This window comes from Nyctibius grandis, chromosome 1 (assembly GCF_013368605.1).
Source record: "Nyctibius grandis isolate bNycGra1 chromosome 1, bNycGra1.pri, whole genome shotgun sequence".
In the NCBI taxonomy this organism is placed as follows: domain Eukaryota; kingdom Metazoa; phylum Chordata; class Aves; order Nyctibiiformes; family Nyctibiidae; genus Nyctibius; species Nyctibius grandis.
The window spans coordinates 47,679,597-47,750,297 of NC_090658.1; the positions used below are offsets into that span (position 1 = coordinate 47,679,597).

At 43.7% G+C, this 70,701-nt stretch overlaps 3 protein-coding genes across 7 annotated transcripts in view; 2 read left to right on the forward strand and 1 right to left on the reverse strand.

Moving 5' to 3' along the window:
- The first annotated feature begins 2,492 nt into the window (after window positions 1-2,492).
- TRIM67 (tripartite motif containing 67) lies at window positions 2,493-39,527 on the forward strand. Of its 3 annotated transcripts, XM_068402739.1 has the most exons (11): window positions 2,493-2,611; window positions 2,693-3,395; window positions 9,470-9,565; window positions 13,992-14,114; window positions 15,415-15,525; window positions 18,490-18,649; window positions 25,805-25,950; window positions 28,739-28,877; window positions 30,127-30,430; window positions 36,357-36,519; window positions 39,462-39,527. In XM_068402739.1, exons 1-11 carry the CDS (start codon window positions 2,493-2,495, stop codon window positions 39,525-39,527), a joined length of 2,130 nt encoding a protein of 709 aa, XP_068258840.1. The 3 variants fall into 3 exon arrangements, with proteins under 3 accessions (XP_068258840.1, XP_068258820.1, XP_068258831.1); XM_068402719.1 differs by having other exon boundaries at window positions 2,493-3,395; XM_068402730.1 differs by having other exon boundaries at window positions 2,493-3,395; window positions 18,490-18,643.
- Window positions 39,528-46,860: 7,333 nt separating this feature from the next.
- Window positions 46,861-56,327, reverse strand: C1H1orf131 (chromosome 1 C1orf131 homolog). The gene is made up of 7 exons (XM_068396588.1): window positions 56,179-56,327; window positions 55,700-55,980; window positions 52,833-52,880; window positions 51,611-51,706; window positions 50,822-50,908; window positions 49,771-49,820; window positions 46,861-49,098 (listed from the first exon to the last, which is right to left on the reverse strand). The coding sequence occupies exons 1-7, from the start codon at window positions 56,237-56,239 to the stop codon at window positions 48,969-48,971; spliced, it is 753 nt and encodes a 250-aa protein (XP_068252689.1). The 5' UTR covers window positions 56,240-56,327; the 3' UTR covers window positions 46,861-48,968.
- The window catches only part of GNPAT (glyceronephosphate O-acyltransferase), a 22,053-nt gene continuing 7,480 nt past the window's right edge, over window positions 56,129-70,701 (forward strand). The window contains exons 1-9 of one of the 3 annotated variants that reach the window (XM_068396476.1): window positions 56,129-56,550; window positions 60,262-60,453; window positions 62,879-63,055; window positions 63,931-64,060; window positions 66,611-66,738; window positions 67,178-67,253; window positions 67,840-67,991; window positions 68,082-68,212; window positions 68,900-69,123. In XM_068396476.1, the coding sequence (XP_068252577.1) occupies window positions 56,302-56,550; window positions 60,262-60,453; window positions 62,879-63,055; window positions 63,931-64,060; window positions 66,611-66,738; window positions 67,178-67,253; window positions 67,840-67,991; window positions 68,082-68,212; window positions 68,900-69,123 (1,459 nt within the window). In that variant the 5' untranslated portion in view covers window positions 56,129-56,301. The remainder of the gene's footprint in view (window positions 56,551-60,261; window positions 60,454-62,878; window positions 63,056-63,930; window positions 64,061-66,610; window positions 66,739-67,177; window positions 67,254-67,839; window positions 67,992-68,081; window positions 68,213-68,899; window positions 69,124-70,701) is intronic. The other 2 variants (XM_068396319.1, XM_068396400.1) reach the window with 2 other exon arrangements.

Below are 70,701 nucleotides of genomic sequence, written 5' to 3' on the forward strand. Positions count from 1 at the left end.
CTGGGATCAGTTGGATAGGTAAACAGGTGCACCGCACCACACAGCTCTCCCTGCTCTCAAAGCCATAGCTGTCCTGGGCATAAATGTTTCAGACAAACTTCTAAAGTAGGTGGAAAAAGATCCTGAATGAAGTACAAGTCACACCACAGTACAGAGAAGACCAGATCACTTTTTCATCTTCGTTTCAAATGTCATCTGTTGTGGAAATATGCTCTGAGGCCAGATCAGGTTTGTGGAGAGCAGAAGTAAACTTCAGTTAGAGAGTGGTTGTACTTCAGAGATGGTTTCTTTCTTGCCGTTTCCCCTCTGCGGTCAAGTGCAAAAAATGCTAGCATTTTATGTCAACTCTAGAGTAATGGTCAAAATGGAAATGTGAAATTCAGTGTATTAGAACTCTGGAAGTTGGAAGCTCTGGCTAAAAAGCATCTATGAAGGGGAGCTGGTTGGGTTTGGTGTTCGTACCTTTGCATTTCCACCACTTCCTGACGAATATGTCTGTTTTTGCTCAGATGTCTCAGACCTGATGCCACCATTACACGCGTTATGATCCTGGCACCTTATACACAGGACAGGTAAAGAAAGAAAGCAAAAGTCCAGCAAAAATCTATCATGCCTCCCTAATTGCCTTTAGAATTATGGCTTCCAACATAGACTTGAAATTTGTAACATGGATTCACCTATAGGTCTGCAAGAAATCTTTAGCATCCGTGCACTCCCACTGCTGACAGATGGTAGAGCAGAGAACAGAGACTATGAAGATAACAGCATTTCACCCACAGCTTTTTGTTGTGATGTAGTAGCATAAGGTAGCTGTGAAATCAGGGGTGTTTCAGAACATTTCTTGCACTGCTGAGGTTTCTGGCTGGAGGTAGCCCAGACATACAGTCAGTCTATAGACTCTCAATCTCGGCACAGAGGTCACATGAAAGAAAAAGACACCTAGCCAGCAGACAGGCAGATTTATGTGGGTCAGGGCTATTTCTTTTATGGGCCAGAGGACAGACCTGCCCCCTTCCACCTTGAACTGGGGCACTAAAAAGCTTTACAACCCTTGGGTCTTTTTTCGCCCGTCAGCTTGACATGAGAATGGCTAGGCAAGATACAAGAAGGAAAATGGCAGAGAGGAAAGACTGAAAAAACTGGAACCTTTAATATATTCCTGCCCTCTGTCCCCATTCCTCCTTTTCTATGCATCAACAGTTTTCATAATCTGGCAAAAGGAAAACCTGAAACTAGAAAATCCTTTCCTACCCAGTGTCACAAAATGCTTATCATGTACTAAGAAACATTATGATGAGAGGCGATGCATTTAATATGTTCTCTCTTTTCTCTGTTTCATTTGACACCAGCTAGTTCTGCATTTTTAAAATAGCTGTTCTGAAACAACCAGCTCACATTTTAAAACAAACAAAAAATTAGGATCTGCTTATGGAATGGAAGTTAATACAGAAGTGGCTTTTAAACAAGACAGATGAATAAAATAAAAAAAAAAAAACGTGAAATCACTCATGTATAATCTGTTCACTATGAAAATAAACCACTGTTACATCCACGCTAAGCATATGTAGAGTAAACAAAACAGATGGGGGATTTCCCACTGCTGGTTTCTTTCTTCTAAGGATGGTTATTTTCAGTTCATAAACTCTCAGCTGTCATCCCTGATTTATTTTCGCAGCAAATTTCTGTTGGGGGTTGCACGGCTAGAGCTTGGGCGATGCGGCCCGTCTCCCTTCTCGCTACACTCTTCCCCCCCCTTCCAGCCACAGCATTGGTAACTGGGGGTTGCGCTTCTCTTTCAACCCCTTTTTCATTCTTCCCTCTAACAGTGCCTGACATTTTGAGCACCTCAGCTGTGCTCCAGCACGGTGAGATCTGCGTGAAGGAGGGGCACGCGCTTAGTTTGTTGGCAAGCGTCCTCCTTTCTCCTTTCCTCGGGGACGGGAGAAAGGGCTACTAGGGATAACGAAACCCCGCCTGTGTTCAATCCGCTACCCAAACAATGGCTTGATTTAAACATACGAAGACATCGCTGTATAGAGATCCTTTAAAAATGTTTTCGCCGTCCCCAGCCGTAGAGAGCACGATCACTTATTTGCTGGAAAGGGCTCCTCCCGCCGCTTCCTACTCCTGCCCTCCCTCCTCCCCCGCCTCCCTTCCCCATATATTATTACTCTATGCCTCCAACGTTAAAACAGCTCCGCCGCGCTCCCTGCCCGAGCCCCGGCCGGGAGGGAGCCGCTCCCTCGCCCCACGCAGCCGCGGCTCCTCCGGCCCCGGCCCGGCCCGGCCCCGCCGCGCGGAGCTGTCTATCCCCGGCGGGTGCTGAACCGCCCGGCCCGGGAGCGGGAGCCGGAGCCCTCCCGGCCTCGCCCCGGCGCCCGGGACCGAGGTAGGCGGCGAAGGGCGCCGCGGGGGATGGGGGGAGCCGGCGGCGACCCCGCGCCGCCCGCCTGAGCCCGCCCGCGCCCCGCACACAAAGCCGCGCTGCGGCCATGGAAGAGGAGCTGAAGTGCCCGGTGTGCGGCTCGCTCTTCCGGGAGCCCATCATCCTGCCCTGCTCGCACAATGTCTGCCTGCCCTGCGCCCGCACCATCGCCGTGCAGACCCCGGAGAGCGAGCAGCACCTGCCGACCCTGCTCCACCCGCGGAGCCCCGCGCCGCCCGCCGCCGCCGCGCCGGGGCCGGGAGCGCCCGCGGGCTCCGCTGCCTGCCTGGACTCGGAGTGCGGGGCGAGCGGCGGCGGCGGGGACCACGCAGACAAGCTGAGCCTGCACAGCGAGACCGACAGCGGCTACGGCTCCTACACTCCCAGCCTGAAGTCCCCCAACGGCGTGCGGGTGCTGCCGCTGGTGCCGGCGCCCCCGGGAGCGGCGGCGACGGCTGCGCGGGGCGCCGGCCCCGCCAGCTCCTCCCTCACCTGCCCGCAGTGCCACCGGAGCGCTTCCCTGGACCAGCGCGGCCTCCGCGGCTTCCAGCGCAACCGGCTGCTGGAGGCCATCGTGCAGCGCTACCAGCAGGGCCGCGCCGCCGCCGCCGCCAAGTGCCAGCTGTGCGACCGCAGCCCGCCCGAGCCGGCCGCCGTGCTGTGCGAGCAGTGCGAGGTGCTGTACTGCGCCGCCTGCCAGCTCCGCTGCCACCCGGCCCGCGGGCCCTTCGCCAAGCACCGCCTGGCGCCGCCGCCCGGACACCCGGGCGCCCCCGGCGGCGGCGGCGGCGACGGCGGGAAGGGGGCGGGCGGCGGCCGCAAGCTGCCGACGTGCGCCGAGCACGACCTGGAGAACTACAGCATGTACTGCGTGAGCTGCCGCAGCCCCGTCTGCTACCAGTGCCTGGAGGAGGGCAAGCACGGCAAGCACGACGTGAAGGCCCTGGGCGCCATGTGGAAGCAGCACAAGGTGAGTCCTGTCCACCGGTCAGGAGGAGCTGGGGCGATGCTCGAGGCTGGGATTTGTTCATCCCAATGCCCTGACATCGTGTTGGAGTTTGTGGGACATGAGGCTACTTCACATCCATCATCCTCCCAGACTTTTTTCCCCTTGGCATGGTGCTCTTAGGTCTCTGGTCCTTCCTGACTGCCCAGCCACCTCGCAGCCTCTGCTCAGAGTCCCTCCCATGTTGGCCTCACCTCAGCCAGCAAATCTCAGGCTCAACCAGGCCTCAGGCAGACACCGGGGATTAGCGAGTCCATCTCACTAACTTGTTCGTCTTCCACAGGGTCCTTGGCCATCCTGTCCTCTTGCAGGTGGCAGCAGCTGCCTGTGAGGAGACAGGATGGTCATTCCTTCCTTTCACCACCTCCCTTTCACCCGGGACTCAGTGCAAGCTGCCACAACCTTTTCCAACCACATGTCAGTGAAGGAGAGTGACCCAGAGCCACACGAATGTTTCGGACAGAAAAGCGCGCTAAAGAGAATCATTGCACATTGTGTTGTCTCCTGGGCCTCAAAGAGGTCTCCCCTCCCACTATGTCCCCAAAGAGGCCAGGAGTAATGACTGGAGGGAGCTTCATGACACAAAGATGAGTAGGGAATCTTAGGTTGGATTGGGTTTGAGGACAAGTAAAGCTTTTTCTGATTCACATAATGTCACGATCTGATCCATGCTTCCCTGCAAGCAATGCTCCTCAGCCCTTCCTGGAGCCCCCTAGGGAAACATCAGAGCCAGCCCCTTTGCCACACAGGGGGTTTGCTGAGGTCTGGTAGAGCTGCTGGGTCACTTGGCTATGCTCTTCTTGTTTAAGACTTTGCAACCATTGGAATAAAGAGCAAGACATGACCTTAGAAGTTGAAAGAGTGTATGAAGTTAGCTGTTTCTTGCTAGGAGTGGTGGACCCTGGAAATATGTTTAGTTAATATATATGAATGTACAGAGGGGACTTTAATACCCGAGTGCTGAGAGCAGTCCTTTGGAGCTTCCCGCTCTACTGGGGGAAAGGACTTCCCCCACAGCTATGCAAAGAGCACTTGGCCAGCTTTGCTGGCCACAGGATTCCCTTCTTCTCACTCTCTGCTGCGGTTAGCAGTAAAGGAAGCACAGAGACATCCTTTCAGGCACTGCAGGAGAGGATGAAATCAAGACTGGTGTTATCAACTCAACCATGGAGTGGTTGAGCACGAGCTAGGCTAAGACATTTGGCAAGGCAAAAAGTTGACTTTTGATTTTAAGATTCAAAAAAGATGCCCCTTGGGGTGATCTGCATAGTTAGTCCATGTGAGAAAGACAAACTTCTTCAGTACGTGCTTCAGTCTGAATGCTCTGCCAAGGGCTTGGCCATCTCCTCCCTAACATGACGGGTATTTGTGCAGAGGAGAAGTTCTCTTGGCCCAGAAGGAGCAGATTACAAATTTGCAGCTATTGCTGCTTATGCCAATGGCAGAATCCACATCTGAGTAGAATTATTTTAGTGATCAGGGACTGAGTTCACTGTTCAAGTGTGGCTGATGTTTTGGAGAGCATAAGAGACCAGCTTGTCCTGTATTATGGTCTACTTTGAGTTAAAACTGTTTCATGCCTTTTTGAACAATGTGATAAACTCAAGTATAATCAAAGTTCAGAGTCAGTCATTTTCTCTCTTCCCTGCTGTCAAATATCGTCAAAAGAATGAACAATACCCTGGTGGTTTGTATTTTTACTGCATTTTTTTCTGGGACTAAGGTATCACAGAATGTGATTTTTCTCTTGATTTACAGATTCAATCAATGTGAAAATTCTAGCGAAACAAAAAAAATACTCAAAATTAACTAATTCAGGGACTCTAAAATTGTGCTCTTGTGAATATTATTTTTCCCAGAACAATGTGCTTGCCAGGAAATAAATATAATGGAACCATATAGCCAGACAGCCTAAATCATGAGCTCACATTCATTCAGATAAATTGTTTTGGAATTAGACACTTCTGCTTAGAAATAGTTCTCAGATACAGCAATTTCTACAATTTTATTACCTGTAGTTACTTTGGCCAAACCATAAATTACTTCCATTGAGTGGTATGCCAAACTCAGTTCCAAGTTTTATGTGTCCTTTCCAGATGCTCCAGGAGTAGCTGGTACAGGCAACTGGAAGGGCTTGTCCATAAGCGTTCTTAGCCCAGTAAATTTGCCAGACTGACAGTTGTTCACCATCAGCTGATAAGCACCTGCTTATCTCCTTCTAAGGCCAGTGGCTGGTATTCTTCACCTAAGAAGGGCTGCCAGAGCCATTTCCTGACCTGTCAGGACACAGTTTCATCCCACAACGACAAACTTCAAACATTTTTTCTACTGGCTGTAGAACTGCTTTTCCGAAGGCCCTGACCACCTTCAGCTTCAGGATCCATTTCCATTCCACTTCTGTCTTAGGCTTTTGTTCAAACTGTTTGACTTCTCCTTTGTCTGGGCCTTACGTAGGGATCTAGTGGCAAATTACAGAGTGTGTAACCTTGTCTGTACAGTGCTGCAGACTATGCATTGAAATGTGCATTTACCCTCAGCTGTACTGCTGGCGTGAAAGCTGTACAGGTTAGCCCCTGTTAATGGTGCGTGTTCCCCATTACACTGCTGTATGTAACTTCTACAGAGAAATTATAAACAGTGTAAAACAACAACAGGGCCCCAATGGCATAAACCTGTGAAAATCCACTGACTTTGCTGGACTTTGTTATATCCACTTGTATGACAAGTGCATCTGGACCAGCAGTTTAAGGTTATTAAGTAAAACTGTAAGTCTTCTGCCAAAGTTAAGTCCTTTTATGTCTTCATCGCAAGAACAGCGACACTGTTGTCAGATTTAAGTAGGTAGGCCTTTTGACCTACCAATACAAGGACTGATGGTGGACATTTCAGCTCTGCCCATTCTAAATGGTTTTATATATATATGAATATATATATATATACATCGAAACACTGGAAAAAGCCACAGCTGGACAGGTCTGTGAAGGGCAGGCAGGCAGGCGGTTGAAGGCAAGTGTTGGAGTCCAAAAGTCTGCTTTTATCTTCTGGCCTAAAGAGTTGTGTTCCCAACAACATGTGGGCTGTTTCAGAATTCAGCGCCAGGGCAAGCTTATCTAATCAATATCTAATCTGCTGCTAAAGAGAGATGGAGAGAAAACAAGTTAAATGAGCATGAACTGTTCGGTTGAAAAAGGACACGGGCATTATCTGGTTCATTTTCTAAAATCAAAGGAAGCGTCAGACTTCCATGCCCATCTGGGTTTAATTACTCACCCTTGTTATCTCTCTGTTCCTGTATTTGATAGAAGTAGAAACTCAGTATCCATCTCTAGCATCCACGTTATTGGTTGCAAGACCAGTAGAGATAACACCAGGTAGAATACCATTTGTGAGAAGTTATTGTCATAGGCAATGGAGCTTGTAACATTTCAGTTTGGCTTCCAGTAAATCTTTCTGCTGCATGAAAGATTGCTCTGAGTGTACAGGGCATTTTTAACGGCTTGGTTGGTTTGCTGAGGGCTTAGTCATGTAGCTCCATTTGTTTTTAAGGGGAAGTGCATGCCTAAATTCCACTGCTTTGTAAGGTATCTTTTACAAATGCTTGGAAAAACAAGGCTATTATCTCTAAGTGCGTTTCACAAATGGAGATCTGGTCTTCTCCTCGGCTTCACGCTGCAGTTGTGTTAATACAACCACAGGCTTTAATGAACATGGCAATTCGCTCACGAGCCCTTTGAACAATGACATGTTGAGTTTCTATCGCAGGTCTTTGCGATGGGAGCGTGCCGGGAGCCAGGAGTGACTGTGCTAATTGCCATCGGTACCTATGCCGGTTACAATTTGTCTGCAGTGATTCAGTTTTCTACGGCTGCTGTGGTGCCCACATATGGCTTTTGGCTCTTCTTATCTGGTGAAATGCACTTTGAGATGATTTGAGAGCTAGAGCAGATGTTGGCAAAGTAGAAGTTTTACTTTTTTTGGGACCAACCATTGGTTTTGATTTAAAAGAAAGGAGCCCTTGCCTCCCTGGGACAGTTTGGTCAGGCCAGTGAATGGCAGGGCACACCACGCTTTTGCCACCTGTTTCTTTCTTGCTTCCTTCTCAGCCACTTGGTCATATGCTGCTTCCACCTTGTCCTGTGTCAGCTTGACAAACCGAAGGCTCAGATGTGCCTTGTGGATGGAGTGGAAAGTGCAATCAAAAAGGGTGGGCTTTAAAACCTGGCAACCATAATCAGCCTGTGAAGAGCTGATCTGAAGTCCTGATTGTCTGATCTGGCAGAAAATAGGGACCCTTTCAAGGACTTGGAGTTTGCTTCTGTGGCCTCAAGTAGCATTCATATCAAACACCATCGCTTTAAATTTTTGTGCAGTGACAAGAGTTTGTCTAAGAGAATACTAAAGATGCAAATATTGAGAAACACACACAGTAATGTCTCTTCCTGTTACATTAATTACAAATGAGTTGTAGTAAAGCATATTTTATTTTCAAATTTAGCACTAATGTAATACCTACAACTGGGCTGAAAGGTAAATGTCTGTGTGAATATGAGGAAAAAAACCTAGGATGGCTTCTTTCTCTATCATTCAGTCCCAGCTCCCAGTCAGGGTTGGTACACACTTCCCACAGAGCCGTGCAGGGTTAGACAGGTGCCTCTGCCTGCGTGAGGCTGCCTGCCTCGGAGCTGGTCTGTGAAGTGCCCACAAGCTCTGTCCTGTGCAAGGGGAGGGTGAGTAGGAGACATTCAGGCAGGAGGTAAGCCCAAAACTTCGTCAGCCTGGAGAAGTGAGCTGTGCCCTTTTCCGGGATAGAGTAATTTACTTCCCTTCAGGAGCAAGAGGGAAGCAGAGAATGAGTGGTGACTTACTGAATTTCAATTAGGTCTCCTCTTAGAGGCTCATAACCTTTATGCCTTCCTACATGCAAGACTCTGTCTCAAGGCACACTCTAGTCCTAAGGAAACAAGAGACAGCAAGCTTCTGAAAACCTGATGTTAGCAAAGATACTTCATCTTCCATTTCCTGATGTCAGTTGTCGTATCCGTGTCAGCTGGCGAGGATAATTAACGAGGCATTGGCAATCTAGTAGTTGCCAAGTCCGCTTGAGGGGTAGACCCACAAAGAGAGTGTCTAACCTGCAGGACACTTACGATGGGACCTGTCCAGTCACTCCGCATTATGTCTGCATGGAGAAGTAATGCTGGATCTGGGCTTGCTATGGGCTGACAAGCAGAGCAATACGGTTTCTGTAATCCCAGCTGGGCTTCCAGGGAAGCTGCACCAGTGAGACCATGGCAGTTCTTGCTCTGCCGGGAGCAGAACCACGATTTCCTTCCTGTCCTGGAAGTGCATCGAGAAGCCTCTGGTTTGGTTTAGAGATCTCAGGTGCCAGCTGAGGAAAGGGGAAGTTAGGTCTTCAGTGTGGACTTACAAAAGACATATTCCATATTCCTCACCAGTCAAAAGTTAGTGGAAGGTTTTTTTCCAACTTTTCCAGAAATATTCACCCTTTTGTTGCGTTGGAGCATGGGAAACTGGAGCCCCAAAGGGATATTACTATGAAGCCTGAAAATGCAGATTTGTCTTTGAGTCCTAGTGTATCTCAGGTTTGGTAGGATCTACCACATTTATAAAGAATTCAGGCTTTGATGAAAAAAAATATGCCGTTTTGGAAAGCACTTGGGGATTTTTCAGCATGACAGATGCTACTGTGTAAGTGTAAGACTATTATTTCCTTATATATGTGGGTAGGTGTCTTATAAAAAGGTAGTTTGGCTTTCCAAGTTACTGCAACAAAGTAGACTGTGCAGACACAATACTTGACTGCCCCCACATGCATATTTCACCTTTATTAAACCTTATTACCAATAAAATCTTAACTGTTCTTTTCTAGCACAAACACTCTGTGTGTGTAAGAATACATGCAACAGCAAGTAAGCCCTTTAGCACATTATTAATCATCAAAACCAAGGATTAGTAAGAAACACATTTGCATTTTATCTCTAATTTTTTGTTTTTCCCCCCTCTTTTTTTTCTTGCAGGCACAGCTGTCTCAGGCTTTAAATGGTGTTTCAGATAAAGCAAAGGAAGCTAAAGAATTTCTGGTTCAGCTGAAAAATTTATTGCAGCAGATCCAGGTAACTGTAGAATATTAGCTGTTTTGATAATGCAGTAATCAATAGAACTGAGTGAATAATTTATTTGATGACTTTATCTCCTGTGCTATTCTCATCTTTCCTGGAATCATCTATCCTTTCTTGAATGGATTTGCTAGGCAAAATTATTCATCAAATAATGCCTGCAAGCCGCTTTTAGCTTTGAGATTGTTTGCTGTTTATTGCAAGAAGCTGATACTCAATACTGGACATTTGAGCTGTGTTGATTAGTATTTGATTGAATCCATCAGTCATGCTTCTGGGCTCCTTCCTGACTGCAATTGCTTGAATTGGGCATTTAGGATAAGTTCTCATTTTAACACATTCAAAATTTACTACTTGTTTTTCATCTTACATTTTCTAAAAATGTACTTGTTTCTGGACAAAATCCAGTCAACCTGTTTATTAGAGTATTTATAGGAAGTCAAAAAAAAAGAAGAGACAAATGCTGCTAAATCAATGTGGTCATTTATTGAAGCAGAAGATATTTCATGCCTACAATTGCCCAGCTTTAATAGTCAGAAAAGGCCTCATGGTGAGTGCAGTAATTGAGGGCACAAACCCCAAATGTAACAAGTCCCATTTTCAACCAAATTTAGACTTGTCAGTGCTGGAGGTCAGATGATCCTCAAGGTCCTTCTCACCCTGCAGAGCATGGCTGGAAATTGATACAAAAACCGGAGATCTCCAAACCCCCTTGCTTTCTAACTTTCCTCACCGAAGTGGGAAGCTAGGTGCGGCTGGGTAAGGAGTCCGAAAGAAAACTCAATAACACCAGAGTGTGTTATTAAGCAGGCATTCTTTATTGCAGCACTGGGCAGCACTGGGGATTATCCACCATGAGTGCTCCGCCGATTTTGCAGATTTTCAGAGATTATATACCATAAAGTTATACATAGTCATAAGATTCCCAATAACTCATTTGCATAGTCATGAGATTTCCCGGAACTCATTAATATATGTAAATGTCCTTTCCGCATGCGCAGTCGTTTTCTCTGGTGGTCGTCAGGGGTCTTCAGATGAAGGCTTATAGTCTTCCTCGCTGTGTTCGCTAACTGACCCCTGCTTCTGCACAAACTCAGTCCAGGGATCACTTAGGTCACGTAGGCTGTGTCCTTCAAGGCAGCTGTTGCAACTCCCTTATCTTTAGGTTTCTGTGCCTCTGTTTTCCCAAGGCCAAGTTGTCTGAAGTGAAATACAGCCATCCTAATTAGAAACTATCTTTTCAAGGCCCAGTTGTCTGAAGTGAGATATACCCACCTAAATTAAAAAAAGGCTCCCCTTTGTTTATTTATATAACTAGGTTAGTCGAATGTCTAAGGTATTTACAACATCCTCCTTGTTCTTGGGGCCCTCAACCGTTTCAAAATATGCCGCCGTAGTTTGAGCAGCACAGCGCCCAGGAGGGGACAGGTTATCCACAGCAGCGGTGCTTTGTGGCAGTGGGTTGTCTATGGGATATGCATCATCTGCTCTACGATATGTCTGCTCTGCTGCTTGCTCATCTTTCATCAACAAGCAAGTCCTTTTCCTGTTACTAACAGAAAGCCATAGCAGAAGTTCAAAAATCTATATTTCGTTTAGAATTTAATCATTAAAATAAAAATTCCACTTAACACTACAGATGTTGAATTTGTACCCCAAATGCTGCCCAAGCTCTCAGGTTGCAACAGGGCAGTGTAGCTACCCACGCTCAGACTGAGTCGTCTGTGGCCATGTGGGGAAGGAGACAAAACAAGACTGGGAAACTGGTAAATAAAAGCACATCTAACTGAAAGAAACGAGTGCAAAGCCACCGACTGGCACATGTCACATGCCATGTTTTAGACACAGTAGGAGGTTTCTCTCAGCTGACTTTACCTATTTAAAAGTTATGTAGCTCATCTAACCTAGTCATTTAGGCTTCTTTCGTTGTCTAAGGAGGACAGACACCTCTAGAGAGCAGTTCTTCCTATAGGTATGAACAGCTATGTTAGGATGGAATAACTCATCCAAAACAGTAGTCTATCACCAATCTTTTCTTGAGTCACCTAGCTCCATTAAAAATGTATTTTTTCCCTCCTGAAACCTAAAGGTGGCCTATTACGACTATTTATGACTATGCTGTAACATCCTTCAATGCGTTTCAATAAAATCACTGCCAAATTGCTCTGCATAAGGGAGTTGCTACAATTAGATCAAAAGACCAAGCCATTTCTTTGATGCTGCTCATCATTGCTTAAAATGCTAGAAGAGAACTCAGAAGAGAAAATTGTATCCAGCAGTCACTCTCTACCATTTAGCCATGTCTGGGCACAAAGCTGAATCTGACCCTTGCATGTTGAGCTAGTCTCCAGCGTGAGTCTGAGTGAGGACATCAAATTTCAGCAAGGCAAAACAGCAGGACTAATCAGCTGCATATGTATTTATAAGTAAAACAAAGCTAGGGCACAGCTCTGAGATGATCACGCACACACTTTAACTCTTAACGAGCTTCCTGGCATGGTTTTCTCCCATGACAAATCTCACTCTTCCCAGGTGATGCTCAAGCAGCATTTGATGATAGCATATACCAGGGAATACTCCTGGTAGGTAGGTTTGGTACAGCCATGCTGTTTGAGGGGAAAGGGTTTAAATGTGTCATGAGCTGATCTGTGCCTTGTGGCACCCGGATCAAAAATCCAGTTCTTGGACTGTTATTTGCAGGGGCGGGGAGGAGGGAATAGATGTAGCCTTCACGCGCAGATTTATACCCAGAACCATATATCTCAGAGCAGGTTATTTCTAATAGAAGTCTTATGATAGTTGCCACACACACATAGAGACATATGCCCCTCAGCAAAAATGTCTTTAAAATGTATGTTTACACAAAGGAGTGAGCAATATGTACATTTTATTATCCTGTCTCAATGCACAGCACACCAGACAGCCATCCGCACTCTATCTCCTCTCTGAGTTTGCCAGATCTATCAGGAGCTGTGCTTTTATCTTGCCTGGGGCAGTTTGCAAATTCATAATCTACTTTTGTTTCCCTGCTTTGTAGATCTGTTGTTTCCCCCTCTTTTTTTCTTTCCCTTCTCCTTTCTGAGGTCACTTTTAAATCTCTTGGTCTCTTCTTTTCAGAAACTGCCTGTTCCTCATTGCCCCTGTTGCTTCCTTGCTCCTCCTTGTTGCTATCATTATCTGATTTTCACGTTTTCCCATCTGCTGTAACAATTTCATCCTTTCTCACTTGAAAGAGGAATATCGCCAAACACCCCGTTAGATGTGTGAACAGAAAACGAGGAGGGAAATGATGCACTACAGCCATCGACTGATTCAGGCTCTGTACACAAACCAGCATTTCAAGAGCTGCTGGATGGAAATGGGCTTAAGGGGGAGTCGTGTGTGATATAAGCCGAGGAGGGAGAGATGCAAACAGTAAGAGTTAAAGACAAACGTGTGAACAGTAACTGAGCCGTCTGGTGTCTCGTCCCCCACCCATCTTGCTGGCAGGTCTAGGACTGCGATAGGGGCCTCTCAGGGAAGAATGACCCTGCATCCCTCAGCTGGAGAATGGGATGCATGGATGACAGTGGAAGAAGGAATAAGTGCTGAACATTTTGCTCTCAAAGAATGAAGACAAAGCAAATGAATAGAAAAGAAGAGAAAAACATAAACAAAAGATCTAAGAGATAGTAATGAGTTAGGGGCATGTGATGGCTTACCATAGAGATACTTCTCCTTCAGCACATGTTTAGAATCTTCTCACATTTAGTGCTACTTTTTTTTCATTTGGGTATTTGGGAGGAAAGGTGATAGGACAGCTGAATATCTCCTTGAAAGAGGAGCTTGAAAGCTTTCTCCTTCTTCTAGTCTCACAAGCAGTGGAAGCGAGGGAGAGCCTCCCTTTGAATGGGTGTTACAGCATCAGTTCCACACCAGAGAAAGCCATGCCCAGGAGGAGGAACAGCTCAGGAACTCGTAGTACCATCTACTCAGATTTCTACAGCTGCATGGGATTCTGTGGTAGCATGGTTTGTTCCCCATTGATATGACAGGGGTTTATGTAACACTAAGAGATACCGAGGCCCTACTCAAGGCTTAGTGTTGTATAGTTCAGATGCTGGCCTCTGGGACAGAATCCTCTTACGTATATGTATGCACTGTGTATGTTAGGTTTAGCTTTTACATTATGTTATACTACATCTGTTGTCCAGAAAGTGCCAGTAAATCAAGGTTTTAAATAAGCCCATCTGTGGCATTGCATCTTACTGTTCCGTTTTATAGCATGCAGCTATTACTGGTACAGCTATAATGAAATCAGAAAAGCAACAGAAATGCCAAGGTCTTGAAATCTTTTCTGAAGAGAGTAACAGGTAAGAATGAGCAATGGCTTAAGCTGTAAAATATGCTTTATTTGATGAGTACGACTCTCACTTTCTTCCAGGAGAATGGCTTGGATTATGAAGCCTGTCTTGTCGCTCAGTGTGATGCCTTGGTTGATGCATTAACACGACAAAAGGCAAAACTGCTCACAAAGGTGACCAAAGAACGGGAGCACAAGCTGAAGGTGAGCACGACTCTCATGAGCTGAGCATGGCTGCTGATACCTGGTGTCACTGTGAATTTTGTCAAGTCCTCAGTCTTTTACACCATGAAAATTCCTGGTGACCAAATCCCAATGTCCTTTAGCAGGTTCCAGTTCAGCAGTTTAGTGGAACTGTGCTTATACACTTAAAATGAGACATATACTTCAGCAGCTTGTTGAATCAGGCCATCAGTCTTTATTTATCTGATGGTTTGGGGCTATCTTTTGAGAGGTGCTTATCAGTAAAACCTGTGTGTGGTCTGGATTCTGGGACCTTTGCTCAAGTGAAATGTTGGGATTTTGGTGTATCTTCAAACCTTTGAAATTCAGGCAAGCCACCTCCAGAAATCCACGTGCCACTCAAAAGATATTAAAGAAATGCAGTAAAGCTGGGTGGGGAGAAGAAAGCTCTAAATGGTTGAAGAAAGTGGCAGTCAAGAAATGTTTAAATAGAGTCATTTCTTGAAATGTTGAACTGCATATGTGATTTTGAGGTATTATAGTGCCAGTAACATTAATAGCATCTAAGACAGAAGGAAAAACTGAAGTGAAATATCTAACATGGCAAACAATGAATAAAATCTACCTGAGATCAGCATTTAAAAAACTCCATGCTTAATAAGAACCAACACTTAGGACATATACTACTGACAGTACAGCTAATCCTGCAGTTTATTCCTGTTAGGCTGTTGCACCTCAGGAGTTGTGCTATCGAACACAGTGCTGTTAGGCCTAGTCTAAAGCCACGTGGCAGCAGAATCACGTCTGAAATCTGGAAGAATGAGATGCAGCTTTTTTATTTCTTAATCCCATCAATGCATTCTTAAGCAGAGCAGGTTCAATGCTGAGTTGTGAAGAGAATGGTAGGGTATAATCTGCAAGAAACCACTCCTGCTGTTATCATCTATAATATTTGCCTTTTAAGTGAATAATTTTTTAAAAGCTCATATTTTAGTGAAAGTGTGATTGTAAATGTGAATACTGCAAATGCAGAAACGTGTTCTGTGCTCTTTCTGCCCTGAGCAAGCCTGATCTTGGAGCAATTAATCTGCTCTGAAAATTGAGATTCCCTGTGCACAACATTTTGCCAAGCTAATTATCAGTATTTACAGTACAGAGCAAGTGAGTGTAGCTGATGGAGATATGGCAATGGCCATATGGCAGCTAAATTAAGCATAGCTTTAGCACACTCTTCCATTTGTTGTCTTTTTCTGAAATAATCTTATACTATTCACTGTAAACTGAGGCAGTCAGCAGAACTGTACTGATGCTTATTTTCCAGGTTGTTTGGGACCAGATAAATCACTGTACACTGAAGCTACGCCAGTCAACGGGGCTTATGGAGTACTGCCTAGAAGTTATCAAAGAAAACGATCCCTCTGGGTTTTTACAGGTATTTTTCTTTCTGAGTTCTGGGGAAAAAAAAAAAAAGATGTTATAGTTAAATCTAAAAATGGACAGCTTTGCTAATTAGCCTCTTTCACCTCCGAGGCAGGTTCACCATAACTCCTGTTAGCACTGTCTAACAGCTCAGATAACCTGGTGGCTGCATGAATGTCCCAGCAAAGGGATGGCTTTGAACAGCCTCACTCTGACCAAGGAATGGAGTTAGTGGTCACACCACTTCCCTGACTGCTGGCGTTTTTCCTCTTGCCAGCCCTTCCGCTGGGCTGAAAGAGAGATGCTATGCAGTTAATGATAGCTTTCTGCAGAATATCCTCATCTGAGAAACCCAGCATAGGGCCTCACAGAGCTCTCTGATCAATTTGGAAAGGTCTATGACTCAGCAGAGTAGTACTTCTCCCCTTTGCATTACTCTTTCCCATGTGAAAGAGTCCTTTCAACATCTCCCCTGTGAGGAAATCCAGCCTTAAGGGCTTGCGTGTAGCTTTGCTTCACTGGAGTTGTTGCACCTCACAGGGCTACAAGATCTGTCTTGTAGCTGAAGGATCCAGATACCCCCTCTTTGCAAAATTAAGCAGTAACTGCTTTAATTTGCAGGATATTGTTTCTTAGGTGCAAGCAGTGAAAAGTGTCTATTGATGAGATAAAATGTAACAGTTTTATTATCTGATTAATTATTTTGCCTAATTAATTCTATTATTTTTATTAATTATTTTATTTTGCCCTGTTAGTTTTGTTGCCTTATTAATTGCCTAAGAAGAAAGGCACATCAAACAAAATGATCTGCACATGGCTGTCACATGAACAGGGCACACTGCACACATGAATGCATGAGTGTCAGAGGGCTGTCACAGCATCCCTAAAAACAGGATGAGAATTAGCCAACTTAAACCTATTAGCACTCCAGATTGATTGTTACTGTCACATCTGGTCTCAGGCAAGAGTGGGGAATGTGTGATGTGTATTAATCTCAAGACTACACAGATTTTATCAGGCTGTTGGTTGGATACTGCAGGAGAAATGAAACCTTTAGGTCTTATCTACATGCTAGATAGAGATATGCTTTGTTTTCATTTCAGTTTATTTTTCCTGTAACCTTAGTGGCTTCATTCTTTGCAGTCACCTTTTATTAAAAGATACTTTTGGTTTTACCTTTTCCTGGTTTATCTAATGATACTTTCAAGGCAACCAGCAAACACTGAGGCATTGCATTACTTAGAGTAACTACTCCTGCAGCCAGGACACTGAAACACAGGCAAGGGATCCAGCACCCCAGTAAGTGACTCCAAGGTTGCAGGAAGGCTATGAGATGCTCCTTGTCACGGTTTAAGGCTGGGCTGGCTATTAAACCAGTGGCAGACGCTCTCTATTAACCCTCCTCCCCACCCCCAGAAGGGGAAGGGAAAGGGAAAAGGGAGAGAGACTTACAGGTTGGAAAGTTAAAACAGTTTTAATGAACTATAATAACGAAAAAGAGTATAATAATAATAGTGGAAATAATTAAATATATACAAATATATACAAAACCAAGATCGAGCTCCCCCAATGTCGGTCACATCCCCACCGGCACCGCAGGGCAGGCTCCGGGAAGGCCCAGGCTGGGCCCAGCGACGGTCGAGAGCTGGATTCAGGGATGCACGGATCAGGATCGGGGGCAGCAGGAAAACGGAGAGAGTCCTCTTTGGACACCGGCCATAGCAGAAAGAGAGCGAGACCCTCGTGATCCCCCCGCTTTATACTGAGAATGACGTGTATGGGATGGAATACCTCGCTGGTTAGTTTTGGGTCACCTGCCCTGTCCGCTCCCCCCCTGGAGGTGTGACCCCCCTTCGGCTCTTCACTCGTAAGCAGTGAGGAATTTAGCAGTGACCTTGGTTTCTCTAAGAACAAGTACAGCAAGAGCCTTTCTGCATAACATCCCTACCGGTGCCTCAGTGATAACTACAAACTTTGAGCGTTATCAGTCCTAGAAGCAGACACTGTCTGCAAAACATGCAGTTAGTTTCAGAAAGTGCAGTTACTTAGAAGCAGCTTAGCTGGAAGTAAAAATCACTGACAAGAAAATCAGTTCTGTTTTAGTCCAAACCAGGACAGTCCTTAACTTACTGCACAGACTGATTACGAGCTGTTGATGCAGGGGCTCAGACAGGAGTGTCTTCCCGTAACACTAATGAGGAAGGGTATCTGAACTCCTGCAATAACGAAAAACTGACTTATCCAGAGGAAAATTCTACTCTCTGTGACTTACAGGAAGATCACTGGGAGGGACTCCAGATATCCAAATGGCAGCTTCACTGAACTCAAGGACAGTCGAGTTCATTGATTTCCACAGAGCCAGGATTTCACGTCCAGAAGAGTCAGTTGCGATCATCTTAGTCTGACTTTTGGCCTAATTGTCTGTGGGCTGAGCTAGAGCAAAGCTTTAAAAATGAAATTCGGTTTTGATGTAATGGTAGAAAATCTGTGATATTCTTTGAAAATCTGGCAACTTAGCACCCTCAGTGTGAGAAATACACACCTTCCTTCCCATTTAATTTTTTTTGATTTCTTTCAGCTTCCCACCACTGAATGATCTCTGCTGAATGGAGAGACCCTCTAACATTTAAGCCTCTCTTTTTGCAACTGCTTTTTAAACAGGAGAGCAAAACTAGACTGTGCGGATCAGAGAACAGAGTGCAGAAGTATATGTGGCGTTCAGAGGCATGATACATAACATAATCTTAACAGGCTTTGTAAATGTGATTTTTACTTTCCTACCCTAAGATGAGATTTGTTTTGAAAAGACGAGATGAAAGGATGCAACATAAATGGACCTCACCCCAAAATTACCAGATCCCATCTCAGCTGTTGTACTGTCATATTCCTGCTTTCTTTGTGCTGTATCCCACAGGCATTTTGTCACTTTTAATGTGTGCATCTGCCATTTCATTATGAGACTGATATTCTCTTTCAGATTTCGGATGCTTTAATCAAGCGCGTTCAGGTATCTCAGGAACAGTGGGTCAAAGGAGCCTTGGAGCCAAAAGTGTCTGCTGAGTTTGACTTGACTCTGGATAGTGAACCTTTACTGCAGTCCATTCACCAGCTGGATTTTATTCAGATGAAATGTAGGGGTGAGCTTTTATGATTTTCTTTTTTCTGTTTTTTGTGCATGTGTTGAAACAATGCTGGGAGGGAGGGTGCACAGAGGGAGGAAAGAGGAATGACTTGAAATTGCTGGATAGTTTTAAAAGATTTTCAAGCAAATTCAAATTACAGGGTGTTTCCTAGAAAGGTGTGCTCACCCTGGGTGTTTCCTAGAAAGGTGTGCTCACCTCACATGCAGTGACCTGAGCAAGCTCAGACAGAGATACCAGGTGCAGTTAAAGATTTGACAAGATAAATTCTTCAGAGTAGGGATATCTATCAGCTTTGAAGATTAAAAAGACATTAGATGCATGAAACTTTATGCCATTTTACAGCATTCCTAGATTTAACATGGTTAATTCAAAATATGAATTACCCCTATCTTGTCAGGAACAGCTGAAGTAGTAAACAAATATTCCCCTGACACACACATATGCTTGAATAGGGAAAAAAACTCCCTTTGACTTATATCTGGACTGTGCTGCAAACAGTGCCCAGCTTAAAAATAGTTGCGAGGCAGAGATTCACAAGGGGAAAGTAGCTCCATGGCTATACCTTTCCTTGATTCCAGGAATCTGAATGATTCCAAGGGACACACTAAAGGGAAAGAAGGTTAAAAAAAGTATTTGAAAACAGAAGCTGATGAACAGTAGATGCCATTGGCAGAAAAAATATTAACATCATGCACTTGTAATGAGCTTGGTTTATATGGAGCAGGATGAGAACTGCATCAGAATTAGATAGAGCCATAGACTGGCTGGATTTGAAGGCCATTGTGGTCCCTGGGAATGATGCCATTAGCTTCCCTCAGTGGTGATTCAAGCCTTAATTACACATGTGGGTGACAGGGTAGAGGCTGCCAGAAGTCAGTGAATGAGTTAAGGATAATCGTGTCGTGAGGCCGGATGTGCTTTTTTTTGGCTCCAAGCAAGCATAAAGATTTCTGTTCAGTTTATCTGTTCTCTCTGGGCCTAATGCTGAACCTAAGAGACCCAAGATGAAGTAATTAGGGTGGATAATTTGTCAGATAAATGTGTGGAGAAACAATGGATAAACAGTTAAAGGCCAAGGTCGGCTCACCAAGAATGGTTTGCATCTTGGCATAAATGGGCTGTGTTAAAGTTACTCAAAAAACACCTGTGAACTGCTCTTTTGAAATGATGACAGCCAGGAAAGCGGAGTCAAGAGAGAAAGAGTATCACTGATAAAACTTCTCCGAATACTGTCTGCATTTGTCTTTTTAAATCAGTTTATATTTAATGCTGGTTATATTTATTGTTAAATATATTTAATACTAATCTTGCACCACTCTCCTTCCCAAGCACATAAAGAATTTAGTTAAACTATCCACTTAGATTGATAATTAACCCCAGATCACTTGAGGTGAGAGCAGTTTAGGTATTTGGCTTTTGGACATTCATCTGGCGTTAAGCCTGAAGACTTACAAGACTTTAATTGAGCCAGATTCGCTGAAGCTTTATGAAAGATAGTGCTGTCCGCTATGCTCTCATTTATCATATGGTCACAGTGAAGCTCTGATACTGCACTAGACACAAGTCTGAGGAGCAGAAAAGAGGACAGGACTACTTCTGCCCAAACCTGCGCAGAGCTTATGAATGAACACCCTCAGGCTTTGCTCCCCAGAGGCACCTTAACAGTTAGCCCTCAGGAAGGGCTTTTCCTTGAGCTGTCTTGGCCTTGACCAGGGAATACCTATTGCACTTCCCCTCAGGTTGGTCAGCACAACTGGCGTGACCATGTACACGCTGTGCAAAGAATGGTGGAAATGGCGTTAACCTGGCCACTATTCCTGAAGGTGCATAAGGGGCGGCTTTATTCTACCTTGCGTCTCTGTGTACCCAAGCAGAACAAGCCACCAACTGGTCCCAAGCCAACATTCATAAGTATTGAGGATTGTTTAGTATATAGAGGTGTATTTATATTTTTCAGTTTACGGCAGCGAATCTATTTGCATTTTAACTGCTCAGTCTGACACTTTGGCTTTTTTTTTCCTGAAATTTTATGTCTATGATCTCAACCAGCTCTGCATTATTGTCTCATGCATAGTGGTCTTGTATCTAGAGATACAGGTACCACAGAGTAAGCGACTCAGCATTTCAGCAGCGAGCACCCAGACTTACTAAGAACATCACTTTGCTGACTATGAGGCGAAGTTGGTATTGCAGGGTGATGTTTTGCTATTTATCACCATCAAGACTTGTATATTTCTGAGCCTCCAATTTCACAAAGAAAAATCTGTGTCTCTTCACATCTGCTCCTCTTTCTCCAATCCTACCTACCCCATCGCACTAACAAGTCATCACTATTTGCCAAATGTTGGTGTTGAGAGGAGTGTTATTAAGTCACTATACTGGTTGATCTGACAAGCGTAGATGCATTAAAGACACCAGAGACAGTCTGTAAAGGGAGTTTTGGGGAAACCTAGGAGAACAGGGCTAGCGTGGCTTTTCCAACTGCAAGCTTTGGAACTGTTTTGTTCCAAAAGCTTTGCAGTGTAAGGTCTGTACTATTGTTATCAATGCTTAGTGCATGACTGAATTTCTATATATTTTTTCAAACTCTGACCTCATTCAACCTCAGTGAGCTTGCACGGGTCATTTAGAGTAAAAGCATGCTTGTAAGTAAACATTGATTCACTGTGTTAGACAAAGAAGAATGAAAATGAGAACAAATCACATCACATTTGCTTTGATGACTTGTTCATGTACCTTACTGGTGGACTCTCTATCAGCCCATATCTAAAGCTCATCTCAATAAATAAAGATCAGGGGTGTTTTTTCTTTTTACAGACAGAAAAAGCAATTTGGTAACAAATTAAATGTGCAGAAATGTGATAGGTGCAGAAGTAATGCTTAAGCAGTCATGTTGACCAAAGGGTCTCACTGATAGCCCTTTGGCAAGAGTGCCACACTCCCCAGGCTAGCTGACCTGCTGAGACACATGCACCGCTCTAGGAATTGCTGGCATTTTGAGCTTTCCCAGATCCCTTTCTTCTGTCCATGTTTTCTTCTCTCTATTGCTTTTTCTGAAGGCCTCAGCACAAAATTTCTGTCCTCTTTGATGACTGGCTCAATGTGTATATCACATTTCCTCAGTTCAAGCTACAGGCACAGGCAAATATGTGTTCCAGGTTTGTTTTGTTCAAACAGCTGGAACTGTCATATGATCTTGGTTTGTTGTAAAACAGAGACTAGGTACAAAATAGGAAAAAATATAGCTACTCTTTACTTTTCTGTACCACCTCTCACTCATATGCCCCTTCTCCTTGTCAGGAGTGACTCCTTCACTCTTCTGCAAACCAGTCCATGAAGATTCCCCAGACACATCTCCTGCTGCAAATTGTCTTTGCTTCTCCAGCCATGAGCTGCACAGCCCTGATAATGAAAGAGTAAGCCCTTCATCATAGGCTTTATCCCTCGTTCCATCTGCTCTGCGTCATGGACCCAGGTCTTTTCCTGTGATCTTTCCTTCTATCTCGATAACACTGTTTGCAGGGCACTTGCTACAGCAGTGACTCAGGCTATTACAGGGCCGTACTGCAGTTTTGGAAGAGGTCAAAGTTTTCATGTTTCTGAGGGTCCTGTTCTTTCACTGCATTTAGTGTTTTAATAATTAATATGGGAAGGTAGAGGGCATCACTGCACAACTTGCTTGGCAAGAGGACAAATAACAGACAACATCTTAGAGCAGCCCTACTCTACCCTGAGAGGAGATCAGCTGTGAGATTCATTGAGCAATGTGTTTTTGAAACTGCTGAGTTGACATGAGACATCAGTATCACATTTTTTAGCTGTGACCTGCATGAAGCACTCTTAAAATAGCAGGACATCATTCAGACTCATTAATAGGTCTTGCTGTGCCAATACAGTATAATTTCTCCGTTTATATTTTCAATCTTTTCCTTCAAATCCTCTCTAGAGGACTTTAGGTTGAACAAGAAGTGGGACAACACTGTAATTTAACATCTGAGTCGTCTTTTTTTTCTGACACTTAGCTCATATTTTTCTTTTCTTAGTCCTGTCCCATTGCTCTTCACTATGAAGTGTATCCCAGTGTCCCAATTATTCAGCTCACTTTGCACTTTCCTATGACTTTTACAACAAGTGTTCACCTTCTCCCAGAGGGAATCTGTCATCAAGGCAAATCTCTGCCCATCTGCATCCAGGGGAGGAGGCAGGTGCACAGGTGCAGCGAGCGTCATCCAGCAAAGCTGCACAGCTCCTTGGTGGGAGCTTCTTACCTCTCCTTCAGCTACTGTAGGTTGTGCAGTTCAGGCCACAGGCTGGCCCAAAGGGAGTAGGAGGCTGGTAAGGATTACTCGTAAAAACTTACATGTCCAGTGACACAGTAAGGAATCTCAGGCACTTCCCCATAGTATGTGTGACTCTCACACGTAGGGCCCAAATTCACACTGCCCCTGGGAAGTGGGAACAACAGCACTTTACCATATGAAAACATACTCTAATCCTAGATGGCATTCCTGTTTCCATAAATAAAAGGGACTCATAAAACACTTACCTTCCCCCAAAAATTCTGCTCTTTTTTTTCTGTGTTGTGCATTATGTGAGCAGTCTCTGAAAGCCTCCTATCAGTGTTCCTAGGAGATTTTTGCAGGGGTTTGGAGAGGTTAGCGGCTTATTCAGAGGTGAGGGGTTGTCTATTTTGCACTTTATAAACTTCAGGAATTAGGTTTTCATCCAGTTTTGCCAGGGGGAGCCTCAGAAATAGGGAGGGCACAGCGAATGCCTCCTGAGAAGGTTAACTGGCTAGCTAAAGTGGCAGGAGTGTGGATGACTGATACAGCCCTATCTTCTCCCAGGCTCATCTCATTTGAAACACACAGGCTAACAAACACAAATAAAACCCCAAACTTGAAATGGTTCACTTTTAAAAAATCACATTACCTCTGAATTCCTCATTTTCAGGTTTTTGACTCTTGTAATGTCACATTTCTGTTACTTCTCCAAACACAGTGTCTCCTAGAGAAAAGTCTGAACTTTCTGTGTGAAAAAACAAGGAGGATTTTATTTATGACACCCTCTGAATCATCCTTAAATATCAAGGAATAGGAACAAGGCTTTTTTTTTTTCTCTTTTCACATTAAAACCTTCAAGAGCTAATTTATAAAGCTCTTTTGTTTCAGACCACAGTCATTCTTCTGGGCTACCAACAAACTGCATTCACTGTGGTGATGTGTAATGCCAGCAGAAAGCCACGGTAGCTTCTGCACTGTTTATCACAAGTGTGATGTTGACTTTTGTGTCACTTCCAAAGTGAGGGTGAAGACTTCACCCCCTCACACAATAGTGTCCATTTTCCCACAGACTGCTTGGTACACAAAACGTGAACAGTCCTACAGTCCCCTTTTATCCAGAGAGGTAAAATAAGCAAAAGGAACAGCTCAAGGGCTTAGCTCTCACACAGAGTGAGGAAAATAAACCAGAGGCTCAAAGCACTGTAGATAAAAGAAGAGCAAACTGACATTGTTAAGAGCTAAGTCAATGAATGCTCAGAGCACTCAGCTCCTTGCAAGACACAGTCGAGCTCTGCAGAAATGATCCTGGACGGTGAAATTCAGCCTTTGGCAGAAGACCAGGCAGGGTCTATGCATCACTTATATTCCACTTAACCTGTGCGATTTCAGTGATGCGTAAGATACGTGTCAGATCTCTCCAGAAGACTGAATTTTCATTTTATAATTTCCAGCAAAGGGTGAATGGTGAGAGTTTAGTTGTGTTTAGCAGAGAAGGTGTGGTAGAGGCCTCTTTCCCACCTAGGCATGGCTGAATGTTTTACTCTGTTTATTTTTATTTTTAAGATGCTGGTCTAGTCAACAGCCTCTTGGTGTTTCTCCTGGGCAAGTCACTAAAAAGGCATGTTGGTAGATAACTTTGCACCCATAATTTCTGAGAGGAGAGAGCAACAAGCAGTTTCCTGTGGTGCAGAAGTTCCTTTTGCTACCTGAACCGAAGGATTTAGATGAAATTTGGAAATGGAACAGTTTTCTTCGACAGCTTCTTTTAAGATGGCTGCCATAAAGATAACATATCCAAGGTGGTTTTGATGAAAAACTGGGGGTTGGCGTTAGATTAGATTTAAAAAACAAAAACCTTGTGGTGAAGAATCATTTTGCTGCTGTCGGTGGAGTTCAGGCTCTATCTCGCTGCTGTGCTGGGAGGAGTGGCTGCTCTGCTGGTTAATAACCCAATTCTTCTTTCATGAGCTGGGCCTCCTGGCAGCACTGCGTCTCCCATGACGCCTCGTGGCCTGAGACACCCCCTGCCACCACTGCCAACTCTCTCCTTTTGGGGACAGCAGCAGCAAAGTGCTCTAGAGTGACAAAAAGCTCTTTCAGCCAGTGACCGCCTGGGAAAGAAACTGGACGTGAGGCCCCCAGGCTGTAGTTCTTATGAGGCACCAGAAGCATGTCCAGAGGAGGGCCACGAAGATGATCAGAGGGCTGGAGCACCTCTCCTATGAAGACAGGCTGAGAGAGTTGGGGCTCTTCAGCCTGGAGAAGAGAAGGCTCCAGGGAGACCTCATAGCAACCTTCCAGTACATGAAGGGGGCCTACAGGACAGCAGGAGAGGGGCTTTTTACAAGGGCATGTAGTGACAGGATGAGGGGGAACGGTTTTAAACTGAAAGAGGGTAGATTTAGATTAGATATTAGGAAGAAATTCTTTACTGTGAGGGTGGTGAGACACTGGAACAGGTTGCTCAGAGAAGTTGTGGATGCCCCCTCCCTGGTGGTGTTCAAGGCCAGGTTGGATGGGGCTTTGAGCAACCTGGTCTAGTGGAAGGTGTCCCTGCCCGTGGCAGGGGGGTTGGAACTAGATGATCTTTAAGGTCCCTTCCAACCCAAACCATTCTATGATTCTATATGTTTCTGTTTACGTATTTCAGCCAAATGAAATTGGATTAAATTACTCTAAATGAGTAATGACATTTTATTATATCATTTTTACTGCCTTTTGTTTCAAGGAAGGGAACGGACCCTCTTCCTAATGAATATTGACTCCCCTGTGAGGGGAGGGAAGTGAGCAGTCGTCACACTGCTCATGGCACAGACTAGCGGGGTAGGGCAGAGTTACACTAATCTGTACCCGGTTCCTGTTACAGTGCCACCCGTCCCATTACTGCAGCTGGAGAAGTGTTGCACCAGAAACAACAGCGTGACATTGGCCTGGAGAATGCCACCTTTGAGCCACAACCCGGTGGAGGGTTACATCTTGGAACTTGATGATGGAGATGGTGGCCAATTCCGAGTAAGAATTTCATTCAGCATTTATTTGTGGTTTTTTGTATATGAGTTTCCTCAGAATGTGGATTTGTGTCTATCTGAGGGTGGGGAGAGGAGGTAGGGAAGATATGGGTTGTCAAAACATCCCTGCTTCCCTCGTGTGGATGTAGAAAGCCCCAGGTGCGGATGCTGCTTATCAGAAGGACCCCCAGCTTGGGTAGGAAGTTTGATTGAGGTTATTCCTGGGGCTCTGGAAAAGAGAGCCTTGCTGAGGTGAAATGAGGAATTTCAAGTCACTGCTACATCTACTGTGTAGTCCCCCTGGAATGTACCACAGCAGGAAATCCCATACTAGCCTACAGGAGCTGAAAGTGATTCATTCCACAAATCAGAGACATCTTTGAAGCTCCTACGCTGATCTGTCCATAGCACCCCGTTTCAACAGCTGAGATTCTTGGTCCAGAAATGCAATGCAATTTTTCCTGGTTTTCTGTATAAAATTATGGGATTTCTAAGTCTTTTCTCTGGGAGTGGATGAGACCAGGCTGGTGGAAGCTTTCCACAGACATGCTGCGAGGGGAGGTAAATATGGGAAGGCATCCTGAGTGCTGTTCTTCCAGACCCTCAGGGTGATGCCACAACTGCTTGCTCCTGACTGCAGGTGCAGGGTACTTACAGGCTCCTGTCCCTTCTTGCCACATCCTGATAAACAAACTACAGAAATAATTCAATCAGCTTTCTGCCAGCTATGTCCTGCTGGAAGCTGTGGCCCTTCCTCCTCAGGCAGGCTTCACACTCTTGTTGCTCGGGGACTGGGCTGTCCCAGTGCATTCCCTAGGGGCTAGTGCCTTGAAAGCATCTGGAGATCATTGTGGAGTACAGCTGCTCTCTTCACAAATGGGAAATTTTGCCAAACACATGTGATGGCATTTCTTTGGGAGCTGCAAACTGGCTTCTCACTGGAAACCTAAAAGTTTCTCAAGCTGAAAATGGCCTGGAACAGGTCCACCTAAAGAACTGCCTCCCTGTGCCAAATGACTACACCAAGGTGTACCAGTAAAGGCACCTGATTTCGGCGCTCCTTGTTAGAAGACAGTGATATTGGCAGGGCATTTTGAAGAGGGCACTGTGTTTCTGGAAGGTCTCCTCAGTTCCTTGGTCGAAGTATCATTTCAGATGGGTTTGAAGAGGCTGGTCTCCACTACTGAAAGTGTGAAAAGGTACCTTTGTGAACGGCTGCTGGGAGCTGCCGATATAATTAATGTTAGAGTGTTATCAGTGCATGATGAATGAAGAGTTAGGAACAAGGTGTTCAGAATTCCAGTGTCTTGGCTAAACATTTTCAAGTGCTATTCACATCTAAATAAATACTTGTGAATAAACAAGATCTCGGACTTGTGCGTATCCAAGATACCCCATTGAAAGATAACTGCAGGCTTCTCAGCAATGCCATTCCAATAAGAGTTTGCTGACCCTTTTCATGAAGGATTATATATCTGAAAGCAGTGACACTGACTGCACGTTATCAGTATTCGATGGGTGGATTTAAAGAACGGTTTTTGTCTCCCATCATAGCAGAGAGCATCAATCTGAATAAACACAAGCAGTGAACAGTGGTAAAAATATGAAATGGATTAGAAAATGTGAGAGCTGTCCTACAAATACAACTTTTTGCACAGACAGCATATGTTATAACATGGAGATAAAATAATCTATTCTATTAAAACTCTTCTTTCTCTCCATGAAAGACCATCAGCTAACTCAGGACCAAAGTGATTTTGTTATTTGTAGCAGCCGCTGTGGTAGCAAAGTGGACAAACACATGACCTGCTGTAAATTTAAGTAATCCCTTTCTTATTCATCACATACTTAATTCACTTAAGGCTCATATCAAAGAGCCTTAATGAACAGGACTACGCTTAGGCATATACTTAAGTATCTTAACTGAGCTGGGGCCTGAGTGGTCTCCTTAGTCACAGCCTTGAGCTCTTTAGGGCCTTTGCTACAACAAATCTATGGATTACACAGAATCTGAGAAATTGGAGGTGGAAATGAATTGTGGCTTTCAACCCTCTGCCAAGACAGGATTTTTTCCTTTTCTGTAATTTTCTGCTGCTTTGTTCAGTTTTCCAACAAACATGAGGTTTCTAGGCTTCTTTCAGATCATTATAGAACATATAATCTGACTGATCCTCTTCATTAGTCTACTTAGATGTTGTTCCTCCTGAAATATTTCACATTACACAAGTGCTTGCTCTTTAATAAATCCTTGGAGACTTTTATGATGTCTCTGTTGTCTAGTTGCTGTTTCATCATGTGATGTATGTGATCCTAATCTTTAGGAGATCAGTGTCTTCTGGCTCTGTGTTTGCAGGTTTCAAAATTATATGTTAACACAGGCATGAGACAACCTGTCAAACAGAATAAAACTCTGTTTACTTGGGTTTTTTTAATCTTCCACACTCCCTCTTTTTTGGTCCTACATAAATATAAGAATAGCCACAGTGGGTCAGACACTGGGACTACTATCCAAAATAGTGTTTTGGAGTAGATGTTTAGGAAAAGAGGATAAAAAATAAGATATTTCTGTGTTGCCCTTTATTGCTGTACCCTTCCAGCTTCATCTTCACCTTATGATGTCTCCGCCTCTGTGGCTGTTCATGTTATAACAGCATAACTTCTACATCCTGGGAAGCAATGAGAAGCTGTTCACTTGTGGCTTATATTTAGAAATCTTACCATGTGATCACAAGGCACAGAGCAACAGTTAAACTATGTCCCTCCCCCCCCCTTTTTTTTTTTGGAATGTTTAGGAAGTATATGTTGGCAAGGAGACTCTCTGCACCATTGATGGCCTTCATTTCAACAGTACCTATAATGCAAGAGTCAAAGCTTTCAATTCATCGGGAGTTGGCCCTTATAGCAAGACAGTTATTTTACAAACATCGGATGGTGAGTTGGGTTTTTGCCAGTTTCTAAGTGAAAAACTGCAGGTTTCAGTGGCAGAACACTTGCATCCCTTTGTACCACGAATATCTTTGGCACTTACTGGCATGGAGATTTCAGATCATCTGAGCGGAGAGGCCAGGAGCTGACCGTGCACAGGGACTGAGCTCTCCTCCTAGCACTTTTGGGGGTTTTCCATTGTCAGTAACACTCCAGGTTTCAAATCATGCAATTTTATTTGGCTGTAGAAGTCTGGGGTCTAACTAAGATTCTAATTTGCTTTAGCATACAGAAGCAGTTATGCAACTCACGGGATATTTTTCTGTCACTCTGTCTCCACTTCTCCCTATGTCTGGAATTTGCCTTTTTCTTCTCTACTGCATGAATTTCACAGCAAGCTTTGATAATACAGAGATGGGAATTCATGCTTGTTCCTCTGTGATTATACTTGACATCCATACGGGCATTACAAGAAGTTCATCTTCGTTAATGATATTGTAATGAATCAGGAAGTGCATGCTATTATCATTTCCACTTTTATGCTGTGTTGCCAAAATAGGCCAGTATAAAATATTTATACTTTAAGAGCTTTTTCTGTTTTTGTTTTTTTTTTTTCTTTTTTTTTTTCCTCCTTTGATAAAACCGTGAAGTCAGTCCTAACCATCACGGACACATAGAATCATAGAATAGAAACATACAATCATTTTGGGTGGAAAGGACCTTTAAGATCATCAAGTCCAGCTGTTAACCTAGCACTGCCAAGTCCACCACTAAACCATGTCCCTAAGCACCACAGCTACACATCTTTTAAATACCTCCAGGGATGGTGACTCAACCACTTCCCTGGGCAGCCTGTTCCAGGCCTGTTCTACAGTGGAACTCCATTTCTATTAAAGGTCATCCTGAACCATTTCACCTATGTGAGCAGTTTCTATATCACGGAGGAGCCTTTGTCTACTCAATGACTTTCTTGTTACTGTGTGAGAACAGGAAGTCACTGCCTTTAGCAGCTTAATTTCAGAGGAAAAAGTACAGATAATGTAAGTCACTCTGAGCTGAAAATCAGCAGGGTACCAGCACAAAGCAATCTTGTGTACCTGCCTACAGTAATGAGGAAAGATTGTCTTTATTACCTGAAAGTGCAGTGGGGTCTTTAGGAAGGCAGAACCTCATTCTCCTAATTGAAGTAAAGCAGACGACACTTGAACACAGCCTGTTCTGCCATAATCCTGCCTTTCCTTTTCCACTTCCACAGTGGCGTGGTTCACCTTCGACCCCTCCTCAGCTCACAGAGACATAGTGCTGTCGAATGACAACCAGACCGCCACCTGCAACAGCTACGATGACCGGGTTGTTCTTGGCACAGCAGCCTTCTCCAAGGGTGTGCATTACTGGGAACTGCATGTGGACCGGTATGACAACCATCCGGATCCAGCCTTTGGCATTGCCAGGATTAATGTCGTTAAGGACATGATGCTAGGCAAGGACGACAAGGCATGGGCCATGTATGTTGACAACAACCGCAGCTGGTTCATGCATTGCAATTCTCACACCAATCGGTAAGTGCCTCCTGCATGCTTTTGTCATTACTGATGTTTTTTTCTGCTTTGCATTAGAGGAAGGGGTCTCAGCAAGCTATCTAGTCCATTTCCCTGCTAAATGTAGTTATCTTAATCCTTCTTAAAAATCACTAGTGACAGTGATTGCACCTTAGCAATCTGTGTTGGTGTTTGTTATCCTCACTGTTAGCAGTTTTTTCCTGAGATCTAGCCTAAGTCCCCTCTGCTGTGATTTAAGCCCGTTATTGCACATCCCACCCACAGTGTCAGCAGACAGGAGCGCAGCACAGTGGGATGCAGGATTTCTCTCTCATTGCTGGAGGAGCACAGGGAGAAGGGTGATTGATTCTCTTCCTCAGGAGGAATCTTGGCTGCAGCGTTGCACAATAATTAAGCAAAGCACTGGTGATAGCCTGTCCAAAAGGCAGGTGTTTACTGCCAGTCCTGAAAACTGATTAAAGGTAATGCTGTAGGTCACACTTAGGGTGAGCTGGACAGAAGGGACTGTTTGGCAGTGAGGGCTAAGTGATGGCTTCTGTCAAACTGAGCCATTGTACTGAAGAGCTTTGAAAATTGCCTTAACCAGTACAACCAACTTACACAAAGGAGGATTTCAGAATGCCCCTGAGCCATCGTTACCAAACCCCTTTTCCTCCCACCACTCAGAGGCTCTGTGTACTCTATGCCACAGCGCAGCAGGGAGACATCTTCTAACTGAAGCTACCTCCAGGGACAGATCACACAGAGGCAACATGTATCAGCACAGATCCAGTGTTGTGCTGACACGGTTGCATGGCTTTCAGCAGTCGTGATAGTTACCTCCTCATAGTGCTGGCTGTGGTTCCTTGACGTGTTGCTGGACTGTGTAGGGGAGACATGGTCAGCTTCGCTTGAAGCTCCCTGGGGTATCACCAGAGCAGAACTGCACCTGTTGTCTCTCCATGTTCCTTGAGAGGGTCAGCCCTAGCTAAAGGTCAGCTGGGTACTACAGGAACCGAGACCCTTGAGAAAATCTTCGCTGAAGAGTATGATTCAGGATCCTAAGTCCCTGGCTTATTTTGGAATATGGTGTATTTGTATACCTACTCTATCACAATGGGAGACTGATGTACAAATAAGGTGGCTGACCAAGGATATGTAGCAGGTCTGTGGCAGAGCAGGAATCAATTTTGATTCAGTTTTCTACTGACTGTCCCAGCAGGTCTTCCACACTCACTAGCTCAAGTGTTGTTTCTCTTATACCAAATGATTAATAGAAAGGCTTGCAGTGATTTTTAAAATGCTCAAATGCAGATAATATCCTTAAAGAGATAAGTTCATGCCAACATTCACTGTATCCTAAAGCTGGTTGTAATGTCTCCTGTTTAATAGTCATTTATACTCTAAAGCATACTTGTATTTTAAGTAAGTATACTGCAATTTGTTTGAAGCGTATTTTGATTTTGCAGTTCGTTACAGACAGGTGGAAGAAACTTGTAGCTGGATCAAAAGCTATCTAAAGTCAATTGGAATATTTTCCATGGCTCCAAAGACCTTAGATCATGTCCTAAGACAATATACAGTAAAATAACATCAGTATAATAAATACATCAAAAGGTTCTCTGTCCCTTTAACATCTTGATTCAATTTAGGGCAGAAGTAATTTTAAGCTGTATTAATTTTAATGCTCTGTGAAACAGCTTATGTTTTCTGGAAAAAAGCTGGCAACCATTCTGTGTACTACTGTCCCAGAAACCTATTTTATGGATTTGGTCCTCGGCATGCTCCTCCCTGCAAGCAACACGCGAGCTAAGCAAAAGCTTATTTTCTGGGAAGTACAAACAACAGAAACACTTCGGATTTCCAATCATCCTGCTTAAACAGGAGAACAAAGTGCTTTCTGCTGATGATAGTTTCCCAGTTTTTACTAGATAAAACACAAAGGCTTGGCAGGCACATCCAAGGCATGGATAGACCCATGGAATATCTGTTCAAGTGAAGTACACTCGTAAAGGGCATGTAGTCTTATGAAGTCACATGCGCTTCAATGAAATTAGGTCTAGGCATTATATTTTTAACCATGTCAGTCAAGTAGGTCAGTTTTTTAACTCATTAGCTGTAATAGTCTTGTGGAAACAGTTATTGCTGCCAAGTTGTTTTTCCCCACTGGAGGCAAGTGCATGACAGCACAGTACCACAGTCCAAAGGAAATTTATTGTCAGCTTTTAGCCTCTCGGATGTTATTGTGATGGAGGTTACATCTTAGTAATCATTTCATGCTTACTAATCTTCATGAGAATAAATTAGGGCAATAAATAAATTACTAGCTTCAAGGATAAGCTGAGGTGGAGCTTGAAAGACCTACTCATGGGACCTGTCATGTTTAGAGCACTTTCCTGTTCCTTTCACTCACAGCACACGAAGTTGGACCTGTCTACATCCTTAAAAACTAGCATGACTTCTGTAATGCTAGAAGAAGAGGCATGACCAGAAGACCTAATGCTAGCAAAACCAGAGGGAACCTTTGAGAATAGGTTGAGCAAACTGGTTAAGAAAACACTTTAGGGCAGGGATGTAGCTTTGTGAGGTACCCTTCAGCCTCGTTGTTCCTGGAAATAATCAGTTCCCATGAGAGATGTTGTATGCCCATTGCTAAGAGGCACTGGCATTCATTGCAATAGAACTGTTCCTTGGTGAGGTTCCCAAGGGCAGGAGTACCTGGTGCTATAGTCAATACTCTAGCCACTACATGGTTATGTAAAGAAAGAGATGGACATCGCATTGAAATGTTTTATATGGAAAGACAGTGGGAAGTCAAAATCTAGAGAATTTGGAGTGTAGACTTAAAGCCCCCTGCAATCAGGAGAGTCTCTTTACTTACTTCAGAAATCTCAAGACGGGGTTTTAATCACACGAAAATGTTATAATTGACTGAAAAATACCATCCTTGACAATAGACATGGTAAAATTGTTGTTACTGTAAAGCTCATGATTAAAATACTGTTAATGGACATTTAAACTCTTCACTTTATTAAACTGCTCGTCAGTTGTTAAGCTTTTTTTTTCAATAATAGTGAAACTTACTGCTATTCTTAATTCCTCAAGCCAGTCCATGCAGTCCTATTCTGCACATTGTCCAAGCTGCTGCTGAAAGCATCTTAGAGTAACAGCCTCCACTGTCGCAGGCAATGGCATTTTTCATGGTAGCCAAATTCCCCGATCTGTACTCTGACCTTCCAGGCTTCTGCACAGCACTTCCACACTCAGAACTTATCATTGCATGCAGAAATAAAAATGTGCAGGACTGTGAGAAAAGAGATATGAGAAGTGGGATTTACTTGAAATAATGAGAGACTGGTGCATACCTTCAAAACTGGATTATCATTTAATGAATGCTAAGTATTTATTGAAGAAGCATTGTAACAAACAGTTGTATTTTCCTTTTACGTGGCCTGCAGATTACTAGAGGCCTATGGTGTAACTGTCATTAAGTTTAAAAAACGCATTACAGCAAAGCAGCAGCTTTTTTACATGCTGCCACAGAAGTGTACCAGGAGAGAGTAACATCAGTTTGAGTCTCTTGAGCTAGCTGGCTTCTTTTATTGCAACTAAGGCATTTATGAGAAAAATGATCCTCTAATACTGTCTAAATGATGTACAGAAGAGTGAGGAAATGCCTTGTATAAATTTGCTCATGAAACTTTCACTCTCCCACCTCTCCTCCTAAAGGAAGTGACTGTGACAGTAGTCCAAAAAGCACTGGAGTCTTCAAAGTACTGTTCCTGAGGAAATCATGGGTTGCTCGGGAAGACCTCAGCCTCAGGAAAAGTCCAGCCTCCCTGGCAGCAGCACGGCAAAGCGCCCCTGCTTGCCTTTGCCCTACCTTCGTCCTGCCAGAGCTGGTTGCTCACTGTGGGGAGGTGGCGGCCGAGGAATGGGGCAATCTACCTGCTGAAGTCCTGCAAGACGTGTGGCAGCAAGGAAGGGAGAGGGTCTCCATTGCTCTTGTCTGCCCCCACGCCCCAGTGGCTCCTGGGAGGGCATCAGCTGGGTCCTGCACTCACCTTGGCTGGGCTCTGCAGGCAGCACCTATTCATCTTCAGCCTGGCTGTCCCCGAGGGCTGCAGAGGAGTCACTCAATGTCACTGTGCAGCACACAGCTAATTAGCCCACAAGAAGCAAATTAGCTTATCGTATAGGAAAGAGCATAATAACCTCAAAAAAGCAAAGTTGCTGTTTCTGTTTCCCTAACAGAATCAATGTCATTTAAAAGGATGCCATAAAATCTATTTTAAAACACTCTAGGATATAAAACCTTGTGCCCTACAATCAAAGCCGTTCCTAAACAGAAAAAAAATAATGTAATCTGTTTGTAAATAGCTCTAGATCATAGTACTGTTGCTTCCCACAATCTCAACATGAGTTTTATGATTGAGTGCTTTTAATAAAAACAGTCTAGATGCTGAGATACTGAAGACAGGTAAGCATCTTAACGTTTGTTGGAAAATAATTTACTGTATGGTTTTGGAGAAGAGCTCAAAGAGAAACCTATTAATGCTTACAGGACCAGAAAGCAAATAAAAGGAACTAGAGAACGGCAAAGTTTGAAATGTAACACATCTCAGAGCCAATTCGTGATTCTCAGCTATACTATTATTGTTTGAAGAGCTTTAAATGGAGAAGTCAGAATAGTATTCTATACAATTATGCCACAGATAAAACTCCCTTTACCTTCAGAGGAAATGCCATGTGCCACATTTAGTCTAAACTAAACTAGTTTATGACATCTAGTGGACAAGATGAAAATTTCTTACCCTGCTCTATATTCCTCCTAATCATATTTTGATCCCTCCCCTCTCCCTTTTTTTTTGATGTTTTGCCTACCTATTGTGATAAATTTTATGTTAAAATTGCATTAATCTTGTGAATGTTGTGTGCCTGAGGGGAGTGCGTGGGACAAAAGACAGCTGCTTCCTTTCCTACTGCAAATTATTTGAAATCCGATTTACCCCGAACAAATTGTGTCAGGCTGTAAATCCATGGCAGAGATATTAGCAGAGCAGCAGCGCCTGTGGCCAATCTGCATATCTAGTAGATTTTTTTGCTCGGTGCTCTGTAAAGTAATACTGGGTTTGACTAACCCCCAAATCAAAATGCATTAATGTCAAAGTGCTCAAGCGTGTAATGGCTGGCTCAGTCTGTCCTGGCAAGCTCTGATACCATGGTAGCTCTCAGCAGCTGCTCCTGACACAACCAATTATCGCTGGTATTAATAACCATGCCTACACACTTGAAACAGCTCCCAGTCCTATAGCTGAGCACCTTGTCAGTCAGGAAGCTATGCTTATCCCTAACCAGTCCCACCTTCCCTTTCTGCCCAAAACCACAACCTGTTGTACCTGTGCTGGCTCCCTCGTCTCTGCAAAGCTGGGTCCCCTTAGGGGATGCCAAGGTGAGTACTCGAACTGGAAGTTTGAGTCTCAAGCTCTTAGCAGGCATAATGATTAGAAATGAACACCTAGGAAACCAGCTTTCTGCTTTTTCATTCCCTGCTGCGCATCACTTCACTGTAGCAGGGATGCTCTGAGGAGCCATGTCTCCAGGACTCTTGTCCCGCATGCTCAGTACTGACCTGACCTGCTCACCTCCCTGTGTCTCATCAGCCAAGGGGACCTATTAGCTCTGGACCCCATTTTCAGCTCTTAGATTACAGTTGGAGGAGAGTTGGACCTAATTTCTCTTTAGGAGCCCCCCATAAGCTCCCATGAATGTGGTACATATGCTTCAGATAAAGGTGTGGATCTGTCTTTGCCAAATGCCATGGGGATAATCATTTCACTGTGTTGCTCCACTCTCCCTTTGTTTAGTAAGACTGCCTTGTCCTAGAAAGAGCAGCGGTGGTGTAGCACTCTGCCTTCACCAACAGTCTGGTCCCTTTGTATCTTAGGACTGAAGGAGGAGTTTCTAAAGGTGCCACCGTTGGTGTCCTTCTGGATCTGAACAAGCACAACCTGACCTTTTACATAAATGGGCAGCAGCAAGGGCCTCCAGCGTTTGAAAACATTGAGGGTGTCTTCATGCCTGCGTTGAGCCTCAATCGAAACGTCCAGGTAAGTCTTCTGCAGTTCAGTCCCACTTACCCTTCTCATCTAAAGGAGAATGTATGCTACCTGCCATTGCTGCTGGGGCTGATAACGTCATCTGTAGGTAGTCAGTATGGATAGGGGCTCTTTCCTTCTCAGACTGACACCCAGGCTATTAACACTTTTTGGAAAACTGCATTTGACCTTCTGCCTTGCCTCACAGATGTGAGGAGTAATGCTGTAAAAACAAGTAAAAGTACCTGCACATGCTAATTCCTACACTTAGTTTTCTTCAACGCTCTACTTGGAAAACAGTGGTGCTAAGGCTTCCTCTGGCATTTTGACTAAAAAACATGAGTATCCTAATTCCTCTTAGATCTTATATTTGGAGATGATTAACATTGGCAAGAGATGGAAATGTGAGCAGCACAGTGGTAAGGAGAGCAAAGACAACATAGGTCAGAGAATTAGTGCAACAGAGAAGACCCAGTCAGTACATCATTCACAGAATCACAGAAAGTTAGGGATTGGAAGGGACCTTGAAAGATCATCTAGTCCAATCCCCCTGCCAGAGCAGGATTACCTAGATCATGTCACACAGGAACGTATCCAGGCAGGTTTTGAATGTCTCCAGAGAAGGAGACTCCACAACCTCTCTGGGCAGCCTGTTCCAGTGTTCGGTCACCCTCACCGTAAAGAAGTTTTTCCTCATATTTATGTGGAACCTCCTGTGTTCCAGCTTGCACCCATTGCCCCTTGTCCTGTCAATGAATGTCACTGAGAAGAGCCTGGCTCCATCCTCATGACACTTGCCCTTTACATATTTATAAACATTAATGAGGTCACCCCTCAGTCTCCTCTTCTCCAAGCTAAAGAGACCCAGCTCCCTCAGCCTCTCCTCATAAGGGAGGTGTTCCACTCCCTTAATCATCTTCATGGCTCTGCGCTGGGCTCTCTCTAGCAGTTCCCTGTCCTTCTTGAACTGAGGGGCCCAGAACTGGACACAATATTCCAGATGCGGCCTCACCAGGGCAGAGTAGACGGGGAGGAGAACCTCTCTTGACCTGCTAACCACACCCCTTCTAATACACCCCAGGATGCCATTGGCCTTCTTGGCCACAAGGGCACATTGCTGGCTCATGGTCATCCTGCTGTCCACTAGGACCCCCAGGTCCCTTTCCCCTACGCTGGTCTCCAACAGGTCTGTCCCCAACTTGTACTCATACATGGGGTTGTTCTTGCCCAGATGCAGGACTCTACACTTGCCCTTGTTATATTTCATTAAATTTCTCCTCGCCCAACTCTCCAGCCTGTCTAGGTCTCTCTGAATGGCAGCACAGCCTTCTGGTGTGTCAGCCACTCCTCCCAGTTTTGTGTCATCAGCGAACTTGCTGACAGTGCACTCTATTCCCTCATCCAAGTCATTAATGAATATATCGAATAGTACTGGTCCCAGTACCGACCCTTGAGGGACTCCACTAGACACAGACCTCCAACTGGACTCTGTCCCATTGACCACCACTCTCTGGCTTCTTTCCTTCAGCCAGTTCACAATCCACCTCACTACCCGATCATCCAGACCACACTTCCGCAGTTTAGCTGTGAGGATGCTGTGGGAGACTGTGTCAAACACTTTACTGAAATCGAGATAGACCACATCCACAGCTTTACCATCATCTATCCACCGGGTTATGTCCTCATAAAAGGCTATCAAGTTGGTTAAGCATGACTTCCCCTTGTTGAAGCCATGTTGACTGCCCCTAATGATCCTCTTATCCTTGATATGCCTAGAGACAGCACCAAGGACAAGTTGTTCCATTACCTTTCCAGGGATGGAGGTGAGGCTGACCAGTCTATAGTTACCCGGGTCCTCCTTCTTGCCCTTTTTGAAGACTGGAGTGACATTTGCTTTCCTCCAGTCCTCAGGCATCTTCCTGCTGAAGTTTGGAGATTGCTCTCTGTTCTCAAGAGGATCTCCTCTTGGAGGAATCTCTTTAAATATAATGCATTTTTACTTCAAGACCACTGCATATGGCTAGAAACAGGACGTAGTGTAAGGGAGAACCGATTGAAACACCCAGGAGGCTGAGGACTGAAGGAGGTCAGCTTAGGTTAGGCAGGACCAATGCAGACAGGGTGGAACACTCATCATTTAAAACACCCAAACTGAAACCAGAAACCTCACATGGCCTTATTAGTACATGAACATTTAGCATTCGTTACTGATGGCATCCAAATATTTCAAGAAGGCTTCATAGCCTTATTGTATTTGATGCACCGATGTGGAAGACACAGGCACTTCTTTGGGCACCTCACTGCTATATTCAACACAAATTTTTACTCACAACCTACCTTCAGTTTTAGCTACCTACGTCCTTTTAGTGCCTGGCTTACATTTCTTACCACAACTGAGTTAAGGCAGAGTGTGGCTGACAAGGGGGCAGGGGGAAACTCTTGAGACTAAGCTTGTGTTTGCTGTGGAATGGTGCTCTGGTACATCTGTGTGGGAACCCTGACATTGTAGAGATGTCAGGGTAGAAGGAGCACTAAAATGTCCTGTGCTCTGTTCTCCTAGGACAGCAAAGATAAAAGGATTTTCTTATATTTAGTACATGGGCTCCACTGTGTGATACCTGTCCTGAAGTACTCGAGGTCCCCCTCACACAAAGACGCTATCCACCTCATGTCTAGCAAGCAGCACTGCTGGAGACCTACAGCTGGTGGCTGGATTTGGGAAGAGATACGGACACCTGGCTTCTAGACCCCAAGGTGTTCAGAAGGGAAGGGGGGAAGAGACTTGCTTATTTCAGGGGCTCAATATCCTCTCCATTAATATTCTTGATGGCTTAAACCTGGACCTGAAGTCCCACAGCCCTTCCCCTGTCATTTCCTTGCTCTTGGCCTTCACGAATGCTTTCTGCTCAAGATGTCTCAGTTTTGAATCTACGTGTTATTTCTTCTTTGTGCAGGTGACCCTGCACACGGGACTGGAGGTGCCACAATGTGTAAAACAGCCCAAGTTGCCCAACAACTAATGAAGGCCCTGCCTGACCCTGTGCTGGATTCTGTAAGATTTCTCAGTGTGATTTGGCACTTTTCAGTAAGTCGGTAAAAAAGCATTCTCTTCCCTGACTTACAACATTGTACAGCACGTTGCTCACCGAATAATCCGCTGGTTACAGCTAGCCCACTCCATTTTTAATTTAACAGCCATAGCAAGCATACCCACTGAACTGGCACTCGATTGCAGATGGGTACCGGAACATATCTACACTGCACTGCATACCTATGTGCACACGTATGCACACACAAAGGTACATTTATAAAGCAAAAGGTTAAATGAGTGTATTTTCTCTCTCATGGCTGGATTTGTGTTTAAAGATGTTAGGGATGCTGGAAAGAATGGCTAAGACTAAGACTGAGGGGCAGTGGCTGTTGGAGCAATTTACCAGTAGGTGAACTGGATTCCCTTGCCACCTGAAGTCCTTAAATCAAGAAAGTGTATGTTTTGACAGCTGAAGTGGAGGCTGTGTGCTCAAGAATTCCTGGTTGTCCATTACATTCAGGGGCTCAAATGACCATTAATTTTTCCTTTTGGCTCTAGACTGCAGTAAGCTGTGGGATAACGTTCCCCTAGCATTCAGTGGCAGAACTCTCTCATTATCTTCAACAAGAATAAGATTGGTTTCCAAACATTGCCATGCAATAGTTGCGCTCATTTTAGCTAATACCATGATACGTGCAGAACTCAGATATGAAAAGTAGAGAGAAAAATATCCTTGATACATTTTAGTGTTTGTTACTTGTGTGTGATTGTGGAGACTATCACATACAGAAGATCTGATTGCAGTTATCAGCACAACTCTTAAAAAACAGTGCAGGGGAGAGCCCTTCGAATTGAATTAATAAGAGATTTATTTAAATATGGCATATGCAAAGTACCCCATGTAGAGAAATGCTGCTTTCGAGCCTTGATCCTGATAAGCTCTGGGCAGCTGTAGTTCCAATGTAGCTTTGAGATCGGAAGCCTTAATTTTGCACCAATTAGATTAGTGCAAACTAATTAATGTCTTGATCCTAATGAAGCACTTGAGCAAGAGAGATTCATAGCATTACTGTGAAATCCATCCCTAAGAATTTTTCTGGATTGGGACACAAATCTTTTGCAAGACTTACCTGTGTGTGGTATCTCTCAAGAAAACAAGCAGCCGTTTCAGGTGCTGCCCATGACAACTGGAGTCTGACTGACAGGGAACTTTTCCCACAGACGTGGCGCTGTCACCTGCATGCTGTTGTCAGAACACACATTGATTTGTGTGTGTGCTTCTTTTCCTCTGAACCCAGGTAACATATGCAAGTGTGTGTGTGTATAGTGGCAATGCGCAAGGACAAGATGCAGCAGACTCTGTGAGCCCGTGACAGCTCAGACTCTTGTCGCTCTAATCCTACGTAAGTGTGGCGCTACCAAACAAGAAAAGCATAAACTCTTAAATCCCATCGATGTACTATTTCCTTTTTCTAAATCCTGCTGTTTATACAAATTTTCCTCTCCAAGCATATGTATACGCACACACATATTGTTATCAGACATGTAATTATTAAACCTGAAAACAAATACTTTAACCAAAATCCAGCTTACTGCCTTGCATTAAACCACAGCCACAGGACAAACACCCAGGCCTGCCTTCAGGCAGCCTGCCAGCCCCCAAGCATCCTGCTGCAGGTCCACTTCTGCTCTCTGGCCAGAGCACATCACTCAGGTAGTGCTGAGTGATGGCAAGGCTTCCCTGTGGCAGAGCAGCGAGGATCCTCCCTGGGGCTGTCCCACCCCACAGCCGTTGTGGGGAGGGGGAGGCAGCCCAGAACAAAACAGTCCCGGGCCATTGCACAGACAAAAAGCAGTCTGCCATTGTGCTGCCTGTAACCAACCAAGCATCCTGTAGCCCACCTCTCCTGCAGAACAGCAGTGTACCTTCAGTGATGTCAAGACTGAAGCAGGAAATAAAACCAACGATGGGAAAAAATAATGTAAGCTTTTAAGTGGGAAAGCAATGGTACTTTCTTCAAAGTCTGGAATGGATTGTATTAGAAAACTTGCAAACATTGGAATAACTGTGCTACGCTCATCTTGGTTTCTTAAAGAATAGCAGAGATCAACTGTGTTATAATTTTTGGTTTCATTTAATACCATATGAACTCATGCAGGATTTTCTAATTAGCGGGTCTGTTTTAACCTACCTCAGCTAGAACGCTACTGGACCCCGGATTTCCTCTTGCATGTGCTCTTCTATGAACCTAACAGTTGTAATCACAGCATTGGCTTTGAGTATTGCCAGTCAGAGCAGTGTATGGGAATACTGTACATAAGTTGCACATAGTTTTTTATATTGGGAAACATCCCGTGATAATTTTAATACAGAAGACACTCCACTTTCACCTGTTGTATTAAAAACAAAAGGGTGTTGTTTGTTTTGGGACTGAACCTTTGTCTTTACTCCCAACTTCTGTGAAGGAAACTCAAATGAGTTTACATCTTTCCAATCTTCAGCCATTGCCAGATGTTTAAATTTAATTCTGAATGGGTTTTAGAAGTGTTTGCTGTACTCAGTTTTGGTTTTCATAGTTGCTTTGGTATCTGTTCCTGGTGTGTTATACCTTGGGGAGAACAAAGTGTGTGATACAGGTTACTAATTTCTAATGGAAATATGGACAGTAAGTAGGGACATGCTTCAGAGCTGTAGAGAAGCTTGTTATCCTCTACACATTCTAACATTCATAAAAGTAGGATACAGACCAGCTACCATTACAGTCTCCTTTTAACCTAGCGGAAATGCAAATAAAACAAAAGGAATACAGTCAGAAGCAGGTAACCTGCATTAGTAAGACTCATTTAGCCTAAGTCAAAAACCAAACAAAGTGGTTGTATGTATTGGTTGTGTACACATTCAAGGACTTGGGTTTGGCATGGCCCATAGCAATAAACCAATTACCCCAATAGAGTGTAGTCTCATGACTTCAGCTGGGTACATTTTGGTAGTATGATTAACAGAAATAATGCTTAAGTAGTTAGAATTACACTAGGAAACTAATTACTCCACATGTGAGTATTTATGCAGAGCATCCAGATGGCAGTGGCCATCTGAACATAGGCAGAGCAGAATTTTCCCTTTGCAGAACAGCATCAGGTAAGGAGAAGTGGGGCACTTCCACCTCTCTGCTCAGGCTGGAGGTAGCTTGCTTCTCTGCAGGTAACTCCCCCAAGGTCCGTCTTGTTACAAACCCAGCAGTTTGCATGTTCTTCATCTACAGCATCTCTTAAGCCAGTTTGTGTTTCTTCCAGATCCCTTCTTTAGGGGTGAGTCAGCCTTTAGTCCTATGGTCCTTGCAGAAACTGTGTTGCTGACTGTCCAGGGAGAACCCAGGGGGCTGAAGAGTAGCATAGATACCCAAGGGGACCAACTTTGGATGCTCTTACTTCCTTTTGATTCCTTGAGGTATTTGTGCAGCTCTCTGGGACTCCAAGCTCCTCCCGTACCTGGACCCGCACAGATCTGCCTTTCATGGGACTCTTCTGCTCCTAGAGGCCAGGCTGCTCCTTATAAGCAGGAGAGCAGAGCCTTTTGCACTGGGATGAACCCCATCCACCATGGTACAGACCCCACATAAGGTAGCTGTAAATTGTCTTTAATGTTTTAAAAAACCCCCACAAACACAAACAAACAAGCCCTCCTCTAATAAACATAACAAAGCTTGACTTCTGCATACACCAGTTTGGAACCTCTGCACAGCTGCTAAATAAATACAGTAGGCAAACTTTCTGTCCTGCAGAGCAACGAGGGACTCTTAGTTTTCATCTACCCCTGTGAACCCCAACCTTAGCCTTTATAAACCTTCTTCCTGGCTCTTTCCTCTGCAAATTTCCCTGTTTAGTGGGAATGAACAGAAGTGTGGCATCAGGAGCATTGTCAGACTTCCCAAGGCATGCAATGCTACACAAGTTCCACTCCCTTCTTTTCCCTCATCAACTCAAAAAGAGCTCACAAGAAGATCCCTTATTAAGAGTTAATGTCAATATGAGCACAGGCCTAGCTGACAATCCCTTACTACTGCTGTGGAAAGGTATGTGCTATAAAATAAACGTCAGTGAGGACAGCAACATACTGTGATATACCATGAATTTGGAAAGCAATTTGGCTTCTAAAAACATAGAAAAGAGAGGCAAACAGCACGGTCACCTATAACCTCCTCAGTTAAGATACACAGAGGAAAATATATTGGACTGAACAAAATAAATAAAATAAAAAAAGCATGAGCTTACATATATCAGAGTTTAAGAGGAAAAGTATTAAATGTAATTTATTATATGCATAATGTTTCATCGTGTTGTAAATAACGCCATGATAGTGTATTGCTGTAGTTTGTTCTTGGCTGGTGATAAGAGTTCTGTCGTAGTACTGTGTAAGCTTTTGTTTTTATTTTGTTTGGGTTTTTTTTCCAAAGTGTAGTTGGTAAAGATGGCAGAGAGCACCCAGTACTCTGGTTTCCAAGTTGTTCTAGAGCAAGAAGAAATGTGAGATGCAGCTTCTTCTTTCTTTCTTACATCATAATATTTCTTAAACAAGGTAGGAGAGAGATGTGATCAAGGCTAAGCTGCCACTACCACCGAAAGAAAAACACCATGTTTGTGACTGCCAACAAGAGGTAGTGCATTTTTGGACCACAATTCAGATTATCCATTCCTGAGAGAAGGGATGTGAAGTACCAACAACCTGGTAACAGCAGCTTTCTGGTGCCATCTAGTACATCCTTTGCTCACAAACAGAAAGATGAGGAAGGAGAGTTGTTAGACCTAATCTCAGGCCTTACCAGCTTTGCAGCATTCTGCTTAAATAGCAAAGTCAAGAATTCAACTTTGAACCAGGCAAGATAATATGAAAACCCCAAGCATCTTGGCTAGATCAACTTTGGAAGAGAGATTACAGTTTCAAGTCCTTCAACAGATTATGGTAACAAATCAACCACATTGCAAATGTGAAGGGCACTTGTCACTGAAAATTACCAAACAAAGATGGAGAGTCTTTTATTTTATTATTTTTTTTAAAAAGTGAGCTGCTTCTAGTTTTTACTGACAACATTTCTGGTGATTCCTCTGCTCAGCTCTACTGAACACTGCACACACACAACTGGCTGGAGCAGCAGCCTGAAGCACAAATCCATGATGAATAAAACGCACTCGGGTCTTCTTACGTGTAGAAGCCCATATGCAAGCCACAGAGACTACACGTGCGGGGCTCCTGCACCTTTGCACAATACAGGAGACAGACGTGCGTTTTACTGACAGAGGCACTCAGCAGCATTTTCCCTTTCTGTTAAGCGACCTTTTTGTTACATTTGTTATTGCAAAGAGATCCAAGCAGAATTAATTAAAAAATTATTTTTTATGGTAATAGGAAGATTTCTAACATTTTCTTGTGAAGCAGTAGATAGAAATATTCCTGGATCCCAATTGCATTCCTTCATCCTCCACCTCCCTTAAATGTTGTCAATAAAAACACTAACCTTTCTAGGTAGCATGGTGAGAAGACATTATGTGATGAATATTAAAAATAAATGCATGAGGTAAACCTGCTGTTATTTCTGATTGTTATATGAAGCATGAATAACACTAATTTAAATGTTGGCAACCAAAAAAGTGCAAAGGAATAAGATAACGGTGTTCACTTCTGGTTAAATGAAAGACGAGATGTTGTTTCTGTGTTTTCTTCTTAACCACGACATTTTTTTCTTTATCGTCATTTCCCATAGCTTATATTAATTTGGAGCTGGTGAAATATACATCTCTGCTGTATGTGTTTGTCACCAGATCAAGAGGAAAATACAAACTTTTTATAATTTTGTACCTGTAGCAAACGTTTGTATTTTTTGAATTGGAAACAAACTGCTTTTTGTCTTTCCGTCCGACTAAAACTTTGTGTATTATTATTATCCTTTTGGAAAATCTGACACATGAGTTTATGCTGTTTTACAGTTTCTAAATAAATTCTTAAAACATTGCCAACAAATTCAGCATCTGTACCCTATTTATTATTACAAATTATTACCAAACAATACTATGCCATAATGTAGATGAGGCACTCGCGCAGGATGCACGCCTACCTCTTAACTGTTGATACCTGCTTTGTTACCACAGTCAGAAATAATCCAGTAGCTGGAGAAAGCCAAGAGTCCTCCCTCAGAGCAACCATCTGTGCCTCAACTTCAGACGTACCCTGGATTCGGTGGCATGAAACACCACTCCTTCTCGGCACCACTCCGTTAGCTCTGTCTCATGTTGGTTATAGGGTACCTGGGGATGTTATTTAGCTCCAACCCATCTTAGACACTTTGGGTGATTTCCCAGTCTCCAGGAACTTCTGACACTGGAGTAAGCAGAGTCTGGAAATAACTGTGACACCAGCAGGAACGGATTGGAAAGGCCTTCGGGTAAATGTAAAAGTCAGACTGGGCAGAAAGCTTGTCAGGGCAGGAAAGACACAACTTTGTGAGAGGGTATAAAATGACGTATCATCTTGGAGCTGCACACCTCTATCCAACAGATGCAGCACACTCAGCCCCTGCAAAAGGCACTCATTGAAGCTTTATGACCTTCATAAATGTCTGTTAATAAAGCAGAATAAAGCATGCCGACACACTAACAGCAATGCCAGGGTAAGAAACAGAAACCCAGCCAAAACAATCAGAAGTAAGTACAGACAAGAGTGTGGAGACACCATCCATCGTGGCCTTTTTTTTTCCCCCTGCAAGGAAAGATAATCACAATGGTTTTAGCATATGGCGAACTGGGAATAAAGCTGTCACAGGAAAAGGCATGTGAAAGAGAGCAGATCAGGAGAAATCCTTGCGTTCTTCCTTTATCCCTCATTCCTCTATTTGACTGCAGGTAGAGGGCAAAATAAGAGGGACCCTGCTCACCCTTGCCCATAATCAATCAATTATTTAGTCAACACTGGCTTCCATGCATCAGTACATGCTCCAAAAGCAACATAGCTTGCTGCCTGAACATACAGTTACATACTCTGTTAATTAATAACACAGGCCAATCCAGAGAAACACTAGATGCATAACAGGTTCTCAACAGTTTTGTTTGCCAAATGTTGGTTGTTATCATTTTTGTTAATGCATCTAGTAGCAAAACAGGACTGAAGATACCATATTTACCCGAGAACAGCATCCTACAAGGGTGTAGCATGGCCAGCTCAAATGACCTTGGGGATTTGATATTAAAAAAAGCAACCTATCACCATATAACAGAAACCTTTCATAACGCATACACACACACCAATGTTAAATGAGTGAGAAAATGCAAAATTTTGAAGAAGCTTTTATATTTAGGGTTTTTTTTCCCAAGCTATCATGTTCCACTGTCAGCTTGGCATTTCAGTTTTCAACTTTTTATTTTAAGAAATGAATTTTTTTTCAACTCTTCTTTAGCACAGCTTACAAGCTTGAGACCAGGACTGCAAAAACTAGACACTCCATTCTGACCAGGTTTCACTCCTAAATAGCTTTTGGGAGCTGTGGAGGTGGAAAGTGAACCCTTTAAATTACCAAAGCCGATTGAGGACGTAAACTCCCACAACACATTATACCCAAAGCCAGCTGAACAAAACTTTATCTAGAAGTGAGCAGTGAAAAACCAAGCTCAAGGATTAACTAGGAATTAAAAAAATACAGGTTATCCCACAACATCCAAAGCCCATCTGTTGCCTCAACAAGTCTTGATGCTCTGGACTTAATTCTGCTTAGCGATTACACCTTCACATGCAATTGTGATCTGACATTTCTCTAAGTCTGTAACCAGATAGGATTGTTAATTCCGGTTCGAATCTGCAACCAATACTGAATAAGAAGAAATCGAATTATGCAATTATGAAATGTGGTAACAGTATGTAGCAACCCAACTCTGCAAACCCTTCATCTTCCCTCATGGCTCAAGGAACGCTTCCTTCTGCTTTTTACACAGCTCTCATTCCCTCCAGGCCCTCTCCCTCCTTAGTCCTCTGTACTGGCAGGGCACTTCTCCAGGACCTGAAAATAAGGTGGAAGGTGTGGAGGAAGGAGCACGCCAGAAAGCATCTCTTTTTGTGGTGTGGCTCTCCCTACCCCAGAATACTTTCCTACCCTGTGAAGGGGGCAGCCTCCGATGCTGCTGTTTGGGAAGAGGACTATGCTGCTGTTCTCGCTGCTCGCTCAGGGTTAGAGATCACCTTACTCAAGCTCCCAGGTGGCAGCCAGGAAGCGTGCTTCGCTTCCCCAGCCCACAGGGGTATGCTGAATTTCACCAATACACCTACAAGAAGTTTCTCCAGTAAGGGTTGTTCCCCTTCTCGTATAGACCTGCTTCACTGCCAGAGCTGTTCAAACAAGCTCCAGATAACCTTACATAAAAACAACACAGCATGAACTTTTTCCTCTGTCGTTTAACAGCTAACCTCATTTTTGCCTCCCCCTAAAACATGCAAGTTTCTTTAGCTGGAGGTAGAACGGAGAGGACATTTTGGCAGGTTACTAACCACTGTCATTTCTAATGGAAACACAACCTTAAAAACAAAAATACATTTAGCTACAGAGGACAAAACTGTTCTTTCAGAAACACCAAACTGCTGAAATCCAAATAGGACTAAAACTTCAGTTTTGACAAAGATTTCATAGAAAAGCCTTATGAGGCACAGGAACACTGATCAAAACAAACACGAGTTAACCATGAACAACTGGTAGCTATTGAATGTCTATGCCTCATTTGGCTCAGTCTTACATAGTTTTGTTTTTAAAAACAAACCAAGCCACCAAACCACCGTTTGAAACAGTGCTTATTTGGAGATCTGCAGAGATATACAAGTTGAGTCTGTAACTCTTACCTGGGACAAAACTTCAGAAAAATCTCATTTTCATTCCAAAGGAGATAATTTTGAAACCTTAAGAGGTTTTGCTGGACAGGAAAACTGTTGTGCAGTTCCACTATCCACCAACAATTCATAAAGATACAGAAACAGATGTATGCCCGATAAATGTCTGAGAATACCTACTTCAGGTTCAGAGCAAGTAAGGTAATGCTTTTTCCATATTCCTTCCAGATGAAAGCAAAGAGCTATATATTTTAACCCATTAATTAATGGATTAAATTAATATTTTACTTATAGCCAATAAGATGATTCTAGAAAGTGAAATGCTTTCTTTAGCACGTATTGACTAATAGCCTTTGTAAAATTCTTAATAAAAAGACTTAATTTTATTTATAAAATGGCAAATTCTCATATTCTTCCCACGGCAGAATGGAATATAGAAAATCCTGCAACAACAAATAAGGTAAAAAAAATCAGGATATGTCGGGAAGGAGAGAGGCTCCTTAAGTCTGTGTTGGTAGCAGCATGAATTCTGTCTTATGTGTACTGTCCATTTCACTCTGTATCATAAATTCATTGGATAACTTTAGATGATTTAATTTTTTTTATGTCATAGCTTTGCAGAATCAAGGTCCCATCTCTGAATTTTCCAACTTGTCCTGCAGGCCAAATGCTAGGCACTGATTTCTTCCTTTTGGCCTTCCTGAAATAGGAAGAGATAAAAAAAGAATTAAGAGAAACAACAGAAACTCATTAAAATGCTTAATATGGTGAAAAATGTCACCTATTTATGCAATCAGTGTTTGGTATTATGAAGTATCAAATCATAGCAGGTAATGACCCCAAAACATTTATTACCTGCATAGCCATTCAAAATTTGCAGCTCATTACAGAATGATTCACATTTTAAAAAGTCTAGAAACACAAAGACTTTTGTATAGAGAAAGAAGATAAAAGAGTACATTTCAGTGAACCTGCTATACTACAATTAAGAATGCCACTTCACCTTTCAAGCCTCTGTATACTGTAGCTTGTGTTTTGCAGAAATTATTTCTCAAGGAAAATGCTCTGAGTAAGTGGCATATCCTGGGTCCACACACAGGGATTTCCATCCATCTCACCTCCAGCTGCAGTCTCGGACATGTCGGGGCAGAACTGACAGATTTTCAGTTAAGCTGCATAACTAAAGCCTCTGAAACTGCTAGACAGAGCAATGTCACCATTTTGTAACTGAGTTCTTCTGCAGTTGGAGAAGTTCCTTCCACTGTGATCTGCATGACCTCTGGTATAAGACTGTGCATAGTTACATAGGGGAAATACACTGGGGAGGCTATATAAAAGCAAGTTCATTTTAACCACGTTAAGAACGGCTCACCTCTCCTGTTCTTTCCTCTTCTTCTTCTTAAGAGAATCACTTTTATGTTCCTGTTTTTAAAGATATATATTTTAATGGAAAAGGAACAGAGCATCTTGGCTAAACAACCACCTGCACACAACACACGTGGTAGCCTTCGCTTCGCAGCAGGCATTTAAAGCAGGTTGGGAGACCTTCTAAAAGGCCAAGTGATGCAACGTGTTACAGAGGCACTGCTAGGAATGCCCAGAGCCCTTCCTGTCACTTTATGGAAAGTACAGCCCTGTCACGATCAATATGCTGCCCTTGCCATGTGAGGAGGCACAAATCCAGCCACACGAGGAGAGAGGCTTGCTTCTTGGGCATGTGACAGATCCTTGGGTCAAAAGATGGATTTGCTACCAGGAAGGTGTGCCTAGTCACCTGACTGAGTGCACCTGTCAAACAACAGGGTTCAGCCGTGTCTGGTCATGCACTGGATGTATTTTGAGCCACATGACAGAGGAGAAGTAGGTCCTCTGGAAAAGAGGGTGGCAGGAAACAGGCTGATAGTACCTGCCCCGCAGCCTTCTCCCGCCTACATGAGAAGACTCCATGGGGAGGCAGGGAGTAGGCTTGGAGCCAGATGGGCCGTGCTAGAGGATGGATGCAACAGAGACCTCACCCTTGCTTTAAATAATGAGCAATATCCTAGATGGAACAGTGCTGATATAAAACCAGCTGAAGATCCAGCTCTCTGTGGTTAGACAACATGCCACAAACTTTAATTGAAGGCCATTTTTTTTTTTTCCCTTAAGAGGCAAAGAGAAAAACAAACCAACCTGCTGATCTGGTGTCATCAGTCTATCAGCCTCAAAGGATGAGGCAGTGAAACCCACCACAACACAAGCCTAACTCTGTGCCCTTCATACTTTACACAACCAGCTTTAGTCCTGCTGGAGCCAGGAACCCAGTCCATGGGGAGCAGCAGGTGTCAAGCTTGGGCACTCCTCCTGTGCCTGAAGCATTATCTGTCAGGCTCTTGGGCTAGCTCTTACATGCTGTCTTTATATAGAGAAAATTTCACACAAACCTTTCCCTTATCATCATCCTTCGCTGTTTTTTTCTCTTTCATTTTCTCTTGGTAAGTCTTGTAGTTCACATGTTCCTTTTTGGGGGGCTGCAATAAAGATTGGGAGAGATACCACTGATGAAATTTTCAAATAGGTTCAGAAAATATTTGCACATTTGCATGGACAATATTTTTCACGTGGTGGCAGGGAAACATTAGAAATGGTTTGTTTACTTTTGGGTGAGAGGAAGGGACTTAAAAGTAAACACATAGGACCGTATCTTTCTTGGTGGAGACAGTAGAGAGGGATATTTATGCTCTATATCAGTCCTACTAGGTTTCCACATACATACCGAGCTAGAAAGAAAACCCATACCCCTCCCTGCCTCCCAAAAAAAGACCTGCAAAATTATTTTTTTCTTTTACACTACTGATGATAAATAAAAATGAAAAGTTTACTCCATCTTTAACTCACTGGGAGAGTGAAGCTTTAAAAAGCAAGCCCCTTCCTCCAACAATTTAGTTTTGAATGGCCTGATTAAAAATTAGTAAATATTGTTTTCCACATCAATCAGTCGTATTTCATCTATACAACATCTACGATAACACAACCATACTAATTTTCTAAACATTTACAGAAAACAGATAAGACAGAATAGAAAATGTAAAAGTAAGGATGAAGTGGGAGAAGGGACAGGGCAGGGGATCTTGTGTTTTAAAGTAGTAGTGCCAAAGCCCCCAATGTTTTTTACCACCTTCGTGCACTGTAACAGCTGGGTGACCGCCCAGCACAAACCAAGTGACAATTACCTTGGCTCCCAGCATGATAGCACGCTCCTGTTCCCATATGCGTTGTTCCTGCTTCTTGTAGCCAGTGATTCCAAACTTGTGCACTTCCAGACGAGCCTAGAACATTACAGAAAATTGCCAGCATTTTGTAATTTGTCCAGCCTGTTGTAAAATAACACTTGACAGACCATAACAAAGTCATACTACCAAAGAAACCCTGGCTAATACCTGAAATCAGGGTGCTATAAACCAAAACTAACTGAGTTTGGAGCTATACTGCAGAACAATTAACCACTGTCTATCTTATCTCTGGATGGTGAGGACTGACGGGGAAAACTCTTGATTTTCTTCATTTCACAGAAAACAACACATGGAACGTATCTCCTCCTTATAAAAATAAATCATGCCTTGCTGCACAAAGAACAGCGAAATGCACTACCCACAGCACCCAACGTTTACAGAGCGTCTTCATTCCTTGGCTGCAGAGCACTTAATCAGTGAGAAATATGGATGGACAGATGGTGAAGTAGTTTGACTACACACATATGTACAGTTGACACTATACAAGAATACCCTGGCAAAACCAGTGATGAATTTATAATCTTTTTAAAGGTAGTGGTTAAATCTCCACTGTTCTCAGGAGTACGGAGCTCCACATAGGATCTCCAGTGAGAGACTTCACTGGATCACAGCACAGCCCTGAGCAGAGATCATGCATATAAAACAACTTGCACAGATCTGTAAATGAATCAGTATCTAAGAAGGCCAATGCTACTTATGCTCATATAAAAACAGATGAGAACAAAAAGACAAATAGAAAAAAGTCATCTGCTGTTTCCAAAATAGATGCCCATATGCTTTTTTTTTTCCCCCCCTCCCACATGAGATCAGAAATCCAAGATCACCAGCATGGGCCTGAGCGAGCTATGCTATGCATTACAGATACTCACACAGCTTTACACAGCTAACATACAGGGACTCTCCTTAAATTCTCACCAAAAGATGAGAAAGGCAGGCCACAGAGTTGTAACACACCTCTCTTCACACAGCAGTTGACAACAGCCAGCACACTCCTCCTTTGGCATGGCATGCAGCCACAATTACCTGTTAGGAGATCCTCACCTACAAGAGATAACCTTTTCTGGAAGCATTTCCCATTGGTCTCACCGTAGCTTTCCCAAGGATATAAATACGCACACCTGCACACTAAAATTGTGAGATCAGACAGCTCCTGCTGACTTACTTTTTCAAAGTTAAATTCTTGTTCATTCGCATTTTTCTCTATTTTGGTCTATAAACAAAACAAAACATTTCAAATTAATATAACAAGTAACACCAGTTTAAATGCTGATTGTTTGGAAAGCAGTGAAATATGAGTTGTAGAGAAGAGTATACAGCTTTCCAACAGTATATTTTTTTTTAGCTTTATTACCTGCATTTATTAAAAGAGACAGTCTCAATGGCATTTTGAATATGTGGATATTATAGGGTCTTACTGGAATAACCTTGCACAATTTATAGGGTACCATTATAGCACAGTGCATATAGCTTTGTCCTGCATTTTCTTGCTGGATCATCTGCTAACACTTACGAAGAGTTTCATAATTCAGAAAGGTATTAAGTTTGCAATTTTGCAATCGATTGCTGCAATTAATTTTTATACCTTCAAGTATAAATTACATTTTACAAGAGAAACTGCCACATGTGAGCTAGGCATCATGCATATTTCCATTTCCAAATCCATACCAAACTGCTAATGCAGGATAGGACATGAACTTTAAGTCATTTTGTTTGAGACAAAGAGCACAGTGATAAAAGTGCACGTACCGACAGCAGGTGGCAACACGCAGAACAAGCTTAATTTGTAACTGCATGGACATACATTAGTGCATATATCCAGCTTAAATAATGCAAGAGAAACAACTCCAAAGGAAGCACTGTCAGCAAACGGCAGACCCCACTTCATGCTCTTTAAAGAAACGACTTGCTCAAAATGAGATCAGCAAAAACTACATCTTTTCTATTCTGCGATTTACATGGAGACCTTCCATCAGCAGTTCTCAGTTTGGAGGGGAACTCTCCAGATTGTATCCTAGGAAGAAAAAAGAAGTGCAAAATCCACAGGGAGAGCTCCACACCTGCTCGCTACTGGAGTGCCCCACATGGGACGCTTCAGAGCAGTAACAAATCTCCCAGGGTTATTTTAGTTTGTCTCCAACTCCTGATTTCAGGGAGGATGTGCTGAACCACCTCTCTGAGCAGATGCTCTGCCCGCTCCCAAGCATGCTGATGCAGGCAGGCAGGACTGGCAGGGAAACTGCGGTCTGTTCAAGAGTAGCATCCCCTTATCTTTCCCTGTTTACTCTCACGGGCACTCGATCCCCTCTGAGAAAGCAGGAGTAATGCATATGTATTTAAAATGAACCTGAACGCTTTTAATGCATTTATTTTTCACATCTCCAGGATGTCAAGTCACAGACAGGTTCAGGTCCCAGGGTTATATCAGGGCTTCCCTCTGCATCCACCAGAGCCAAATCCAAACTTCTCTCAACTCTGCAAAAGCTTCTATATAACAATTGCCCGTTTCAACCAGAAAAAACTCCTGATTATTTTCAGAGCATTTTACTAACAAGTCTAACACCAGTCTTTTCAGGCAGAAAAGCTTAAGTTGTAAAAAGCATGAGAAAATAAAAATCTACAGCCATTTTTAGAGTAAAACATGCAGGAAAAAGCACAAAAGTTTATGGATTCAACAAATTGCTTGCTTAGTCTCTTGAACTTCCCAATTCCAAGCACTCAAACCCCAGACACCAGTAAGTCTCCCTGAATTCAAGACAGCCATGTGTTGGCCCATCAGAGCTTATTTTAGAGTTGGGCTTCTGATGTTACGGCCATAAACACGACTCAAAGAAAACAACCAGAGAACCTATAAGATCCAAAGACCAACCAGCGAGCAAGGGACCCTCTGCTCGTCACAGAAGGCAGCTCCGCTTCCAGCCAAGCCTAATCTGGGCCTCTCTGTTGAAGCAACTCAGCTGCAGATTTGGTAGCACAAGGGAGTTTAGCACCCACAAACCAAACCAAAGGACTGAGATCTAATGCTGTCACGCCTTCCCCCATCAACCACCCAACACTAGTCCTCCAAGATGCACGTTGCCTGTTAACAGCCAAGTGCTGCTGTGATGCCAGAGAAGAAAAGGAAGCTTTGGCACCTCACATCCACACCTATTTGCAAGAATAGCACCACACACAAAATGCTTTGGGAGAGAAGTAGCCAAGAGGCTTTTCTTTCCGTTTCATTCCCTTCTTGCCGTATCGGCAGTCCTATCTGCAGATCAACTTATTTTGTTGGAATACACCTATTTCAAATACAAGATATTTATCCAGAGATCTTCTGAAATTGGAAAAAAAAAAAAGTCTTCAAGTCCTGCCCCCACCCCTGTGTCAGCCTGGCCCTGCCAGCAGCCCGGTCGGGAATCTGCAGGACTGGATGCCATCAAGTGAGCATACAGATTCCTGAACGATCCCAGATTTACAGGCAGCTGTATTAGCAAGAGGGAAGAAACGAGGCACGGGAGGGAAGGACTTTAGGAAGAATTTCTTCTCAGAAAGGGTCATTAGACATTGGAACGGGCTGCCCAGGGAGGCAGTGGAGTCACCATCTCTGGATGTGTTTACAAAAAGACTGGACATGGCACTTAGTGCCATGGTCTAGTTGACATGGTGGTGTCAGGGCAATGGTTGGACTTGATGATCCCAGAGGTCTCTTCCAACCTGATTGATTCTGTGATTCTGTGACTTATAGAAGGTCTCTCTCAATTTACGGTGGCAGACTGTGGAGATAGCAAAAAAAAAACCCAAACATGCAGAAGGTTTTGGTTGTTTTCAACTGTCACCAGAAAGGGGCATCCCAGTCCAGTACCTGCTCAGTGTAAAGTCGCTGGAATGGCTTTAAAAAAAAAAATATCCCTGTGCTTTGAAGGACTGAGCTGTGTTCACTGCCACTGCTGCCGTGCCCAGGGAGCGCGCCCCGCTACAAGGCGGCCCCTCCTAGGGGCCGGCAGCACCCACACCTGCGGGGCAAGGGCAGAGGAGACAACCCGGCCCTACCTGGGCACGGCCGGTGGGTGCTGCCGAGGGGCTGGGCCGCCCCTTCCTCTTCCTCCCGCGGAACACGACGACCTCCACGGTCGGCGGCGTGGCGGGGGGCGGCGGGACGGCGGCGGCGGCGCCCAGCTCGGCCCGCAGCTCCCCGAAGAAATCGCGGGCTCTGCGCCGCCCGCCCGCCGCCCCGCCGGCATTGCCCGCCGCAGCCTGCGGTCCCCGGCTCTCCTCCGCCGCTGCGCTCTGCTCGCTGTTCTCCGTGGCGCCCCGAGCGCCGGGCTCCTCACCTGCGTGCCGGAACACATGCCCCGGGTCAGATGTGAGCAGCCGCCGTCGCTCCGCTTCAGAGTGACCCCACTGAGTGCCCGGCCCCCTCCCTTCCCCGGCCCCCAGGGAAGGCCGCGGTGCCGCCGGCCTCGGCGCAGCGCCCGGCCCGGCCTCACTCCGCACGGCAGGCAGTCCGCAGCGCGGCCCCGCTCACCCACCCAGGTCGTAGAGGGTGCCGAGCACCGCCTCCAGCCGGCGGCACGGCTCCCGCGACCCCATGGCTGCCGCGGGCCGGCGGGCAGAAGGACGTTTGATCCCGAGCAGCTCCCGTCGCCCCCAAGATGGCGCCGCCCATCGCGCAGTCCCCCCGCCCTCCCCCGCGCCTGCCGCAGCGCGCCGGGCAGCCGAGCCGGGGCGGCGCGGGGCCATGGGCGCCGCGGGAGGCGGCGGCGGGCGTGAGGCCACCGCGACGGGGTAGGGCGGGCGAGCGGGGCGCGGGGCGGCGCGGCGGCGGTCGCAGGACCATGGCGGCAACGGCGGCGGCGGCAGCGGCGCCCGGGCGGGCGCGGCGAGGGGCGCCCATGTACTCGGTAGGCGGTGGCGGCTGGGGGGCGGGGGGGGACAACGGGGCGCGGTGCTGCGGGGGAAAGGGCCTGCGCGCCTCACCTCTGCGCCGCGTCGGTGCCGTTCACTCTGAAGCGGAGTGACGGCGCTTGGTGCAACACCCCCCCCCCCCCGGTTTGGGGCGTGGGGGGAGCGGGGGCCGCGCTCCGGAGGGAGGTTCCCGGGTCCTTTGCGCGGCGCGGGTGTGCCGCGCTCAGCTTCCCCGGCCCGACCCCCTTCGCTGGTCAGGGGCAGGCGGCGGCGGCGCGGGGGCTGCGGTCCACGGGGCCTGGGAGAGGCCTCGTACCCTCCCGAGCCCCACGGGGGGCAGGTCGTGGTCGAGCGGGAACCGGGTGTTTCCCCTCCCAAGTTCGCCTTCCCCAGCTGCTGCGGGCCCAGGTCCGCTTCTCCCACCCACTTGCTTCCCCAGTACCTGTCGTGGTAGTCGCGACAGTGAAAGCTCCTGGTCCCGAGCACCGCTTCTCCCCTCAGATATGCTGTGAAACGCCGGCCGGCTTCAGAAAGGTCGGAAGGGGCTCGGGCTCCTCTTCAGTGAGATTTTGTTCAAGAGCCCTGCAACCGGGCCTGGCGAGGGGCTGGCTGGGGTGACAGGTGTGCAGGCACGGGGCGCTTCGCAGGGCAGCCCCGCAGCCGGCTGCGGGTCAGAAACCTGCCAGCCACGGCGAGTTCAGTGCTACAAAACTGTCATAGGGATGGAGTGGCTGAAGCAGGTTTTCCCATGTTACATGGTGGAAATGACTTCATTGACCTTGTTTTTTCCCTACAGCTCCTGTGCCAGCCTCAGACATGGAGATTTGGGTGTGGGGTGCTAAAGCACCCCTTTTTGCTTGGATTTAGAGGAGAGGGCTGGGGAGAGGCGGAAATGGCATGTGGTTTCGGCAAAGATTCCCAAAGTTTGGTATCTCCTTGGCTGTGTGCTGATATCCCAAGTGCATCATAAATGTTTTATCGCTTGCAGAGGTTATATGGAAGCAGAGACGTTCCAGGCTCCCGCTGTTTCGCTTTTGTACTTCACCAATGCACATAACGAAATTGTCTAATGTCAAGGTTTCCAACAGCATATTTGCTAAATGTGTCCTCTACCAGTCAGCAACTGAAGCTGGAACAACAACTTGGCTGTAATGCGTAAAAACAGTGTTTCTCTTCTTTAGTGGTTGGTCAAGTGTGTGTGTTTTGGCTCCCTCAGCACTACTTCGGGACAGGGGGTGAAAATACCTATTGCCATGGAGAGAAATCAGTTGCACTTCAAATCTGAAAATGTGCAATGAGGAGCAGTGGCAGAGAGGTGACACTTCAATGGGCTGTGGCCTTTGCAAGACTCCCCTCGCCAGAGCTGCGTTGGGGAATGGCTGTAGCAGCACAGTGACTGCTGATGTGGCTGATAATACCCGAGCTGAGTGCTGGGTTTCTTTGTCTGGGTTTCGTGTAGTTGCACGTTGCAGGATTTTAACTTTGGTAAGTTAAATTTGGTAATAAAAGTTGCTGAAATTTTCTGATCAATGACTTTTCACATACTGATCTAAGCAGGTGTATACTTAGAGCCAGCTAATATTTTCTGATGCTGCTCTGAGCTATCTTTTTTGCTATTAGAGGGTATAAGGGGCTTTTTTTTCTGTTTTATTTTTAGTCAAGGGGGTTGATATTGGAACAGGCTGCCCAGGGAAGTGGTTGAGTCACCATCCCTTGAGGTGTTTAAAAGATGTGTAGGTGTGGTGCTTAGGGACATGGTTTAGTGGTGGACTTGGCAGTGCTAGGTTAACAGTTGGACTTGATGTTCTTAAAGGTCCTTTCCAACAAAAACGATTCTATGATAAGATGTCAATGGCAACAAATGGCTAATACAAACTATTTCATCTTCTTAACAGTTCTCAGCTTACTTGGCTCTTGCAAAACACCAACTAGTTGAAAGCTGTGGAAGAAGAAAGATTGAAAACTGTAATGCTAAACCATACAGTCAAAAATCCCTGAAAGTTTTAAATTAATATGAGCCTGGGTTTAATACCTTGTATAGGATTGTTCTAAAAGTCCCTGGAGAGTCGGTTCTGCAGTTAGTGTGGGACAATGCTCTAAATTACAATAGTGGAGAGAGAAGTTAGTCTACCAAATACTACTATAGTAGAAGGATGGTATCCACATTTGGCTGTAGTGTGTGGGCAAAAGAATGAGAAGGTCAAACGTTATAGTAGGATTTGTGTTCTCTGATAAAATGAAGTTGGCTTTCGATACAGTTGAGGCTTTGAAGGATTTTTTTTGTGGTTCTTAAGTGGAGATATTCCTGATTTGTTTTTTTTTTATTTGTTTTGCCAAATTACCTTGTGTTGATGAATGGTCAGGAACTACATGTTTGCTCTCTCCTTACTTTAAATGTCAGCTGTTTTTGATAGTGTTGCTGATGTGGCTGTGGTCAGCTGGCAGTGAAACCTGACTCCCTCTCCCAAGGCTTAAAACCCAGACGCCACTGCTGGGCATTTTGCTTATCTGGTGTTCTCCCATGTGTTTGCTGGCCAGGCTTTCATCTCAACACCAGCTAAGGTCACTGGAAGAGCCCATGAAACAACATGTTTCATCATTGGTCGGACTGGTTCTGCGCAGGTTGTATATAGGGGGAGGAGGCAGAATGAATGAAAGGGATGCTTGTGCTACCCTTCAAGTGGTGCTGTAAAGGAAGACATAAGCATTTTTATTTTAGCATCTTCTTCTAATAAATATGCTTGATCATAACCAATACTTTTATATTTGTGTTTCACAGAGGCTTGCTCCAATTGCCTTGCTTGTCTGATGGCTATTGCTGCTGTTTTGAAGCTTAGAGAAATACAGTTTTGGTTTTGGAAAGACTTGAGGGGTCATTCATATAGACTGTGGTGGTATAGGAGATAATAGGAGACATCTCCTTCCAGCACAGGCGATGCCTACTGGCTCAAGGGGAAGAATTTCATCACTGAGATTTCTGCAGCAGGACAGATCCACAATTATTTCTTGATATACTGTTTGTTTTCCTGCTTAGCAGTGGTGTTGGTTACTCAGAGGCTGTGCTCTCTTTTTACCTACGTGTGCACCATACTGCATTTTGATCTTCACGTGGCTGATAATGGGTTTTTTTGGTTTGTTCCTGCCTGGCTGTATTTTATATATCCTGTATCCAAGCTTGACGTAAGCCAGCATAAATCACCAAGGTCCCAGATGCAACTTAAAGTAGCATAGATTTTTTTTGTGTGTGTGTTGATGATTGCATTTTTATAATGTCATTCATGGCATTGTCTTCATGCAGCTAGAAGAGCTGCAATGCAAGGTGTTTTAGTTAATGCCTATTAATCACGGAAAGGCTGGAGGCAAGGCACTTCAGCTTTCAAAGCCCAGGTGTTCTCTCAGCTTCTTCCTGTTGGACAGAATTAAGTAATGTAGTATAGGGTGATTTAAGCATCTTTGCAGTTGGAAAGGGTTGAGTTTTTTTGTTGGGGTTTGGGTTTTTTTCTTTTTAGTTTCTTTCTATTTGTGGCATTGTTCCAAGCAGGTAACATTTGTTCATGCACTCAGAATGAGGAATGCAGACACTATAGAAAGCTGAAAAAAGCCCGAAACATTGCAAAAGTATTCCATGCCGTTATTTTGGTACTGCAGCCAAGCAGACCACTGAATAGCTCAAGACAGTGTCTCATTCTTTATTTGTATGTTCCCAGCAGAAAGAGCTCACGTCAAAGAAAAGAGATGAGTTTGAAGATATCTTGGAGGAAAGACGATTGTCCAGTGACTTGCGATACGCAATGAAATGTTACACTCCTGTGATCTACAAGGGACTTTCACCTTGCAAGCCGAACGCTATTAAAAGTGCTGTTCTCCAGTCAGAGCAAGTTCAGTATGTTATCAAGCAGGTGAGGCTGGACACTGAGCTGTAAGACGAGGTCGCAGCAGGGGAAAAAAAGATTACTGCTGACCTTGTCAAACACGATAGCTGTAGTTTGAAAGATGGTCCGATAAATCAGTAACATGAGCGCCATACTCTTTTGGCAGGAAAAACAAATACTGATTTACCACGGAGTTGCCACTAAAGCTATTACATAGCTTGTTCATGAAATAGTGTTTTGATTTTGCGTATATGACACTTCACCATCTAACTTATCCAATGTGCTTGACTTTTTTTTTTTTTTCTATTTTCCTCCTCCACTGTCCTCGCCACAGAGCAGCATTGTGAAAGACATAAGTACTCTTCTTTTTGGTAGACTTTTTTGTGCTTTGTGGATGTCTTGTAGGAATTTTACAGGCTAGTGATATTTATGAATCAGTCACAAAAATGAGAGTTATATTTCACAGGAATTCTTTGAATTAGAAACACTGTGTTAAGATGTAACCATATTTTTGTTTTAAGATGAAGGTCAGCTACTACTTTGTAATGACTGAAATATTTTTATATTCAGACTGGCTCATATTTTACATTGTGTTGAAATGGCTGAAATAAGGGTGTGTGTTAGCAAAGTAACTATTTTCAGTATCACAAAAAATAATTCCAGGCCAACAGTAGTATATAAGATGTTTTGGTTAGTCCTAAGTGAGTGGCTACCGTAAAATTTTTCTGTTTTTTTTTTTAATGGTCAATGTTACCTATGATATATCAAAACTTCTTACAATGTGACAAGCTAAACCATGTCCTGCAAAGTAATCCTGTTGCCATCGTGAATTGCTAAGTAGCATGAAATAAAAAGATTTGAATCTTTCAACTTTAGAAGCAGTGAAACATTTACTGAAAGAAAATACAGACCATTTGACAGAAAGACGTGTGTATGATGTTTTCTTCTGAAGTGCTACTTTTTTGATGGAAAATGATCTTGATGGATATTTTCCCGGCTTCTGTCAAGTGGTTGAAGGGGGTTAGTGGTCCTGCCATTGCAACCTAGTTATCAGCTTTGCACTGGAAATTACTGAAACTGTCTAACTGGGACTATCTTGGGCAATATGCCCAGTGGTCTATGATTGGTGTGCCTCCTGTCTGGGCAGAGTTTACACAGCTTTACACAGGCAAACTAGAATTTGTTCTTGTGACAAATTGCTGAGCTTACTAACGTTCAGCATGTGAAATTAAGTGCATTTGTTTGTTTTAGCTTGCTGTATGTGACTGGTCTGATTTTTTGATTCCTGATTTTGGGGACTAAGTGCTTAGCTCTATAGTGGATGTGCACTTAATTCACCCAGGATCAACTGTGTGGTAAGCCTTTTACTGGTGAATAAGAACAGTATCTCTTCCCATTGTGAATAACAAGAATAATTTTTTGGCTTCCTAAGAGAGATTGATTTTCTCAGGCTCAAGTGGAAGCAGTTTTTGGCTTCTTTAAGTGGTTAAAATAATCAGTTAGAGCTACATGTGGAAATACGCAGGATGAAGGATAATGCGTTTATTAAAACACAATTGAACCAGTAGGTGTGATAGCAAGGTGGTATATGGAGGTAGATTGGAGGAGATGGATTTTCTCATATGTCACAAAATAGAAATAATAGGTAAGCAGTGCTAGCCTCTAAACACAGCTGTGCTTTTTTGGAGGCTTTTTCTTCTGCCGTTCTTCCTCTTTCCTCCTCTGTGTTCAGTAAAAGGCATGTTCCTCATTCCATAACAGTAAAAGACTAACTTTTCAATTAAATATTTCTAGATTCAAAGTATGAAATAGGAGGGGCGACCATTATTTAAGTCTGTTTTAAGAAACTTCAAAAGGGAATATGCATAGCAACAGAAAAAGATCATTGATATGCAAAGTTGGTAGAGACAGTGCTTTGTACGCGTTTCAGCTAGCCATTGCAAAAGTAATACATTACAAAGAAATTCAAGCATGATAGGGCTGAGGTTCTTCAGCCAAGTCTTAAAATCTAACCCAAATGCACTTCAGAGATTTACGTTGTAAATATCTCTGCAAACATATGTTTCATTTTACTAGTCAGAAAATTGTACACAACTTTCTTCAGACCAATAATATAGGAAATGTTCTTCGAACTTAAATCTCTTCTGAAGATGCTACAGATTAAAACATTCAGGTGTTGTGTTGGGGGGGAAAAATTGTTGCACACCCTCCCCACCGCCATCGACATCTAAGCTCATTCTTGATTCTGAACAGCTTTAACTTGGCTTTCTCTTGTTGTCTGACACAAGTCAGATTCTATAAGATTAGATGCATGCCTATCACATAAAATAAAACCTTGCTGAGTATTGCAGTAGTTCTGCCGTAATTGTTGTGGCACATAGAACAGTGTGCATGGGCAAGGAGAAGGAAACAACATCTGACTGCTATTTTCTTTGGTTTTGTTTCTCTTTAGTTAGCAAAAGAGATGGGAGAATCACCTGATATTATTCAAGAAGAAGCCACGGAAATCCTGGATGAGATGGGCCACAGTATGCAATTGGGAGCTGTCAGATTTTTTGCCTTTATTCTGAGTAAAATATTTAAACGGCTTTTTCAGAGAGTTTGTGTGAATGAAGAAGGAATGCAGAGAGTGAGTACTGGTGGGGGAAAAAAAAAAGGTATACTATTTTCATACCAGTCACCCAGACAAAGACTCTAATCTTCACTCCAAGTAACAAATACAAAAAATACCCGTTGAAAAAAAAGACTGCACTTGTGTTTATTACTGCATTTCTTAATAAGGGGGAGAAAATACAGGTGATATGTAAGTATTTTAGAGGCCAACAGTCAGCAGGACTTCTTGTACATTTTCCAAATGCTTCCTATGGTAAGGAACACTTTCAGTCCTGTGTCAGTGATTCTGTTAGATCAGCCACTGAGAGAGTTTTTCTATCTGATATTTTAAATTTAATAATGATTTAGCGGAACTGGGGATGAAAACCTAATGTTATGTGGCTGAGTGGGTTGGCTGTTCTGCAAAATCTTCATACAGCTAAAGGCGGTGAAACATTGTGCACCGCTGAGGCAGGAGATGCTTTAAGTTCACCCCAGTTCCCTGGGGAGTTGTTGTCCCCCTGTTTCATTGCAGGATGCTGCTGTTCGGGAGGGTGTAGTGCATTCCCTAGAAGAGAGCAGTGTCAGCCCTGACAGCGCCTATTGGGTTTCCCATCCCCATCAAAAGGGATTTGAATTAGACTATCACCTAATGAGATGGCCCTGGCTTTTCAGTCCTGTGATGCTTGTGAACCACAGGCTGCTAGTCTGGAAACTATTGCTCAAGATTTCCTATGGTTCCGTGCTGAAAAATGTGTAGAGTGTGTGGACAGAGAAACCACCCTCAAACAAATCAGCTTCTGTTTGTCTTAAGCCCTGTGAAGATCTGTATTTGCATACTGCAACAGTCAGTCTGTAAATATTGGAACAATACTGTTTGTGCTGGTTTTTTTTTGTTTGCATTTTTTTTAGTTGCAACACGCCATTCAAGAGCATCCAGTTGTGCTGCTGCCCAGTCACCGAAGCTATGTAGACTTTCTGATGCTGTCTTATTTGCTATATACGTATGACTTGGCTTTGCCTGTCATTGCTGCAGGAATAGGCAAGTATGTTCTTTTAACAATGTTTTCAGGATTCAGAGAATTGGTAGCAAGGGATCTGGTAGCTGCTACTATAAGTAGTTGTGTTTAATGTCTGTTCCAAGTGTGTCTTGTTAAAACCTCCTTGGCTGAGGTGCTTACAGCATCTGAAAACCTCTCATCTGCACTGAGTCCAGTCAAAGGTGATTTTTTTTCATAGCAAGTTTGCTCAGAAGTACACTATATTTAGACCCAAGGCTGGACAGAGATTGTTGTTGTGAAGAAGACTTCTGTATTGCCTTTTGTTTTGCCTGGGAATAGGCACAAACTTGTCTCAGAGCTACTGTATATGCAGAACCTTTAAATGCAGTCATAATAGCCAGATATGAAGTGCCACGTACCTCATGGTACGTGCTGATGTGACTGATTCCCTTGAAGCATTGTTAGAACTCCGTTATGTGAAGTGCTGAGAGCAGAGCTGGCTGGGATACAAAATTTCACATCAGAGGACAACTTGTCAAGATTTTGGCCATACTTAATTCTAAAGCAGATGAAGCCAATTTTATTTGCAGGAAAGAATTCTTGAAGACTTTAACAGTAAATATCTTCTGAGTTAATGTGCTTTTTGAAAATCATGACTCTGGTGGCATTTAACTGAGAAACATGATCTTGGAAGTCTTGGGTATCAACCAGGTCTTCTAAGCAGGCAGACAACAACCTCAGATCTGGTGCAGGGCTATATGCGCACAGGCAAGCTAGTAAAGAGAGGTTAGGAGGAAGACAAGTAGAAAACCAGCAGAATCTGGGAGAATATGCTCAGTAGGGAAGGTGAGATTCTGCTGATCTGTGAGTTAGTGGTATCTTGCCCCCAGGTGATGCAGGTTAGCTTCTGGTGAATTCAGAAGTTGATGTCTCATAGCTACCTTGATCAAGGTGATGCAGCTGCTTACCTGTTGTGTATTGTTCAGAATCTGCTCACATGCTGTTCTAGGTATCAGTGTAATTCTTTGCTGACTTTTGGATTAGTGCTTTTTTGAGTTTTGGGCCTCAAAACTGTATGTTAAGATACTGTTAGTTTAGCTTAGAGGCATTTTCTTTTTAGTGTTTAACATTTTTTTAAGCATTTTTGGTATTTTGGGGTCAAAGTTCTTCAGAATTAGGGGCTTGCAGCTTGATTATACTGCTGCATGTGTGTGTTATTTTAAATTCCTCTGGAGAAAACACAGTTCTCTATGGTTGTAGTTGTATTTACTACATATTGTGTTAGAGGTTCACAAGATGTGGTGTACAAACTCACTCTCAAAGTGGTACTTGCGTTGAGTGGAGAGACATTGTCCTTGTATAGGTGGTAAGTGCCTCAGCTTTGTTAGTTATCACTTGGCTTCAACTAGCACACAGATAGATCTGTGGGGATTAGCTAAGGGGAGGTTAACAGTTGCCAGTAAAACCATAGTCCATGATCTGTGCGTTAGTGGGAATCTCGCTGGTGCTGGGATCGTGTTTCTGTCTCAGGTCTGGGGAGCAAGTCAGGTTAGAGGCACAGAGCTGCTGAGGTGCTGCGGGCTTGAGGTACATGACAGGATGCATTTGAGTCCCAGTTTGTGGGATGGCAGTGTGTGGTGGGGAGAGCTGTTGGGCGTGCAGCCAGCACCCTTGTTAGGGGGTTGAGTATGCGGCAGGAGGATGGAAGTAAGGGAGGGGTGGAGTCTGTGTTGTGCTAAGAGAGGGAGGGTCATAGGGAGAGTAAGGGACAAAGATGGACCTCTGCACATGGAAGCTCTGACAGCTGCTACTGCTGGCCAGGGTCCTGTAGCCAATGTCTTTTTATCTGTTTTTTATGTATATATTTCTCCCACATACATATGTATGTGTGACATGTTATATGACATCTTCAAGGCAGTTGTCAGCATTGCAGCTGGAAATGTGAATTTATTTCACTGAGTGAATCTCTGTTCTCAGGTGTTTTATGGATTGAGGTGGCAAGGAGGTTGAAGTGGCACATGGCCAGCTGCTGTGTAGACTTGTTTTAAATGCCTCCCTAAGAAATTCGTTAACATTGTTTCTTGGTTCTGACAACTTAAGTGTTGACTGTGATTACTTAAAACTAGAAAACTGTAAAATATTTCAGCTGGTTTGGTCTAACCCTCCTGAAGTGATGAGTCAGTTACTCAAATGGTATAATATAGTGTAATTGGTGAGTTAATTTCTGTGTCTTCTAGGATACATTCAGTGGTAACTGATCTTTCTGAAGATTACTGAGACAATGTACTTCAAAAATGTAGTCTTTATTATGGCTGAAATCTGGCCATCTAAGGAAAATAAATTGCTCTAACGGAATGTTGTTTACAAAAAAAAATGAAAGCATATTATAATATGCCATTCATGTCTACATAAGTCTTACTAGACAATCGGAAAGCAAATAAAGGTATTTGCAACAACAGAATCCTTGAACGAGATCTCCTTTCTTCTGGTAATTGAATCAATGTATTAGAGAAAGTGGTCAATTCTGCTGGCTGATATTAATCAATAAGTTTTGTGTGTGTGGTTTTGTTTTTTGTTTGATTATTTTTCAGATTTCCTAGGAATGAAAATAGTTGGTGAGCTGCTACGAAGGGCAGGTGCCTTTTTTATGCGACGTTCCTTCGGTGGGAACAGACTCTACTGGGCAGTGTTTGCCGAATATGTAAAAACTATGTTAAGGGTAAATAAATTACTGAACTCTCAAAATGCATGCTTCAGAAGTACTCTGTTGGAACAATTCATGTGAAATATGTACGATGTTGTAGCTATGTGATTGAAAGTCTTCGCTGTGATCTGATTAAGTGCGTTTTACCTCAGAGTTGCTGTAGGTGAAGAGCATACATGCACTCTGTTGTTATAGTTCAGCAGTAGGTGGTAACTGCTCATCAGTTGCTTTGGATCATGTGTCCATATCTTGTGACAGACACAATATTTTCATTATTATAACTATATGGTGTGGCAAATGCAATGGATGAATATAGGCTTAGAGATGACTGAAGTTAGACATGCACGGCTTACCTTACTTACATTTTAAGTCCTTCAAACTATTTGTGGGCAGTAAAGAAGAAATATTTTTATTTTTCTGACCAGCTTTTTGTTTGTTTGTTTTACTTTTGAAGAGTGGCTATGCCCCAATTGAATTTTTTCTTGAAGGGACTAGAAGCCGCACCGCCAAGACTCTGACTCCAAAATTTGGTAGGTTTGTTGAAAACTTGGAACTTTTTATGATTATTAGTGTTTTCTTTAGCGAGTATGTGCTTTGTAAGTTCATCAGTCAGGAAGGGATGTTAAAGTGGGAAGTTACGGGAAATTGGTCTGCCAGAGTAGTGGTTAGAGTTCCAAGGCCATATGAAGAATGGCAATACGTCTCTTGCGCTCTACTGCTTTCTCTCCCTTTGCCCCATTGTGTACTTAATTGCATAACTCTTCACCCTCTTCTTTCTAGAAAATAGGTGTCCCCTGACCAGCAAAGAAATATTGTAAGCTAACTGTAAAAGTAATGGGGAATCTTTAGAAGGAAGATGCTGTGTGAGTGCAGAGCAGTGCTGCTGAAAAGATCACAAATAGCTGTCCAAACGCATTGCTTACATTTACCTTCTTTTTTAAAACCTGGGTGATGTCTTGTGCTTCTGCTTGCTTGAAGAGAGAACAGGCACAGTGCACACCTACTAGCAGTTTCTAAAATTTGAAGATATCTTTGTCAAAGTTAAATTGCAGTTGCTTTTCCCTCCTCGGAAAAGACAAGTGATTCACTTTTTTTTCTTTTTTTTTCGTTTTGCAGGTCTTCTCAGCATTGTGATGGAACCATTTTTTAAACGTGAGGTCTTTGACACGTACCTTGTTCCCATCAGCATAAGCTATGAGAGGATATTAGAAGAATCTCTCTATGCATATGAACTCCTAGGAGTCCCAAAGCCCAAAGAATCTACATCTGTATGTAAATTCCTTAAGGACAGAACATAGGTGGATGTATACACACCCTGTAGCACCAAAAGTTGAGTTTTGCTTTTCCCATTTTCTTAGGGGTTGTTAAAAGCCAGAAGAATCCTCAGTGACAGTTTTGGTACCATACACATCTACGTTGGCCAGCCAGTATCACTTAGAACCTTGGCATCTGGGAGAATCAATCGGTGCCCATACAATTTGGTTCCCAGGTACCACATCTTTCCATGGTTTATGCCCAGGAAAAGCATATGTTTAGTCCTCAGCTATGTAAAATAATGAACGTATTCTCTTTTACTTTGTTTTCTATTTCTCTGACTTCCCCTCTGTCTGACCATTTAAACCGCTGAACCTGTTTTGTCCGAGCAGAGGCTTACGATGCTTGTGATTGGGCGTTTCTGAAACAGGTTGTTACTTGCATAGCTTTGTACTGTGTCGAGATGATGCCATTTTAAAAGTTAATGATCATGCGTGAGCCAGGCAAAGCTGTTTTTTGAGAATTTGGTGGTTTTGCCACTTAAAAATTCCACCTTTCTCTCCCTTCCTGCTTTAGTACTGCAAGCTGTTATGTGATCATGTGCCAGGGAGCTGTATCTACGACTGGATTGGGTGGCTTTTGCAATTTGCTATACAAAACATAATGCTTTTGAATTTTTTTTTTTAAGATAGCAAGTGTACAGCATCAATACAGAGTTCTGTGTTTCAAGTATTCTCGTGAAGATAATGATGTTTCTCTCTGTACTTCTGTTCTACATAGCACATAGATAGAATCACCCTTCAGATGTTAGGAGCTGTAAAGTAGTTATGGATCTGGGAGCCATACAGAAGAAATAAGAAAGGGTGTGATTTATATTCCAGGTTCTGGAGCTCTTTACCTTGAACTTCATTGTTCTTTTCAGGCATCTTCCCCAAAAGCCATCTGAGGATATCCAAGAATTTGTCAGTGACGTAGCTTATAAAATGGAGCTGCTGCAAATAGAAAACATGGTTTTGAGCCCGTGGGTGCTAGTTGCTGCTCTCCTGCTCCAGAATTTGCCAGCCATGGATTTTGAACTTCTAATAGAAAAGACCCTGTGGCTTAAAGGCTTAACACAGACTTTTGGAGGATTCATTGAATGGCCTGGTATGCAGAGAAAGTGTTATTTCTGTCCTTTTGTTGCTTTGAAGGATGAATTATATTTCTGTGAAGCAGTGTATGGTGTCAACTTTACAGAATGTTTTCTGCAGAGCTGTAAATGGATTTTAGGATATGCTAAAAATGATGCTAAAACCTGGCAGGTTTTGGCTTAGGCTTTAGAAGATACTACTTTGAAAAACAGTTAGGTGGAGGCAGAACAGATATTTTACTGTTATTTCCTCAAGCATGGAATGAGGGGGAGATTTTAAGGTGCTTCTGTTAAGAGTACTGAGATTTGTGTAGTGTCTATCTTTCTGAACCCTGTGTAAGTCACAGGCAATTACCTGGTCTGCAACAGTTACACTTCGTGTGATGCTATGTTTGTTGCTCAATATTGACTATAGTCTAAGTTGTTACAGTGGCAAAGAACTATCAGAAACAAAACTATAATTTGTCTATTTGTTTTTAAATTTCACTTTATATACCCAGAAACAGTGATGACTTTTGGGGAGGAGGCTTCTTTGGTATTTTTATTTTTATATATATATATATGGATATATATATATACACAGACACATACACTCTTTTATATATATAATGTATATGTATATATTGGCTGCTGAAAGGTTGATTCTCCTTCCAAACTTTCTCAACAATTGGTTTAAACTTCTGTCTGTGAGCTTAGGTGACAAAGGTAATTAATTTTAGAGCCTCAGGACATAAGTGGTAAAGCCAGCAAAGAAAACTAATGTGTAATGCAAATACATTTACCTTTTCACTCTAGGTAGACTTAAACTGTGGATCTTTGCTTTTGTAGTCTTGTGTATAATCAAGGATCCCTCTCAGTACTGCAATAAAGAAATCGACCAGGCTACGGTTATAAAAGGACTCTGTCATTTCTGGAAGAAAACCCATTTTCCTTTCAGGGATCTGCACTGCAGTGAATGCAGACAAGGTCTGCTCCTGCCAGACTGGTAAAAGGAAGAATTTCATGGTGATATTTAAACTTCACTTAGAATCTTACTGCACAGTAAACTGAAGAACATGCCACATTTGGGTTTGCTTTTTAATTTTGTTTATTTTTGTAGCAGCAATGAATAAGCTTTTGCTTTAGTAGAGTTGTGGTGTAGTCAGGGAATGAAAAATAGGCATGGTAATGAAATAGAGGAATGGCAACAACTGAGCAGATTTTGTTGGAGCGTGCTGGCCCCATTCTAGGCATCAGTTACATAGAAACAGGGTTTGTTGTTTTGGTTTGAATTGTCAATAATTTGAAAGAATAAATATATTTCAAAGGCTAATTTGATGACATTGCCAAGTCAGCAACTACACGTACCCTGTCCATTCATCTGATTTCATGCAGCTAGTTGTTTCTCCCTTTGTTATGCTGGTTGGTTGTTCCAGGCAGAACGTTTGCTTGGGTTTTAGAAATTTTATATTAAAAACAGGAACTGCAAAATGGCTTGCTCACACTTCTGCTTATTACATTGAGAAACTTGGGAGCTTTAGCAAAACTGGAACAAAGTAGGCTGAAGGAGTAAATAGGATGCAAGGACATTCTATGTGAGATCTATGTTAAGGGGA

What these genes read in the sequence shown, in the direction of transcription:
- TRIM67 (XM_068402719.1), top strand. Translation starts at nt 2,493, where the DNA reads ATGGAAGAGGAGCTGAAGTGCCCGGTGTGCGGCTCGCTCTTCCGGGAG. An exon ending in ATCCCTCTGGGTTTTTACAG is followed by an intron (nt 15,526 to 18,489) that starts GTATTTTTCTTT and finishes ATTCTCTTTCAG; the next exon opens with ATTTCGGATGCTTTAATCAA. An exon ending in TATTTTACAAACATCGGATG is followed by an intron (nt 28,878 to 30,126) that starts GTGAGTTGGGTT and finishes CCACTTCCACAG; the next exon opens with TGGCGTGGTTCACCTTCGAC.
- C1H1orf131 (XM_068396588.1), bottom strand. Translation starts at nt 56,239, where the DNA reads ATGGGGTCGCGGGAGCCGTGCCGCCGGCTGGAGGCGGTGCTCGGCACC. An exon ending in CACCCACCGGCCGTGCCCAG is followed by an intron (nt 52,881 to 55,699) that starts GTAGGGCCGGGT and finishes TTTTGTTTATAG; the next exon opens with ACCAAAATAGAGAAAAATGC. An exon ending in AAGAGGAAAGAACAGGAGAG is followed by an intron (nt 49,099 to 49,770) that starts GTGAGCCGTTCT and finishes TTCCTATTTCAG; the next exon opens with GAAGGCCAAAAGGAAGAAAT.